Genomic DNA, 72,089 nt, shown 5'->3' on the forward strand with positions numbered 1-72,089 from the left:
TGAATTCAAATATACATGGTCAATCGTCAATTTGTGTGCTTATCTTAGATTTCCAGAATTTACCATTTATTTTTTATACAACTCTTTCACAGGATTCCAAGTAATATTTTGACTATTTTTATACATGAACCTAACCGTTTAATTAATTCTTTAAAGTAATACATTTCTGTTACAAATATATTTTATAAATAAATAATAAAGGCTTGTGGGTAGAGGACTGTTTATATAAATTAATTTTGAGTCGAACGCGATGGTACAGTATTAATGTACAGATTTCAAATGAAAAATAAAAGTAAACAAAATAGCTTTACAAGTCTTTACTATTACTAATTTCATCATAGTTATTTTCAATCCAAAAAAGTAGCTGTCTTTTAAACTGAACATTTTTTTTTTTCAATTTGAGGGGTAATAAGTTAAACAATTTTGGTCCGATGTGGGATATTTCTTTTAGAATCTTACTTTTATGGGCTTTTGGTATTATCATGTTTACAAAGTTTGAGTATCTCGCGTCATAATTACATTTATACATGTTACAGTCAAGTTTGGCTTTAAACATTTGAACTAATATTGATTTAGAAAACATTTGGTTAAGTCTTTTAACCCCAAATAGTTTAAATGCACTAGTACTTGAGAAATACCTGCTCTTATTAATAGATGTTTTTATAATTTTATTTTGGGTTTTAATTAAAATATCTAGAGTACTAACTCCAGCACTGCACCACACAATTAAACCATATCAGAATTAGACTAGGAGAAGTTACTACAGAGCGTAAAATTCTGGAAACGTAAATGCCCTATAAAAGCGTGGGGGGCAAGTTTCTTTCTGGTTGAAAACTCCCCCCCTCAATAAGAGAGAAGATTCTCGAGGGACGCTGGGTAACGATACCGCCATCTAACGTGAGCTAACGAAATTAAAATAACGTACGTTTTACAAGGCTTAGATATTAAGTGTTGTTAGACATGAAACGGTGGGACTGCGATGACACCTATTTACCTCAGTTACTAATATATTATATAATATATTCGTCCGCTACTTTGTAAATTTTATGATTTATTCACTCTTTATACATTCTTAAGAAAACGTTTTATTTTATATTGACCTTTTTCTTTAATTATCTTTGTAAATTATTTAACTGATATTGTTTCATTAGAATCCTTACAGCTAAGAAAACTTGTCTCTTCTAATATTAGAAATTCTCTTTGAAATGTTTTATGGTTGTACAAAGGATTTTAACTCATTAAAACACTTAAGACGCGCAAGGTCTAGCATATTACTTCAGAGCACATCACTTGTCGATAAATAAGTCCAGTTTATGACGTTTATGGGAATATAATTACAGATCTTGCCCGTTATTTTATTTCACTACTTTTATGGCCTAGAGTAATATAGGACGTGACGGTTTGTTTAAAGGACCTTGCAATTTTTAACCGAATGGTTTTTGGGTGGATATCTTTTGTATTGGCCTTTGGTAATGGCATTGAACCATTAAAGTGATATTTCAGATAAAGTGATATTTCAGATAAAGTGATTTTTACGTCATCTAGTCATTTGTTTTTTTTTGTGATTGTTTATTCGTCATCGGACATTACGTGGCCAAAAACAGTAGAATTTTTGGCCAAGAAATTTTTTAAAGAGTGGTTTTTATATTTTAATCTTAAAGTACCATATAGACTAGGGCCAGAAGTAAATTAACTAATGATAATAATAATCAGATAGGCTAATACCCAAGGCACCACCTAAGGCTTAAGTCATCTAGCGACTTATAATGCCTTTCAACAGGTGGCTGGGTTACAAATAATTAAAGCGTTACTTGCACGATATTTCATCTATTGAATTTATAAAGACATTAATTTTTTTCTTATAAAATAAGACCTATAGATTTAAAAAAATACTGTTTAAATTAATTAAAAACTTCGTAATAATTTAAAATTAATCGATAAACATTTGACTTTTTTGCGCCAAGGGGACGTCTAACGGCAGCTGGCGGTACTTCAAATTTCGCGAAAGCCAGTCTACGTCACATTTTACGTCACCTCGCAGTCATGTGATTTTAACTTTCTTCAGTCGTCTGCTTTAGTGGTTTTCGTTGGTGATTACTAGTGTTATTTCATTCCTTATTAGTGTTTTTAACCATTAGTTTTAAATGAAAAATTTCTCTTTTTTTTTCTTATGGATCTTCTTCTTTTGATCTTAGAGAATTCATAACTCTTATTCGCTTAAATTGTACAATAATAAATCGTCGGACTTCGAAGGTAGGCCTAGGCTGCAATAATCTGATTTCGACTTTTCAAGTTCAACTATTTCTATCAGTTTATAACTTCCAAGAACTGCGGCAGTTTCGTTATTGTTTTTCGTAATATGGCTAACATTGTTCGTCCATGTGTTGCGCCAGATTGCAATAACCATAGTAACAATCCCTGGCCAATTTTGGCCAAAAATATGGACTTATTTTTTCCGTATTCCCAAAAAATGAGACACTACGCAATAATTGGTTGGAAAGTATGGGGAATCCCAATTTTAATGTTTTACCAACAAGCCGCGTTTGCTCTTGTCACTTCACGCCAGATAGCTATGAAAGAAATCCTCTTGCTTTGGTTGATTAAACAAATCAGATGTGCATATGCCAGGACGGTTAAAGCGTGATTCAATTCCAACACTGAGAGAAAAAAACTGTAGAATTTACAGAAATATTTTACAGCACACGTTCTTATATTATTAAATACAGTGCTGTACTGCTTAAATTACTATATTCGAGAAATATTTACAGTATAAATTACAGGATGTTTTTAGGATTTTAAAATACAGGGGCTTCATGTAGTATTTATTGTTGAATAGTAATATATTCATACGTTTTCAGTACATATTACTATTTGTTTATAGTAAAAATTGAAGGTTTGTTTCAGATATTTGTAATAGAGGACAGCCATGTAGTTTCTATGGTAGTAATGTTATATATGTATATATTTGTTCAATACATATTACTAGGTATTTACAGTAAAAAATGAAAAAGATTTAAGCTATTTAAAATACAAGTAGTTTCTGTAGTTATTGTGGTCGAAGATGAATTGCTACCAAACAATAATAATCCATAAAAATTAATTATTTGTTGTGAATCAACCAATATGAAGAAAAGATTTTTAGCGACATCTCGTAAAAGCACCAATGGAGTCATATTTTTAATTACCTATCAAATGAAAACCAATTAATGTTTATACATTTAAATGCAAATTCATCGCATTAGTGTTTGTGGTTTGAACTAAGTTTAATACGTGTCTGGATTCTGAGCCAATGAGTTGCATTACTATGTTGTGCACGTGTTTATAGCTCTTGCTTGGGATTCTAGTTCTGCTGGAGCTTTTTGGTATATATTTAGCAAATTTGTTGAATATTTTTTCCAATTTAAGTACCTTATTGCTTAAAAATTAAGTGTACATAAAATTATTTTAAAAAGGGTCGTAAGAAAAAATAAAATAAATAATATTTCCTGGCTATGTTCACGCAGTTTTTAAATGTAAATTCTGTAAAATTTAATTTAATTATTATTTCAGTTCCATAAAAACTTGTCTAGGTTAACGGTAATAGTTAGTGTAGGGAGCTGTTGGCTCGATTTCGTGGCATGCAGGGCTTGCCACCACCCTCCTACGCATTGCAACCCAGCCACCTGAATTAAGGGCTTCAAAAGTCGCATGATGACTTAGGCCTAAGGTGGTGCCTTGGGTATTAGCCTAGCTGATTATTATTATTGTTATTGTATACAATACAATGATTCTGGTTGAAAATTTTACTATGCGCTATTTGTATAAATTGCAGGAATCTCAAGTAAAAGATATTTACGAAACTTTCTGTAAAAAATACAGAACATTCGTGGCTACTGTGCGTCTAGGATTTCCATGTAATTTATACGTTATATTTTTCTCTCAGTGAACCCTTTTAAACAACATGCTATTAAAATTATACCACAGCAAGATGTTGAAATGGAAGATATTAGCACTCCTTCAGAGCTTTTAGGTGAAGATGCAGGGAGCTCTAAAACTTATATTGCAAGTTCATCTAATACGAGTTCCAATTTGGAGGGTAATTTAGCGACTGCAAGCATTTTATCAAAAAGGGGCAAATCAATGGTAAATATACTCTTATTCAAGTAAATAAACTAAAAGTGCACAAGTGTAAATTTCAAACTGAATTATTACAGGATAGCCTAGCTTTGTATTTGGATTTCCCTAAACGAAATAAATCAGTTGGACATCAAGCTTACATTCCGTTGCCAAGCAAAAATAAAAGCATTCAGACTGGTAAAACGTAGCCATAAATGTAAGCTAATTTTTACGTTAAGCATGTTATCGGTATAGAAAACTAATACTGTATTTCCTTTAGATTCTCAAACTATTGCTCCTAAAATGGTTGATAAAACAACTCAGACTGAAGGTATTGAAGATAAAATTCGTGAATTTATGAAGAGTCGAAGTGACGATGATCAATATGATTATAAATTGGAAGACACCGGAGATAAAGATACGACATTAGATCCACTTGATACGAGCTATACTCCATCTGAGGTTTTATCTGAAGATGTAGAGAGGTACTAATGATATCCTAAATCGTTTTCCTATTGTTTATTATTATTATTAATTAAAAAAAATAGTTCCAGGCTGTTTTCACCAGATTTAGATGTCATAAAAGAGAAGAAATACATAGTTTTTGAGACTGCCTTACTTCAGCTATTTATATTTTGCAATCAGTGCATGTTAAAATGCACAAATGTAAAGACTTCAATCAAAGGATCAATGGTCACTGTCCACACTGATTGTCCGAACCATCATAATTTGACATGGCAGGGTCAGCCTGAAATTGGAAGAAAGCCGACTTTAAATGTTCTAGTGGCAGCAGGGATATTGTTTTCTGGTCTTAACCCTGCTAAATCATTACGAATGCTTAAATTTGCTAGGATTCAGATGTTCGACCTTGCTACTTACTACAGATTGCAAAAAGCTTACCTGTGGCGTTCTGTCAAAAGTGTAATAATTTTTTAAACTATTATAAAATATCAAAACTGAATTTTATATTTAGTTGTTTATTAAAGGCTTGGGACTCCGAACAAAATGCTTTGTTGGATGAACTCGGAGGCGATGGACGTTTTGATAGGTAATTAAAATGGGGTATTTTTAGGTTTTCTTTTTTAAAACTGAAAATGAACCATTTATTAATATTTCCGAAGTCCTGGCTACTGTGCAAAATACCTTAGTTATTGCTTCTTAGAAAGTACTATAAAGAAAAATATTCACCTTGTTTTAAGTAAACGCATACTTGTATTGAGTTATAGTAGTTTTAGTAGGATTTTTTTTTAACATTTCAGAGTAACCAAGCAAAAAGTAGTGTTGCCATGGAATTGGATGGTCTTAAGCGTGGAATAGTCTTCCTTTTGGATAAAGGCTTTCAAATTGGTTCTATAGTAACAGATAGACACATTTCAATCAGAGCTTTTATTCGGAAAACTTATCCAAAAATTAAGCACCTTTTTGACTGTTGGCACCTAATAAAATGTAGGTAAAATATTTTATTAAATTTTATAATAAATAAATTATAATTCTAATTTACAGCTATCAAATCCAAAATTTCATCAGTTTGTGGGAAGAAAAAATATATGGAAGTGTTACTTGCCTGGAACAGAAGTATACAAATCATTTATACTGGCTCGCTTCCAGTGATGGTAATTCTGCGTTAATGGCTACCAAATGGGAATCTCTGCTAAACCACGTCATAAATAAACATGAGGGCCACACTGGGCCATTCGAAGCTTGCGAACATGTTCCTTTAGATAACGAGCGTCCCAAAAGATGGCTTAATCCAAGTTAATTAATTTTAATATTCTTCTTATTAGTATCTAGTTAGAAAAAGTTTTAAAATTTTCTAAAGATGTATCCCCACTTTCATCGTCTTGTCAAACCTCCTCTGTAGAGGCTTATCACGCATTTTGTCATTCAATTTGCACCTAAACATACACATTACTCGTATTTTGGAATGATGACTAGGTACGTTTCAGTGCTAAAAATAGTGTTAACTTCACTAATTATTTTCTATTTATAGATTACTACTTGCTGCAATGCATTTCAACGAAAATTCTACGTAAATGCAAGCTGTTACTGTTAACAGTACAAGACGTTGGAACATATTCTTCCCAAAATTCAAAAAGGGGGAATATTCGTTACGCCCAATCATGGAAGCTTCTTCTTACAGTAAGCACAATAATCTAAAAACAAATAAAGATCGATTCATAAGGAACCATACCATTTCAGCTTACGTTAATAAACTGATGTTACACGTACTTGAATTCAGTGAAGACTCGTATGAGAAAGGATATGAGAAGACCGAATCTTTTTTGGGCGTTACACCCAAAGCTTTGATCTCTGAATTTAAACACCCTACTAAAGACGAAGCTGTTGAATCAAATACAAAACATCGTCGGTTATCTGACAAATAATATTGTATAATAAAAACAAATGACAAATAGTTCAATGATAAATCCAAATTTTCATTTTATTAAAAAAATAAAATAATCAGCCTTAGAAAGTACAACAATTTAAAATCAATTTCTTTGAGCATTTCTTCTACGTCTCTGCCTTGGTATGTAAGGCCGAAATCCACAAAAATCATCTGATGGAAATGCAGTCCTAATTTCATTTACTACACAACTTGGTATGGGAAATCGACGTTTTGGAATAATCCAATAACACCATCTAATAAATCTATAAGTCCTAATAAAATAAGATTACTAACTATATTATAGCCACAATGATAAATATCACTTGTGAATTAATCCCTCTGCGGGTTGTCTAAGCATAACCCCAGATTGAGGGTTATGGAACTCTCGATATGCCAAATTCAACATCGGAATGTTAGTACAGGGGTTTTGGAAGTCTGGGTGTTCTGTTATGCAAATATCTTCAATTAATGCATTTACCTTTTCCTGTTCTTGGCAACACTGACATTCTGTTACAAGTGGCAATTACCACAACAACACCTATAATGAGGAATAATAAAAATATAAATTATTTGCAATAATTATTAATTAAATTTGCTACCCACCAATCATTATTTTGCAATCGTTCATTATTGGCTTCGTTTTCCTCCTGAATTATTTCATTATCTTCATCTTCAGTAAGGGCCAAGGGTTCAAATTGATAGGGTAATATACCGTGAATTTCGCCAATATTTTCATGGGCTACGCCTATTTCAGCGAAAAGATCTAAGGAATTTTCTGAACCGGTTTCATCAGATTGCATTGAATCCGATACTGGGCTATCAGAATCCAAATCCGAGTAATAAAGAGATTCTTCACTCGAATCGCTCATAGCTGTTAATTATAATAATAAATCAAACGTTGGACAGACAGCCTAGGCCTAGCAGACGAGCAAAACGTCTCGTGAGTCGTGAGCGTGATCACGTGACTAAAACCACTCTACGTCACTTTTAGCCAGGCCTTTCCGCCAACTACGAAAATTCATCCTTTTAATTATATTAGTTTTAGTATATTAAAATAAATTTTATTTTACAAAATATTGAATATATACATTTCTTATAGTCTGATAATAATTTAGAAAGTATTAAATTGATGTGTTCAAATATCGTGCAAGTAACGCTTTAAAGAGTATTGCTGTTTACTTAACATTCATTCCAGACGTGTTTAATACGGTAAATGCATGCAGTTTTTACAGGTAAACTCCAGTTTTTTCAGCAGATTTAGTTATTAAACGTTTTTAGTACAGAACCTAACCACAGCCTTGAAATTCCCTAAAACATTTTAAGGATCAAACCATTATCAATAAAAAATTATATCGTAAATTTAAACAAATTCTATAACTCTAGTTGATCATGTTTATCGCGAGCCTTTGTAGTTTAGAGTGATAGGGAAAACCAAAGGGAAATAAACTATTAACTTGGTTGCAAATTATTAAGCACACGATGAACAAGGGTTGTAATTAATATAGAATTTTGCGTGGGGTGCTACTTATACAAAATAATATATAAAAATATTTTTATCGGATATTATTATATTTAAAAATAAAATAAAAGTTGTGCGATTTAAAAAAATGTTTTGAAAACTTAATAATAATTAGTTGTTTTATATACTAGCACTTGCCGTTTATAACAGAAAAAACAGCAACGTGTGGTAAAGTTTACGCATTTTTGAAGTAAATCGTCAACCACGGTTTCATATTGTTAATTTTAATATAACTGTCATTTTCAAAACACTACGAATATGAATTTTTCCAGTCGCTACTTTTTTTTTTCAAAATACAGCAGAAAGCTGTCAATTTTACGACAAACTGCTGTTAACCCACTTCAACTGAACCTTGCTGTAAATTATAAACCGTATTTGCTGTTTTTTCAACAGTAAGTTTTGAGTGTGTATAGTTAATTTACGCAGGCTATCTTTTACGCCTCATTCTAAATTTTAAGCACTTTAGAAAATGAAGGCAAGACTTCATCGCATATTAAAGTCAACGTTTATAAGGTTCAGAACTCGTTTGAGGTGCAATGTCTTCTTATATCAACGTTGTAATTCCAAGCGACAACAACTATAGAAAAAGTTTTCTGAAAGTGCAACACGTCTAGGTTCTATGCGTAAATACGTGGTCCTGGTTTTAATAAGACCACGTGCACACTCTTCAACAAGACGGTACATTTTATCTTCGTGTTTATCCTGATTAACGAGAGCTAGCTCTCTGATCTGTACCAAAAATGTTTTTCATGGAGTTCATATGAAGTTCTTTAAGTTGGATGATTCTTAATAGAATATGTCTCCCCGCCTTTTATTTTTCTTAAATTCTAGGAATTGAACTAAAAAGAAGCTAAAATACTCGTTAATTTCATCCCAAAATGCTTGGTCTTGACTCTAGATTCCTTGCCCTTGCAAATGGGTTCGTATTAAAGCGGCTTTTTCATGGCGCATAACTAACAAACGATTAATTGGCTCCCTGATTGGAGATCCTTTGAGGACGCAGTTGGACAGAGTGAAAGTGGCCAGGCTTTCCGACTTCGCGTGAAACTTCTCCATTCCAACCATATTCGCGTATGTGCCCATGGCTGGGCCACCCCAAATAAAGGCGTAGTTCTCTTTCAGGGTTCTCATCACTCCGTCTTTTATAGAAGGTGAGCTGCTGGCTTCGGGATCTTTCTTCGTGGCGTATCCCAACTTTTCAAGTTTAATCGATTTTCCGTACTGTACAAAATACATAAAAATTAAGAGAATGTCGCTAGGCTGTTCAATAACAATTTGTTTCTTTATTTTAGTTGTTTGAACCACAGAGCCAGAAGTGTCTCTAAATGAAATGACAAAAATTGTAATACCGAAAAGAAGAGGAATACATTATTATTTCTTCAAAGTTGCCTTGGTAACCTTAATAATGATTACATTTTTCAACTTGTCTAAGACTTTGAACGATTGTTTTTTATCGGGAGCGAAAGTGGAAAATAAAACAAGCAGAAATATTTTGGCTTTCAGTAAAAATCAAATTGCTTTTAAGACATAAATTTTATGTATCGTTTTTTCTAAGAGAAATTGAACTGCCCTGCAAATAATATAAAATTTGATTTTTCATGGTGACATGACAAGTTGATTTATTTAGAATCATTCTTTATTTTCTTTTTATAATTAAACCTAATTTTTATAAAAATAAAGTTTGAAAGACAGCAATTGTATTTTTTCTGATAAAATTAGACGAACATCAACCAATATTAGAGATCGGCGGAGCAGATAAATTAACTGGCAAAATTTCAATCATAAAAATGGCGCTTAACCGTTTATCCATGGATTGAAACGATTTAATATGATAAAAAGCCAAAAATAACTGATTCTTTATTTGGATAATTTTTGTTTATGGATATTATCCAAATAAACGGTAATTTTTTTTTCCAAACGCCGACCTCTAACCAATATACGGTGCTAATTAACATAATTTGGAATAACCATCATTTCGTTTGTTTAAACAATAGTGCGACTAGTAAGTCCGAAGACACACAGTGACCCAGTAAACCAAAGATATTGCTATTATACAAAGAATATTTTAAATTTGGAAATTTAAATTTCCAATAGTTTGAGTTTAGGTCATCAGTTACGAATATTTTGTTTGCTTATGGGAGTGATAAATTTAAGAATATCGCTTTTAAATTTGGAGTTAATGATTTAAAAGAAAATTCAGCAACAACATGCCTAGGTTGAATCAACTAATTTTAATATATGGAACTAAAATTGTTTGAATATTTTCTTTATGCCATAAAAATAATAAGTGACGTGATTTTTGAAGTTTATCAAACAATCATAAATAAATAAATTATAATTATAGCTTGAGTTAAGGTTAATAAGTTATTCATTCTTTGCAATAACTTACCACCAGAGCATTTTGCATAATAGTACCCTTGACACTTCCAGCTGTGAACTTTCCTTGAACAATCAAATCGCCCAAATGATCCAAGCTGTCAATAGGTTCTTTATAATTAGGGATGTTCATGAAGGAAACGAGCTTTTCAGAAAACGACGTGAAAATCACAAGAGCGAATATTAAGATTCCGGCTACACTCAGCTTTCTAGAGTCTCTTTCCAATTTCGGCGGATTGCATCCTTCAAATAGAAGTAATCATTATTTATCTAGAATACTTGCTCGTTATAAAATAAACAGTCATACAATAACTTTGACGGTCATTTGTTCACCGTGGATATGTCTATTTAAGGCCCTTGTTGGTACTGTACATAACAAAACTTACCGGTATTCACCATTCCTGCTATCATGTACCAGAGTGCAGCTCCGTATGACCAATGAAACCTCTTTTTAATTTTCCTGTCAAAGTTAAAAGTCAGTAAGGATAATATACAAGCCATTGCGGGGATAATTGTAAGGATACATATCCAAACCTAGAAACGATTTGTTAATCGACTTAGAGATAGGTTTCAAAGTTCCATTACTGCCACTCAAATGCACGAGCAGAAGAACTGCTTTTAACATACAATACAAATTTAGGATTTGATGAATTAGCTTAAGCTATAGTGTAGCAGATGCCACCGACGAATTCTACGTTATATTAAAACAATTAGGACAAGAAGGGTTCATATTAAATTTCCTGTGTTTGTGATTTTTTATTATTTTGCCAAAAAATTAATATAATTTTCGAAATGCAGTTCAATGTGTATGATATGGTGTTCAGTTAGGCCGTAATATTTTCTGACGAACTTTAAATGCACGAATATTGTTTACCAGTTTTACTTCGAAGGATCAAAAGTAAAAATATGATGATAACTTTATTGATAAACATGGGGGAGGTCGCTAGGCCTATTTTCGGGGAAATTTCCCCAAATTTAAAATTGACCACCAAAATATTTTTCCAAAGCCTCGCCAATTAAATAATAGATACACCCTAAAAATGTAAATGGAAAATATTAACTTTATTACTTTGCGAATAAGCATTCAAAAACTGTGGTATTATATATTCCAATATAAATCGAATATTAAATGGCCAGGGTTTCCAATTTTCGGGAAATATATCTTTGCGCAAAAATTATCTAGTTATAGGGACATCAAAGTGCTTAGATTCTTTCACGCTTCAGATTAAATTTTAATACGGAAAATGTTCATCACATACCAGGGTGATTGTATGTTTTATGAGGTTTTATTTGACGTGGTTAAGTGAACCAAGCTTAAGCTTCGATACAGTCTCTTAATAATTAGAACTTGATTTAAAGTGTATAATCAAGAGTAATATTTTTGAACTAAATAACAAAAACCTAGTTAAAATTTAGTGCATATTCATTTAAAGAGGAGTATCTTTGTTTCTTCGCCGTTGAAAAAACTTGTCTTAAGCCCGTCCGTGGAAACCTACTAGTATGACCTGATTTTTCGAAACTCTGCCATTAGTGAAACTATAGCTCTACTGGATTTCCTCCAATATGTTTCCTAATAGCTCTATTGTATTTTCCTCCAATTGGTTCGCTTATATCTCTACTGTATTTCCTCTAATAGGTTCCCTAATAGATCTACTGTATTTCCTCCAATAGGTTCCCTAATATCTCTATTGTATTTCCTCCAAAATGTCTCCAAAATGTTCGCTAATAGCTCTACTGTATTTCCTCCAATTGATTCGCTAATAGCTCTACTGTATTTCCTCCAATAGGTTCCATAATAGATCTACTGTATTTCCTCCAATAGGTTCCCTAATAGCTCTACTGTATTTCCTCCAATAGGTTCGCTAATAGCTATATTGTATTTCCTCCAATAGCTTTCCTAATAGCTCTACTGTATTTCCTCCAATTGGTTCGCTAATAGCTCTACTGTATTTCCTCTAATAGGTTCGCTAATAGCTCTACTGTATTTCCTTCAATAGGTTCGCTAATAGCTATAATGGATTTCCTACAATAGGTTCCCTAATAGCTCTACTGTATTTCCTCCAATAGGTTCGCTAAAAGCTATTCTGTATTTCCTCCAATAGCTTTCCTAATAGCTCTACTGTATTTCCTCCAATAGGTTAGGTAATAGCTCTACTGTAATTCCTCCAATAGTTCCGCTAATAGCTCTACTGTATTTCCTCCAATAGTTCCGCTAATAACTCTACTGTATTTCCTCCAATAGGTTCACTAATAGATCTACTGTTTTTCCTCTAATAGGTTCCCTAATAGATCTACTGTATTTCCTCCAATAGGTTCGCTAATAGCTATATTGTATTTCCTCCAATAGCTTTCCTAATAGCTCTACTGTATTTCATCCAATTGGTTCGCTAATAGCTCTACTGTATTTCCTCTAATAGGTTCGCTAATAGCTCTACTGTATTTCCTTCAATAGGTTCGCTAATAGCTATAATGTATTTCATACAATAGGTTCCCTAATAGCTCTACTGTATTTCATCCAATAGGTTCCCTAATAGCTCTACTGTATTTCCTCCAATAGGTTCCCTAATAGATCTACTGTATTTCCTCCAAACTGGGAGGTGGAAAAGTGTACCTTAAATTTCTGGTGAAACTTTATTTCAAATTAGAAATTGCCATCATAAGCATTGATTATTGAACTGTGGGCTTACGTAAAAAACGGGTGTTTCCGCTTTTCTTCTGATGGGTTTCAGAGTTTTTAAATTGTAATCATAGCTGGAAAAGCATTTTTTCATTACTCATTCGTGGCACCATAGTCTAGAACGCTGAAGATAAATCTAATATCGCTACCTGCTGCGAGGTGTTTAGAAATATCGTTGGTAGGTATATGCCCGCAGCAGGATGATCTTCTTTGCTCTAGACTGACGAGTGAATAATGAAGGCAGTTTCACCTTCGCTGCCCGGGCTATACTTCCTTTAAAAAGATTTCATAAGAAAATGAAATGTTCGTTTTGAATTCCACAACCGTAATCACAAATTACACTTACTTCTTTGGTAAATGAGTTGACTACACCTAGAGCTTTAGAAATAGGTGAAGGCGCTTTTAGAATAAAGTATGCTCTGGCAATTTGCGAAGGGTGAACGAAGTCCAACACTCTGGCTCTAATTTCTGTATTAATCAAAGTCATTGTCATGTTGATTTCCTAAAAAATTACATAACAAAATTACTAAAAACTATCCATTTTACTACTGTATATTTTAAATAATTAAAACCATACTAGCTACTTGTGCTAATACAATTATTAAAAAGAAAAAGACAACGATATTAAAAAGTGCACAAAACATTTCTTTTGCACTTTTAAATATCGCTGTCTTTTTCTTTTTAATAAGTATATTTAACTAAAGCATACTATCAAGGGAACGACCATTGTTTAATAACGTGACGGGAGTTTTTTACCTTTCTTTGAATCATCCCAATCATTCCAGTCCATTTCCTTCTCACGTAGTTCCCAAATGTTCCGTCTGGAGGAACTACAAGCTTGTAACGTTTATCAGATAAAAATAAATGGTTTTCTTATCACTTTCTTGAAAAAGGATGAGGCGCAAATTTGAATTTGAATTTGAAAACTTAATCACCTCTCGCAGTCGCGTGACATTATATTAGAGGTGAATCACCTACAACCTACCCTGATAGGGACTTTTATTATTGCAGGAAGTCACTAGTCACTAGTTGACTTAGGCCAGTGTGGTTCCTTTGATATTAGCTTAGCTGATTATTATTATTATTATTATAACTGCCAATTTTTACCTGATACTAAACGAACTTATAATTTGGTCAATTTCCTGATAGCATAGCTCCCAAGAACAGTTCTTGACGCTTGAATGCGCTTTCACAACTAAAAAATGTAATCACTTTTACTTAATGCCTTTAACTAATGTGGTAGATAGGCTTACGGCCCTGTAGGAATAAAGACAACTACAAAGCCCAAGTAGTTTTGCAGTGGCGGTGAAGTATCATTTTACTGGGATACATTATACCAGTCCATCTCCCGAAATTTAAGCCTTTAATGCAGACATTTGTACCCTCCCCCCTCCCGCTATTGAACTCCAATATATTTCATAAAGCACCGTTCGTTTTTAAATGTTCCAAATGCATTCGAATTAAAGGTATATATTGGTAAAAGGGAACTGTACTCCGTACAATCTTTGGGCGTTCCACTATTTCCCTGGCCATGTTTAACAGTGACGATTATACTCGATTCTTTGAAATAATGGAACTTGGCATTAATTAAATAATAGTAGGATTTTGCACACGTCTGCTAGTTCAATTATACACTTTTGGCAGTTGTTATTTTTTATAAAAAAATGAATCATAAATGGCAACAGTTGGGCTCGAGACAGAATACAGGACTTAACATTTTCAATGTTTTGCGGCCCAGTTTTGGTGGGCTTAAATCTCTTAAACAAAGCATTTTAGGACCGAATGAACACTTTGTATATCTTTTAATAAGGTATGGTTATATTTTTTGTTTAAATTTGCTTATTTTACGGTGGAATATTGTAATATATTCGATGTTTTGAAACTTTAAATTTGCCATATTCGTCTCAGACGCCCCGCTCTAATAAGTAATGTATTTTTATTCTCAAAGGAACACAGTAAACTATTTTGGATATTCGTACCCCATTTTAAGTCTGAAGGTTTTATTAAAAATTATTAAAAATAATAATTAATAATAATTAAAATAATTTACTTTTTATGAACATTCAAGTATATAACTATCATATTTATGAGTTCGATGGCGAATCCAGATGCCCAAATGATGTTTTTGTTCTCATCAGGAACACTTCTGGAATTATCTGAAAAGAATACGTCATTTAAGCTTCTCGCACGTGTGCCAAAAATATGTACAATGTAAATAAATTGTCGTTTTTGAAACACCCTTTGTCCAAAGTTGTGAGGTTCGAAATATTAGACATTGCAAAATGGCAAATACTACCCTCACCACTAAATCAGGCAAGATAATATATTTATAAATGATAAACCAAAGCTTCTTTTGAAGAAATTTATTTTCGGCTTTATAGAAATTATTTTTTAACTTTCTAGTACCGTGTATATGCTTAAATAAAACTTTGTTAGAGTTTTTAATGTTCCGTTTATTGATTTATTTTGTTAATTTTAAATTGTGTTTATTTGTAAACCAGGAGTTTAAAATACATATTGTTCTAAGTATTTTGTTAAATTTAACTATTTAGCTAATAATATAAGGCTAGCTATATTTTCAGACTTCTTTACCTAGAAATATTATATCTCGAATAAAGAAGTTTTCAGAACAAATAAGAGGTAAATTTTTTCTGATATGACTTGAATAAATTATGGATACTTTATCGTATAAATATATAGAAAATCTAATTTTTAACAACGGTTCAAGTGATAAAAAAGATTCAATTATTACGAAATGTATTTTCAACGGGGAATTACACATAATATTTTTACATTTTTTTGACTAAAGGTCAAATATAGCTTACTGAAAACTAAACATTCTTTCAAGCTTTCTAATTTAAAATCATTTGCGTAAAATACACATCTACTACAATGCCTTTTCGTTCCCTTTATTGGCTGGTAGTTTAAGTCAAAATTGATAACTTTTTATGGAATGACGTGTCAAGTCGCCAGTAAAGTCCTGGGAAAAACCCCTGTAGCACAAGGTGTCGAATTAAGGTAAGGCTAGGGTCGAAAAGTGGCTTTTAGGCCCTGGGCCACATTCTAAAGATTTTTTCGCGTAAGTAGTACGTTTTTGATCCCATTTAAAGTCGGTATGGTGACCTTACATTTTGTACCACTTCCCGACTCAAACAAGACCTTACAATGTTTAGAAATGATTTATTAGAGTAAACAAATTCAGATATTAAAGTAGTAACGATATTTGTTTTTAGCACGGGTTCAGGAATGTCCTGTAAAACTTTTCCGGAATATGAATTTGATCAATTGGGTCCCCATAATATTCAGCTTCAGGTATCTCTGTAACGCTTAATGTGAAAAATGTAAATGATACATAACTCGATAGGCTGCTAAGGGCCTTCTTTCTGAATTCTGACACGAGTTTTTGATGAGCACGGTTGATTTGAAACTTATATTACGGCTGGGTTGAAATTGTAGTTTAATTTCGTAATAAAATTTAAGTGTAGCTATTTTTGACCCTAAGTGTAGTAAAGTGTCGGCATTTTGGTCGCCATTATTTTTAATATTATGAAAAATTGTCACTCGGCCCACACTATCAAGTGATGTTATTTGTAATCGGAAAATACTTCTAATCGGCACATCTTATCAGTGATGGGCATTTTTTTAAATATCAATCCCAGCTCACAACACGTTTATGCTAACTTGATACTTTTGTTGATCACAAGAACGAATAGGATAATGTCTCTCTCTCATATCCACACACATAAAGCGCATTTTCTGAGAGCTAATCTCTTTTCTTATTTAATTTTTTTACGGAAAGCGACTGCTTTCATTTATTCATTTTCGAAATAAATACTGATAAATCTCTCTCGCGCTCAACTCAAAGGAAAAATAATACATCTTGCTCCTAATTGTATCGTATTAACTATATATTCATCAAAATAAATTCTAGAGCTACCAAAATAATAAACAATAGAAAAGCGTATATTTTATGGCTAATTATCGTTCGTTCTACTCACGTCATCAGTTTGTAGAGATTTTCCGAGTGGATAAGTAAACTCGGCTCTTCTATCGTTCAACCTATCACTAAATGCATCCCTCATCTCTGAGGCCGGCACTGCAAATCTTTGGGACGGCTAAAGAACACCGGAAAACATCTTTTGAACACAGGTGACAGATGTACTACTGGTGTTCGCTATACGTTATTTAACGTTTACTTAACGTAGATCAGGGGTTATTTACCAAAACGCAAGTGTCTTACAGATATTCAAAGCGTAATACAGATGTTTCTAGAACGTCAAATAAACATCGAACGTCTGAGTTGCATTTGAAGCTTTTTTCACGAGCGTCTAGATTACATCTGCAAGTGTTCTTTTGAACGTCTGAATTGTATTTTATGTTTGTTTTTGAGCGTCTAGATTACATCGGGAAGTTTTATTTTGACTTGTATTTATTTTTATATTGCGGTGTATGACACGGTAAATAAGAATTCGTTACGATTGTAAATTTTACTTAGCAAGTGAACAAAGTCATAAAAATTAAACATATTATATTTAAAACGGTATACGTCATACAAAAGAATAAAAAATAAAATTGTATTTCGCGCCTCGAAAGTTAACCATTTCTGTATGTTATTTCGTACCTTAAAAATTTAACGTCTTGTTATTGTATTTCATATTTCGCGCATTAAAGATTTATCGTCTTGTTATTTTATTCGTAATAGGGACTTGGCAGCATGACGTAACGCCGTACCTTTGGCCATGTCCACCATTCTGGTATACTTTTTCTCCCCAGGATAAAAAATATTGAATTGAAAACTGTGACGTAGCACTGCCAAGTCCCTATTCGCACCTTGAAAGTTTACCGTCGTTATACGGAAGGCCAACTTAGATCCCCTGCTTCTCTAGTGCGAGTATCAGTGGATCTAAGTAGGCGGTGTCTTACGAGAGTTTTACGTAATGAGTTCCTTTTTTTGTTTGTTCATTAGAAGCATTAATGTGCTTTAGCATACGGAGGAACTCTTAGGGATAAAGGTAGGGATTTCATACCGTATATAACTATATTTCTCATATGACACCCCACGATTTTCAGTTAAATTATCAAATTGATGTACATTTTCCAAAATGAGTTATTTTTACCAGTGCTCAATAGGCAAAATGTATATGTTACGGGAACTGCATTTCTTAAATACATTTGTCCTTCAGATGTTCAACTGTACAATTTTAGCTAGCATTCCGCGGGTGTCAAGTGTACTGAAGATGTTACAGATGCCCGAATTTTGTGACGATCTCGTTCCACAGGTGTTGTAAAAGAACATCTGTGATACATCGACGAAAAACGTTTCAAGTGCATCTATAGTACATGTAGGGTACACATCTCCCACACATAATTACACACGATTAACACGTAAATTACACCTGATTTAACGTTCAACAGGTGTCAGGTGTTTACATTTTGTGACGTTCCTTTGTGTTTTTAGGTGAAAGATGGACTTCTCTCTTTCGCTCTTTTAATCAAGCTTACAGTTAGGTTCTCAATCGTCTCGCTCATTAATAACTCAATAAAGAGGCCGGTCGGTTATTCTCCTCTCATTTATTAGACTCCAAACACTCCAAACCTCGCTTAAAGGCCTAGTTTCACTTAGAATCCTCAAAAAAGGGTTCAGGCGGGTATATGCTTTCCACTACTGTCCCCTCTATTGTTGGCGAGCGAGCACCGATCGTTCCGCTCTCGCCAATTATCGGATTATGCCACTCGCTCTTCCCGGCGTCCGTCAAACTACATTCTTATGTTGTCGTAAAGAGGTAACCAAATCTCTCAAGCCGACATGATAACCAGTTAGCGCCGGAATCTAGCGTTCAGGTTAAAATAAAATTCTACGTATTTTTCGGCAGTTAGACGAAAATCCAACACTGGAAATGTTAATCTCAATGCAAATTCTAGTCATTTTTCTAAAACATTATTATAAAATTTGATTGTTAAAATTTTTAATGTTCATGGTCTTGTTCAATTAAATGTTACGACAAAAGAATAGTTTGCCATTTTCTTTGGACGAATTCAAATGTCTTATTGGCATAATAATAGTTTTTGATTTCGGACTGTTACTGTATGCGCAATTTGCCGACATGGTTATTCCAGTCAAGTACCGCTAGTGAACGTCGTAGAAAATACGTTTCTTTTCCATACCGAATTCGTTTATCAAGATAAATGAGACAAGAATTGTTCAATGATTCCACATAAAATGTGTCACGCGTGTTCGTAAAGTTATTAGGATTTTTGTAAACCGTACTTGATTTGAGAAACTTTTCTAACATTTCAGTTAGCTTTTTCATCTTTTATTATTTTGAACTTCGGGACGTATAACGGCTCGTTACATTTTGCGCCCGGAAAAACAAGAGAATGATCATTTTTAAAATGGCAACCTACATTTAAAAGTCTCTCTTTCAGTAGTTGGGGGTTAGTTTCGCAGTTTTCCATAGCCCAGTACAGATGATTTCGGGTAGGCGTTCTCTTGTCCGACAACTCTGGATGCCACGTTTTCGATTTGTTCCCATTTTTCCATCGCTGCTGCGAAGCTTTTTGCGGCATGCCACCTATCGTTTGAATTTATTGTGTCTACTCTTTCTCGTACAATTTTGTTGATGGTGTTATTTCGATCGTGGGCATGCTCAAGAACCTTTATTTTCATTTTGTCTATTTCTTCATACATTCGTTTCGTCCCAACACTTTCATGTCTCTGACTGCATGAATCGTCCTTTTTAGTAATAGTTTGGATTTGGATGACTTTATGAGTGTTCAAACCTAAAGCAACAACATCACAAAAAAAAGCATTTTTTTCGCTGTGAATGTCGGGCGTCGGTTTGAATACGAATTCCATCTTCCGAAGTTGAAGACATTTCTTCGCGCATAGCTTCTGCCGTTGATATCAGAACTTCAACGTCGACAGCTGCTGCAATAGCTTTTTTAATAGTTCTAAAACTTCTAGCGCCGGTAGTTCCAATTTTTGAAAGCTCTGTTATTTTTTTTTAATTCGTTTGAAGCATTCCACTTGTAATGAATCCCAGGTGCAAACTGATATTCACCGAGTAATTTTTCCCAATTTTGTCGGATGTCGACAGACATACTTTGTGTTGATGGTCAAATTCCATTGAAAGTTCTAAGGCATGTCCTACGTATTTGTGTGATTTTATTTGCAAAGGGTGGTTGCATAAGTAAGAATGGTTCTGAATACTGGCTACCATTTGTCCCAAAAACGTCATATCGCCTACAAAAAATTTCCTTTCCAAGCTCTCTACACCAAAGTTTGAGTTCAAATTTTCATTGGTACTATCATCGGCTAAGATACTGCTTACATTTCCAAAGCGGCTTGATTCGTTTGTTTCATCAATATCTTCCCAATCATTCTCACTTTCGAAGTTTGATATTTCATTTGGAATTTCGGAAATATTTTATAGCTAATGAATGTGAATATTGTCATTTGACGCCTTGCCTGACTAGCCGGCCTAATGATTTCATAGGACCTGGAAGACCTCCGTGTGCAAGGAATAACCGCACGAGACGTACAATGTATGGTCATTTTTGGAAAATGCTGGACAATCTAGGGGCGTGGACCAAGGCTAGATATTTAGCGATGAAAATTAGAGAACTAGCAAGGAACAATTTGAACATTGTTTATCATAGGAGGCAGATTATGCCGAAATGTGTGTTAATTGCGTAAGAGAAAGATATCCCAACCCGGATGGCGTTGAATATATGGGCCACAAATGGCGATGAAGAAACATGTAAAAATTAGCATTAGGTAATAGTTAAGTAAACCAATATGTATTGCTTATTTCATAAATTTTATAATAATGTTTTAGAAAAATGACTCGAATTTGCATTGAGATTAAAAAAATAATAAATAAATATATTTGTATTTTTTCATTTTTATTAAACATTTCCAGAGTTGGATTTTCGTCTAACTGCCGAAAAATACGTAGATTTTTTTAACCTGAACGCTAGATTTCGGCGCTAACTGGTTATCATGTCAGCTTGAGAGGTTTGGTTACCTCTTTTCGACAACATAAGAATGTAGTTTGACGGACGCCGGGAAGAGCGAGTGGGATAATCCGATAATTGGCGAGAGCGGAACGATCGGTGCTCGCTCGCCAACAATAGAGGGGACAGTAGGGGAAAGCATATACCCGCCGGAACCCTTTTTTGAGGATTCGAAGTGAAACAAGGCCTTTAAGTGAGCGGCGCTTGCCCATCACTGCGTCTCAATTATTGTTTTTACATATGAGTAAAAAACATTAACATCATACAGAAGATTTCGTTGACACATACACCTTTAATTCATCCTTAATTTAAAAGTAAAATTTTTTAAAGAAATTTTACCTCCATAATTCCAACTTTGAAAACGGGGTCGTTTGTTTCAATAACACTTCCGTTCATATTTTTCTATCTGAAATTACCAAAATTTAATAAACAAATTCCAGGTTTAATTTTAATTATCATTGGAGAAATTATATTTATAATTTGTTCCAATCAAAACACCATTCCACAGATGGGTGCATAGGGCCTCTCAACCGTGGTGATGCCAGAATATCGTTAGAGAATGGGGGTTTAATACCGAAAAAAGCTGATTATAATGATTTTATTGTTAACATTAAATGATATTCAACTTCAAGATCTGCTTATTAATACAAAAAAGGATAAAATCTATATATAAATCTGTTAAATAACATCCATCATAAAAGTTACCAAATGTGATAAACTTATTGAGAAAGATTTTCACTGCCATAACCAACGTTCGGCTAACAACATATCTTTTAATTAACCGTTTCAATCTAATCCGTTTAATCAGTGTTTCAGTTAAGTGACCGTGTCTTGGTTTATATTATTTGTTGGCGTACTTGTCATTTCACTTGATTTAATCACTTTCTAGCTAGAGTAAATATATTTAATTTTAATTGCTTCATTAGAAATATAGCTAGTTATCTTTAAATCATCAAAAACAACGAGTAATTATTGTTGTCTAGTTATTCCGATAATATAATAAAACTTCCATTGATTACATTTTAATGGAAAATTTTATTTGGGTTTCCCCGAAATGATATTGAAGTTAATACCTTCAAAATGGAAGCCTAATTAATTTTCATGATTTTGTGAATTTCGACGTTTAACGTCTGATATGAGGTCGATAAATTAGCGTAAAAAACCAGAAATGAAATTTTACAAAATATGTATTAAATTTTATACCTTTTTGAAGCTGAGTTATAAGGAAACCCTTAGCTACACCACTGTACGGCTATTGCACGTTCTGAAGAAAATATAAACACTCTTACCTTATACACGTTGTTGTTAATCTGTGGAGAGTAAAATGGCTCACTCGCAGCTTGATAAATTCTGATCTGGGAGTTTTCCTGGTTATAAATATTCGTCTCGACAATTAAGTCAGTAAAAAAAATGTGTTTATCTCATGAGAATAAAATTTAAGATATATCTGGCTTAATATAAAAAAGATTATCTAGATTTATCATAATTTTGAATAAGAAAGATATTATTTCCATGTTCATCTATACTATGGCTGGTCGTTGTTATAATTAAATACAAGCACGCGCAAGAAAACTATCAGTAGCCGTTGTCTTTGGAGTACCGTGAGAATTTCAACCTTCATTTTCTTTAGACGTTTTATAAAAAAAATCCTTAATAAATATCAGGTCAACAAATAAGAATTGTTTTTCGTGCTCTGGTCTTCTTTATGGCATCAATAATTTATACCAATTTACTCAAACTGAACATAATTTGCATTTGCCCTTAATGTATACCCTTTACATATATATATATATATATATATATATATATATATATATATATATATATATATATATATATATATATATATAAAACATCGTGTTCCAGCGTTATAAACTAACCCAAAATGAAATTATACATAATAAAAGCAAATTGTTTTACAAATAAGTATTTATTTTTTATAATTACACGTACATAATATTATGTATATAAAATTTGAATTTTTACCATTTTTCTTCAGAACTCAAATTTCTTTCTACGGTAGTAAACAATCCTAAAAAAGTTAGTTAAGGTTTAAGGGTTGTTGTAAGTTCAATATGCCGAATAGTATAATTGAGAATAATGATTAACTTCGTTAAATTTGCATATTTAAAAAGATCCATGTTTAACCGGTTTCGAAACGCTTCGCATTTCATCCTCAGTCTCTGAGGATGAAATGCGAAGCGTTTCGAAACCGGTTAGACGCATCATTGTAAATAAACATTGATCTTTTTCAATATGCAAATTTAACGAAGTTAATCATTATTCTAACTTAAAAAAGTTAGTGTAAAACTAGTTTGTGTAATCAAGGGAATAACGAAATTTTATTTGTATTGTTATTTTATGTTTATAAACCTGGATATCGAACATGAAAGACTATAATGCCTTTTAAAGGGGCCAAAATACGCTTTTTACGCTTATTGTTAATTTTGTAAAATATCGTCTGTCACGGCGTCTGTCTAGCTACGTGGGCAAGACCACTTTGTATTTAATAAAATAAACTATTAACTTGGTATTAAATGATCTTCATTTTTTTAATTGAATTAATAATTGTAATGAAATTCTATAACATTTACGATATCAAAAGCGTAATAAACTAAAAAAAAACCTTTCTATTTGGTATTGTTAAAATTCAGGTATTTCCGAAAGGGAGGAGGAATATTCTATTGAAGGTTTAAGAAATTGCAAAACCACTTCTTATACAATAAAATAATATACTATTTTATTGTATAAGAAGTGGTTTTGCAATTTCTTAAACCTTCATTAGTTTATATACAAGGGCCGTAAAATTATTTTAAGGAATATTCTATATTTGATTTTCTTATAATCTGGAAATACATATACTTACAATAAATGGCCCCATCAGGTAGGTGGCTTCATTATCCGTTATATTCTGAAATTAAAAATTTACATAATTAGTTCGACCAAAGAAATTTTACACAATGATATTTTGTTATTTGTTTTAGTTCTTATTTTTCAAAATTTGCGAATTCGGAAGGGTTAATTGAATAATACTTTAAACCCTAATTTCTTTCCTTTCTGCTGAAAATATTATTAAGTGGTGACTAGTACAACAACAAAATTAAACATAGTGTAACAATTAAGAAACATGTTAAAAAGAATCCATACATTACACGAATGAACTATACATAGATTATATCAACGTTTTTCACCTGTTTCTTGAAATGTTCACTTGTACATTTTTCAAACTGAAAAATGTGAAAATTAGTTTAAGTTTATACCTTTTAATCATAACAAATTTGTAGAGGGATATTTAAAAACACCATTAGAGACTGTGACGTAAGAGCACATTTAAACAAGAAGTCCACGTTACGTTATCAAAATATCTATTCATAAGCTTAAAAATCAAACAACTTTTGCGTGCACCTTTACTTACAAATTGTTAGTTTTATTACGAAAATTGTATTGACTGACAAGCTTCAAAATTTAATACAAAACTTAGGATGAGGCAATTCCCCACAACAAGGGTCCAATGAAAATATATCATATGAGTAATCGTTTATGCGCGTTTCTACTCGAAACACACCTGAGAAGGCCGTTTTTTTTGTTATCAACGAAGTGTAAACATTGAGGCACGTTTCAGGTATAACAATCAAACAAAGAATGAGCAATAACTATAGTTCGTATCCAATTATTTAAGTGGACCGTTTAAGTAAGGAAATGCCTGGCAATTAGTGTTGTAATAAATTCAATACAAATGTAGGTATTCTCGTAAAACATTTGTCAGCCCATTTTCCAGCCATAAAATATTGCGCGTACAAATATGATAATGACGTCTGACACATTATAACTATATAAAGGTGCATGCAAAAAAATATTTAAAAATTTGGTTTAAATATCATGCACTATTGAGATATTATAAACGCAATTATGATATTTTCCATTTAAAAAATAAAAGGAAATGTTTTAAAACAAATCAGTTAATCGTTGTAAATACCTATCAACGTTAACTATTTATTTTAAAAATATTTAATTTTTAGAAAATATAGATTTCAAACAATAATTTAAAAATCATTGGTAAAATTATCAAAAGAAGAAATATGTTTTTTCTGGCTAACTGGGAAATATAAAACCTAAAGAATGTGGTCTTCTTTCAGAGACAAACTAGAGTTAAGGGCCGTTGAAAAGGCTATTATGAGTTTCAAATTAACAAAAAAAACCTAGAATATACGGCTGGTTTACTTTAATGAATAAATCTTGGTGTGTTTTCTCACAACTTTTCTTCCAAAACTGTTCATGGCTTGTTTCGTCTTCACCAATTACCTTCATACAATCCGCGTTTATTGTTTGAATCTAAACTTGATAACAAACCAATGTTAATTGTATTAAATACAATTATAATTATCAACTAATACCCAAGCCACCACCTCTCTACATTTACTATTGATATAAATCTCAATAAATTTTTATGTAAGTGAAAACCAAAAACTCGGAGGAACAAAAATCTGTAACTATGGTGGGAGGAAAACTTGGCTTAGTTTAGTACCCTAAAACGAGTATTTTAACACCGTTAAGGCAGTAGTTTAGAACCTTAAAGGGAGTATTATAGAACCCTTAAGGGAGTATTGTAGACCCCTGAAGGGAGTCGTCTTGTACGCTAAAGGGAGTAGATAAATAGGGAATAGTATTATACCTCAGACTGCATCACAAAGGAACCAAAACGGAGGACATAAGCACCCCAAACAGTCTAAATAAACACCCTAGCAGGAAAAGTGCTTTTTAAGGTGTAGAAAAACATCCTTTATAAACATATTAAGGTGTTAAATATGGGACAAGAAAAACCCCTAAAGGTTTCAAATAAACCTTTTTTTTAAGAATGTAGCTGATTGTTATTATTATTAAATCCACGTAGTAATTGTTACGATTTTTCACCCAATACCACAAGCTGGGATCGAATCCCGGTCCTAATTCTGTCGGGTGAAAGTGCTAATATATATTCAAACGTGGATTTAATTATCGATTTACCACATAGAACGTGCATTTATATGAATACTACTTTGCGGTGTTCCACGCAGTTCCGCAAATTGTTTTAAATCGAAAATTGAAACTATACCTATACTGGATATTGGACCCACCTTTCCGTATTGGAATATTATACAAATATTTATCTCAAAATACCTTTTCTGGAACTTTAGAATTATAGCACTGCTTCATCCTTTCTAACATGCCGTCTTTTTTAATATATCCTGAAAAATGCGTCAAATGTTTTGTTAAATAAAATAACTCAAACACCTTTCTTTTTAAAAGTCAAGATTAAAGTATGATCATTCTCACCGCACATTTGAACGCGCATTTCCTCTTCACTGGGTTCAGGTTCCTGCGCGTTACATTTTAAACAAATGTAAAATAAGAAAACCACAAAAAGATTATAGTTAAAACTGGCTTTCATTTCCGTAATGAGAAAAGTGACTTGCCCTCTTCGACAGAAGTAAAATGCTGCGTATAAAAATAAGAGAGTTTATTTTCCTTTAGCGCGTACTTGTATCACTAAACGCATTCGTCACAATTGGCAATAGCTTCATATTTATTCAGCCGTCGCTATTGTATGCAATAATGATTATAACATTTATATTTTTAAAAAAACCTTTTATTCACAAATGAAGGTATGAATTTTCAGATTTCCCGACATTCTTTCGATAATTAACTAAATAAAAAAATAGTTGTGCAAACTTAATGATTTGCAAAGCTTCAACACTATTTCGAGATGATATGATATGACCATTTTTAAAAAGATTTTTTTCAACTACCTTAAAACATTATGAACAATAATTTTTCAGAAACATTTATGAAAGCTACACTGCAAATCTTTATGACGCCTACAGCACGTTTAAAAAACACCTAAAGAGCGTAACAAAATTAGAGCACCTGACACATGTTAAACACTTGCATATATGGACTTTTAGTGTTCATCAGATGCAATTATGTGTACGGTAGATGTCCTCCTGATGTGCTCTAAAAGCATTTTAGGTGCTCTGCCGGTGTCATATTGTAACATCTATAGAACGAGACCGTAACAAAATTAGAGCACCTGACACGTGTTGAACACATGAGCATATGCACTTTTAGTGATCAGCAGATGCAATTATGTGTAACATATATATACTCTAGATGCACCCGAAGTGCAATTTACGTGCTTCTGCAGATGTTCTATTGTAACATCTATGGAACGAGATCGTAACAAAATTAGAGCATCTGTTACGCCTAAATAACATCTGGCATCGACCGAAAAAATTGAAGACACATCAAATGAACATATAGAAAACACTTGCTCAAATTTCACTATATTTTACAAAAATTAACTTTTCTGGCTATTTAAAATGAAGTAGTTCATATAACATTACATAAATTCTACCAGACTAACATTTTTCAATCTCGATTATAATAAATACTGCCAAAATGTTTTATAATTGAAACTCTTCAATGTCTTCTTTGAGTGTACTGCAGCTAAACAATAAAATAATTTTAATAAATGAACCTTAAGCACTAGGGTTTAAGGCGGGTTTTTTGTCTTCCAACAGTTATGATTAAATGCAATTGCACAAAACAGAGAAAAGATAATAATAACTGCTAAAATTTCAAAATAAAAAAATCCTAATTTTTTTAAATGGTGCCTTACACAATAGGTGATCACAGACTAATAAAGAACTATATTTAAAGGCAATTTCCCTTAAATTGCAGGCTATAAACACTGAAGCTTATGGTTGCGTTGGTTAAAAAAAAGTGGTTAAATATGTTTTGGGTTCAATAATTGCGATTCAGGGTTAAAATTTGCATCTATAAAGGTTATCACATAGAAGAAAGCTTCAATGAAAATTTTCCATCTCCTACCATAAACAATGAGTGAACACATAATAACAATGCCTATTTTCAACTACATTTAAAGGCAACTTCCCTTACATTTAATTCTGGAAACACTGAATCTGCGTTCAACACAAAACTTTAATGCAAATGTTTCACCAAAAATATGTTACTGCTTTAATTTTAACCAACACAGCTAATCAGACTTGGGTAAGGTTGTTTTTAATGAGGGTTCAATTACAATTGGCAAAAAAAAACTTATTTAAAAGCTCAAGAATTGTTTTTTCAAATGTGATTGAACCCTCACTAAACACAACCTTCCAAAAGTCTGAATTGCTGTGTAGGTTAAAATGATGAAATTGTTTTTGAGTTCAATAATTCTGCTTCAGTGTGATAAATTTGCATAAATTAACGTTAATGCGTAGAAAAATCTTCAGTGTTTTCAGAATTAAACTTAATGGAAAGTGCCTTTAAGTATAGTTAAAATAGTCATTAACAGTCGGTGTTCACTTATTGATTCTGCTAGAAAAGTAAAAATATTGATGTAGACAACTTTTTAATATTTGAATTTGATATTTTGGTATCAAAGTACCTATATCACTTATCTAAAAGCTCAAGTATTTTCCCCCATTCTATTTAAACCATTACTTAAAACAACCTTCCCCAAGTCTGACAGACTGTGTAAGTTAAAAATGAAGTGGCTAATTATTTTTGGCTTCAATAGTTGTATTTCTTGGTAAAAATTTGCATTTATTAAAAGGTATCGTGTTGAACGGAGCTTCAGTGTTTTGAGAATTAAACCTAATGTAAATTAGCTTTAAATATATTTAAAAATAATCATTATTGATCTGTGTTTACTTATTGATAATGGAAGGAGATGGGAAATTTTCATTTATGTAGTTTTTTTAAATTTGAGTTTGAAATTTTAATATCCTGCACCCTATAACCATTTATTTAAAGCTCAAGCAATTTTTTTCAAATGTGATTGAACTCTCACTAAAAACAACCTTCCCCAAGTCTGACAGGCTGTGTAAGTTAAAAATGAAGTGGCTAAATATTTTTGGCTTCAATAGTTATTTCTTAGTAAAAATTTGCATTTAAAGGTATCGTGTTGAACGGAGCTTCAGTGTTTTGAGAATTAAACCTAATGTAAATTAGCTTTAAATATTTTTAAAAATAATCATTATCGGTCTGTGTTAACTTATTGATAATGGTAGGAGATGGGAAATTTTCATTTATGTAGTTTTTTTAAATTTGAGTTTGAAATTTCAATATCCTGCACCCTATACCATTTATTTAAAGCTCAAGCAATTTTTTTCAAACGTGATTGAACCCTCACTAAAAACAACCTTCCCCAGATTAACAATGCCTATTTTGAACTTTATTTAAAGGCAACTTAGCTTACATTTAATTCTGAAAACACAGAAGATCCATTCAACACGATAACTTTAATAAATGCAAATGTTTCACCCAGAAATACAACTATTGAACCCAAAAAAATTTAACCACTTTATTTTTAACCTACAAAGCGTTTCAGACTTCAGGTGCATGGTATTAAAATTTCAAATTCAAATTTGAAAAAATTACCTAAATGGAAATTGTCCATCCTCTACCATAATCAACGAGTGAAAACAATGCCTATTTTCAACTATATTTAAAAGCAACTTGAAAACACTGTACCTCTGTTCAACGCGATTACTTTAATTCCTGCCAATTTCCCACAGAAATAAAACTATTTAATCCAAATTATTTAACCACCCTTATTATTGCTCTAAGTATAATTAGTCAGTATTGGGTAAGTGAGGGTGAAAATACTATTACAGGTGTGTCATTTTTTAAACTTGTATTTAGTTAAGCCTAGGCCATTTGTTTATATGAAAAATACAATACATATATTTACTCATCTTTAATGACTTCATTATTATGAAATTCTACTTACTTATTTGTTGTGATGATAATTTTATCTGCATGGAAATTTCTGGCAAAGTCCGATATTACCACGACCTAACCGTTACTTTTTGAAAACCGCTGTCAGCTATCTCAACAAGAGGGCAAGACATAGGTTATTTGGTATTAATATGTAACACAGGCGCTCCTTAAACGACCCTTTAGATGCAACATAGATGTTCCATGTTCAACAGATGTCCTATGGACATAAAGAGTACGGATTAAACCACTTAGAGTACACGTTGAACATCTGTATTGCATTTGTAAATAAGTAAATAGCATCTAAGTCATATGTAGGCATTTTATATGTTCAACCGATGTTTTTAGGCGCTCTTCAGATGTCATAAAGATTTGCAGTGTAGAATGTATTTGAATAGTAAAAGGGAAGACCACGAATACCGGTACACTATAAATGTTTAATAAAATGTTAACTTTTTATTAATTTTTTTTATAGTGAACCGGTAATCGTAGTAAAGTTTTTCCTTTTACTATTCGAATTATACACTAGTTTGGAGATTATATCGTCGTAGAATGTATTTATTAAAACCCTATTAAGATGGTCTATATTTTGGTTCCAATCCTCCTTACGCTTCAAGATTAAACCCATTTCCATAAAAACATTTATCCGGAGATGCAATTCATTCCCTAAAACTGACATCTTACGTCACAACTAAAGCGCGTGCCGGTGACGTCATTCCTTCTCTCCTCTTTTTCAGTAGAAAATTAGAAAATGCTGCCCGGGGTAGTCTCAACTAGAACCCGACGGCCGCCCACACATATCTTTTGTTTTGCGCCGCCACCGCCGAACGATTTTGAAGAGTGCGCCACCAACGGTTTATAATATTTTTTAAATATTATGAATAATATAATATAAGAAATGTAAAAAAAATAAATAAAAAAATCTTAACATTTCAACAACTTCGCCTTGAAACCTCAAACGAGTCACTTTGCTTGACAAGGGATCTCGAACCTGAAAGCTAATTTTTAAATAAATAAAAAATTTAAATCATAAAGTATCCGTCCAGTTTTTCTTAGCTTTATATTTTTAAATATAATGAAATAAATATTATATCAGTCTCTTTGCAGTTTTAACAAAAATGTACTTCGTGTTTCGTAATCGCCCGATTAGAAAAGGGATTGCTAAAACGACCTACAATGACAACGAAATTTCATAGAAACGCCGCACCGCTCCGCCGCCGCCGTTAAATTTTGGTTCAACTAATAATTCCGTATATAAAGCTTTTAAATATTTATATTCTGTTATTTAACCAATTAAGCTACCCTCTATTTTACCCTATATTTTAGTTTATTGAAATGTAAATTCTCCGTAACAGCAAAATGCAAGTAATTTTCGGTTATATAGTTACCGTGCAAAAAATATTTGCGAATTTTAATACAAAAATTAAAACGGCCCTGGCAATATTATATAAAAGCCGTTTTATCGTACATCAATGGTTTCATTTTATTTGAAAGTAAGTCAATGTACAAGACTGCCCGAATAAAACTTCTAAAGAATATTTGATACCAAAAACTAATTTGTTTCAGATGAATATTTCACGATATTGGTAGATATGAGCCATTTTTTAAATCTAGCAAATTACAATTCCCATTAGAAAACCAGTGGTAAGTAGGTACGTGTAGTGTAAAAACAGTTATAAAAACGAGAATAGTATTCCAAATGCGTAGATTTTTAAAAGCCAAATAACGTCCTGAAAATTTATGAAGCAATCATGAATATTCTCCGTTTTGTAAAATGAAAACGGATTGTGAAGCTTCTTGTACAAATCCAATTTCCTCCAGTTGTCCATTACACCGGCTTCGGTAAAACGAATTATTCTGGAAAATAATTACTATGAAAAATAACTAAACATTGTAATAAGTCGGCTAGGTCTTTAAGGCTTCACGTTCTCGTTAGGCATGGGCGCCCACAAGGTGGGGGCAAACAGGGTTATTGCCCCCTCTCTTCGATGAGCTATGCCCCGTTGCCCTCTCTTTGATCGGATTATGCCCCGCCGTTATTTTTGTTACCAAGGTAGTAAATACACTGGGGAATATCACTTACGGAAAGCTCTTATTGCTACAAATGTCTTACTTAAAGGTCGTTCATTTATCAAAACGTTTAGTGTGAACGCCGAGCGAACAAGGCCATTATATGATTCCCCCCTCCTTGGAATAATGTCTGCGGGCTCCCATGTCGTTTAAACTCTCTAACTACTTTATAATAAAAATTGCCCTCCATACAGATAAAATCACTTGGAATATATATGTGCAACTTACTTTCTGTTAAATATTTCGACCAAAGACGAACCAAATGGAAACGCAATGCATTTGAAATCCATGTTCAAGTGATCGTGCAGTTTCTCGAGGTTGTGCAGATTAAGTTGTATTCAAATGTTGGAATCCGAAACGACGAAACCGAACTTTCCTTTCGAAGCTCGGATTAAGCCTTCCTTGTAGTTCAATGGAAACCTCACATTCCGTTCCGAAGCTGTTTTCCACAGAAAGTTATATATACCCCGTTTGGCTCCCTAAACAACACAGATTGCGGCTCTTACTAATGAACCATTATAAATATCAGCCATAATGGTTTTATTATTTAGGGATAATCACATACTTAAAAAACACTTTTGGCGGCAGAAACTACACTTTTAAAATTATACAATTACAATGTATACCTTTTGGCGGCAGAAAATACACTTTTAAAGAGTCATTTTGCACCTTTGAGCATTAAATCATGCCTTTAAAGGTGGCAATACGCCTATTAAAAAATCAAACCCCTGAAGGAGTTCAAAACCCTTTTAAAGAGTTATAGAACAACTTTAAATAATAAATTTAAAATTTGAAGGGTGAAAATTGTACCTGGTAAGAGTGACATCTCACCTTTAGAGGTTTAAATACGCCTTTTAAAAGTGTAAAATCACACTTTCAATGTGGTAAATGCACACTTTAAAACACTTAAGTTGTATCTAGTAAGAATTTAGTCACACCTTTAGATTTATAAATATGCTCATTTACGGAATAAAATAAAACTTTTATAGTTGTAAATGCTCACTTCAAAAGAGTGAAATTACACTCGGTACGAAATAAATAACACATACAGAGGTGCAAATACGCCTTTTTAATCTATTAAAATATACTTTTTAATAAATAACTGAAATAAATGAAATGTCTTTAAATCTGTACACTGTGTTACCTTCATGTCGTTGTGGAAAGAGCTGCCCTTGATAGATGCCACAACGTAATCTATGTTCCTGACCTCGAGTACTAAATCTTCGAGAGTTTCAATGTCCAATCCTTTGGTCGAAACATAAGTGCTCGACTTCAGTTGGCTTTCGTAGCTGGTACCCAGAAACGTCGCCGATGTGATCCAGATTATAAGAATAAGCTCCAACGAGCGAGAAAAATTGGGTAGATGACGAATACCTTCAATAAATAAATACATTTATGTTAAAGTATAAAGCGTAATTTTTAATTACAAATTTAAGTTAATTTTATAGAATAAACAAACAATATCATGTTGCACAACATAAGGCTACGTAATTTCCAAAACCAAGTAACTTCAACCTTCGACTATAATAAAAATATACAAAATAGTAAATATACAGGGTGCTAATGAGAAGTTGGCACAAATTAACAGGCGTCTACTTTGGGTAAAAAGTAGTGAAAAAGGTCATAAGTAACGTTTTCGTAAATTAAACAATATTCAAGTAATTGACCGTCGAAAATTGGCACCCAAAACTTCGAAAAACGTGCAAATGTGCAATTTCTATTATTCCTTCGACCAAATTGTTTCTTTTAACTAAGAATTTGCTTTTCATTGAAAAAGTTAAGAACACGATCACTAGTATCAAAAGTTCGTTATTAATTGAAAGAAGTATTCTGCGTGTAGAAATTAACAATAACAAGGTGTTTCATAGTGACCACGACAATTGAAAGAAAGTTACTTATTGAATTTCCGTTGCCATAAGTACACATTACCTGAATTACAAAAAAATTTACCAAATCATCACCTGTGGCACACGCAAATCATTATTGAACCTATTCGAAGATTTGAGGCGTGTTACGAATTTGCTGCCGAAAACTATGGTTGCGCTTCCTAACGGCGGCGGGCGGAGCTACTCGTCGGAGGCCAAATTGAATGCCCTAGCTGTGGAAGCAAGAAAGTGAATAGTTTGGGAAGTGGTCAATAATGTGTTGTCGTAGGTCGTCAATGTGGAGGACAATCATGTGTACCACTTTTTCAAGATGTACCCAGAACTTAAAGTTGGGTATGAGTAGAAAATCATGTTCATTGAGTACCAATGAGTAAAAACGTTATATGAGATAAGTGAATAAAAATTTCTACAAGCAAAAGCTTATTAAGAGTTCGCATCTAGAAGTACGCTATCGTTACGATTTAAATAATCACAAGGTGATTTAAATTACCAAGAGACACAGTTAAAAATTCATTTCTTTGTTTTATGGTTTCTCAGAGATAACAAGTACAGTTTCTTAAGAACATAACAATTGCCATTGTATTTACAAAAAATGTTCAAAATGACTCTCATTGACGTTTAGGCAGGCTTGGACGCGTCTTCGGAAAGATTCTTGAACACGTCGACGAAAGATTTCGAGCGTGTTTCAGATTGTGCCGCAGGCGTCAATTATGCGTCTTCGAGGTCTTGTTTACCAAGATATAAATAACACGGGTTCAAATCAGGAGATCTGGCTGGCCATGCAACAGATTCGACTTGACCTATCCACCTTTGACGAAACTCGGCATCAAGATAAGCTCTTACCCGAAGGCTAAAATGAGGGGCTGTTCCGTCATATATAAGCCAAATAATAATCAGCTAGGCTAATACCCAAGGCACCACCTTAGGCCTAAGTCATCAAGCGACTTTTGAAGCCATTTATTCAGGTGGCCGGGTTAAAATGCGTAGGAGGGTGGTGGCAAGCCCTGCATGCCACGAGATCGAGCCAACAGCTCCCTACACTAACTATTACCGTTAACCTCTTACTGCTAGCAGTACGCCTTCAAGTAGAAACGTTAAGTACGACTCATTATTTAGTCTTGGTTTTAGAAAATAAGGTCCAATTAAATGGTCACCAACAATTCCGCACCAGACGTTGAGACCAAACTGCACTTGATGTGACCTATATGTAGTCGCATGCGGATTTTCTTAATGCCACTCATGAGGATTATGTAAATTGAAGATTCCGTCAACCGCTAATCAACGTTTATAGATAATAGTGCTCCTGATACAAGCGCCGCGCTTCTACGGCATTTCCCTGAGCGAATCCATACATAAGATGCATATCGGCATATTCGGCAAGTACGCCATAGTATAGCCGGTTTCAGATCTGAAATGTGAATTTTATTGAGGCCCTTCAAATAATTGCAAATTCGAGCCTCTTACCAGTCCAAAAATATATTACATGTATTGTAGACTAAACCTGTAGAATAAAAACACTTTTTATGGGTGACTATTTAATGAGACAATTAATTTCACGAGCCAACTTAATTCATTGCATTAGCATTTGGGGAAAAAACACGGATATGAGCTAGATAGTTCCAAAACGACTCACAATTTGTACTTACATATGGCATTAAATGAAAATAAAAACGAAATTCAATAATAACCTTTTTTTAATAGGCGAAGTCACTTAGAAACACCTTGTTATTGTTAAGTCGTATTTCTACACGTAGCTCACTTCTTTCATTTAATAACACACTTTTTATACTAGTTTTGTTGTTTATCCAAAAAGATAAGAAACCAAATGCTTAGTAAAAGGAAACAATTGGGTCTAAGGAATAATAGAAACTGCACATTTGCACGTTTTTCGACTTGGATAAGGTTCAATTTAGGAAAAAGTTTCTCCGGACCTTTTTCACTCAATGTAACCCAAAAAACAAGTCTGTTAGTTTTAGCCAGACTTCTCTGAAACACCCTGTATAGTTTGAACTTAGTTTCTTTTTTCAATTTTTTTAAAAGTGATATGTTGTAATCGTATAAGTTAAAATTTTTATTAACCATGGTTTAAAATATTAATTTAATAGTTGTTTAAAGCATGACTGATACTTCATGGTATTCTTGATTTTATTAAAAACAGTTAAAATTTACATGTTTTTAATAAAATCAAGAATACCATGAAGTATCAGTCATGCTTTAAACAACTATTAAATTGATATGTTGTACTATATTTTAGTATTCAAACCATATTATACACAACTTTTAATGTTTTATTAAACTGGTTTTGGAACTATAAGTTAGCGACTCTGCTTAAGCCGTAGTTTAAAATTATTATTCTTTGGCTTGTGAATTACTCAGCACTTTCGTCAAAATCCGCGAGATAGAAAGTTTTAACTTTTGCCACAAAATAAATTTTGACCCGAAAGTTCATACCAAAATAACAAACCACTAAAAAGCCTTAATTACCGAATATTTATGGTCTTACATACTTTGCCGAAGAAATATTCCCAGAACTACATTCCAATGAATAAATCCCTTCTTCATAACTTGATAATTAAATGAATCAGATGCAATTTTATAAAAATCTTTTAATGTAATTTGGGAAAAGATGACAAATGCTATATATACAATCCAGACCTAAATAAGGAAAAAAATAATAATAAAATATTTATACACGTAATTATAATTTAATGTTTTGTGGATACTACAAAAAAGGATTTCTTATAGATTAAAATATTTAAATTATCAGTCACTTTCAGTACGCTTTAGATCGATTTATTATTTTTAAGGGGCAAAGACGACTTTATAGGGGTAATATTCATCCGAGGTACCGTGGTGATGTCGTTATTTGTTAGTAGATGGCACTTTGATATCAGCGTGACCGTGACGCCATATTTTTTATTTTCACGATTGGTTGCAAGTTTTCAGTTTTTATCCCTGATTGGATAGTTTAAAATCGTATTATAGTGCCATTTATGGTGGAAAGTGTTAACTTCTGTTAAAATAAATTGTTAATTTAAATTACAAAAATTATACGTTTTTAATAAGAATTTAAATTACTATAATTTAGTAATTAATTAATAACTTTTTAAAAAAGTTTATATTTCATAAACTTTATAGTGTTGCCATCTACCTCAAACGTTATTAAATAGGTAGGTACCTCAGGTGGATTTCGCCCCTTTTTGCATATTTCCCTGTAGGCAATATGTGAATGCCTCTATGAATGGTAATACAGACCAGTATAAAATAGTAGCTGTGATGCAGTGTATGTTTCGCGATGTAAAATCGCGCTCATTAGAAACTGTCACAACCCTATAGTACATATTTCAATTTTAAGGTATAAAAATATATTTATCTGGTGTGATATATAGCATAAGCGTCGACTATCAATGAAGCTGCAAGAATTATGCCTAGAACTATAACTAGTGCTATCTTTTTCGGTTACATATTGCCTAAAGCCATAGTCTCCATTGTCCATTTAAAGACGTTATAGGGCATTAAATTAGATTGAACACAAAAAAGAATAATTTTGATCATATATATTTAAAATCAAAAATAAAATAACCTTTATTGCACATCGTCAGGTGTACACTAATACAATTTTCAAAATAGCGGCGACATGATTAATGGTTATTACTTTTTAATTTCCATGAAAATATATTTAGAGTTTGATAAGAGCCTCTCCCCCACTCCCCCTTTGTAATGCTAGCGTCTAAAAATCGATTTGTAGTGTAATAAAAGATGGTGTAAAGGGCCATCTTCGCGGTTAATTAGAATGTTTTTAACTTTTAATCTAATAAATACAATTGATTCCGTTAAATTAATTTTAACTGTATTTTTCAGACTCTTCAGAAGCTCGACATCTTCCATTTTTAAAACGTGGTCCGGTTCAGATACATGTTCATCTAGTGCCGATTTAAATTGTCTTTTGTGTTTTATATCAGCCACGTGTTCTTTCACACGTGCCAATAAATACCGCCGCGATTGCCCTATATGCAATACGCCATTTGACAGGTGCATTTCATTTTGTAGATCCCAGGTTTTAATTTTATCCATTCGTGGCACCATGATTTGGCTAATTTTTCTAATGGCTTGAAAACTAACACAAATCCGTGGATTCCGAACATTTTACTTTTTTTGCCTAAATTACTTTAAGGTAGAATGATTAGGTTTTTGTCCTTTGTGAAGCTTGATACCAAATTGGTATGCATTATATTTATTTAACTAAAAAAATGATTTAACCTGCCTTTTTTGCAATAATTTACCCTATAAGTAATAAAAAACCCTTTATTTGATAATCATAGGTGAGAAATATTGAATTAGAAACCACCCTTTATCAAATAAAAATCAATAATAAGTCTTTAAAGCTAAAAACAACAAAAGAGTGGTTAATTGATTAATGTTCTCAACTAATTGAAAATGAAAAATATACATAGAATTTGATGAATGATAATCTGGATAATTTCAAAGAAAAAATATTAGAATTTCTTAAATAAAGTTCAATATCACAGCTCATTGGTATTCGGCAAATGATTGTCATTCCTACCTCCAGACTAAACGGCGTAGTGAAGAATGGAGTCTTCGTTGATCTGAATCTATGCGCTTTCGTGATAACCTTGATGTAGTCGAACTGATAGGGAAACGAAAACAACGCACTTTGCATTCTAATCGATGACACTGAAATCCGACTTAGAGCGAAATCCACTTCCTACACCGTCGATCAATTGGAATATTGAATAATTATTAATAACTGTAGGCAGACACATTTATATACCACCTGTGCCACGGAAGATCGTTAAATTTATCAGAAGCTTAGACTATGTAATTAAATATGTATGTGGGTGAGAATAGAAGTAACTTTGAGGCGTAGTGAACATAGACACAACATTATACCAAAGTTTTGTTAACCCCATTCCCATCACATATTCCGTTTTGAGCGACGAAGACGCCATTGCAATTTGATACAACTTGGCATATTATATTTCGCCTAATGCAAAAAACACACTCTCATTCAACACGAATTCACACAGCAATGTCATCATAGGAAAAATCCATTTAAAAAAAAATATTAAACACGTTTTTCTATCGTTAAAAGTACTAATTCTTAAGAATGACGCTACAAAAAACCTTTTGAAGAAATTTCAGGGTTTAAGTAGACGTTTTTCAAAATCTATCACTGAAAATTTTCAACATTCTATTATCAGTTTTTCGTTTAGAATGTGGATGAAAAATCCAAAACAGAAAATATTTATTGCTTTCAGAAGAAAGCTTATCCATTTTTTACTTATGATGTTATGTAATTAACGTTTTGACGTAACTGTACAGTGCATAAAATTCTTCCCACCATAATTGCTCAGTCTTCCAACTTAGAGAATAACTCGCAGCCAAAATTTTCCTTAGCGGTAAAATTTCAAAGATTTGGTATTTTCCCATTTCATTTTTACTTGCATTTTCTTTGTGTAGGGCAGATATTATTGGATTATTCACTATAGTTTATAAAATTAAATACTAAAACTTTCATCTAATTTTGTTAGTTATACAACTAAAACGTACGTAGCAGTTTAGCGTCGTGTTTTTAAAGCTAATAAATCGTATGCTAAAAACTAATAATTATTTTAAGCTCGAAAAAAAATTGATTTGAATATGGCTAAAAGTGTATAATAAGTTAAAAAAAATTAAGTTAAAATCGGTTAACTGAAGCTACACCGAGTCAGGCAAAATTTCCAACTTTATCCATACTCGGAAAATAATCAGTTTTACCTGGTCAGAAAGAAGTTTCGGTCCGGTCCATGATCCGTTCAATAAGCGACCGTATTCTTTATCGGGTGGCGACTGCAAAATGTAGCTGCAAATATTTCACATTTATTGCTTAATGATGGATGGATCTCTTAATGACAGAAATAAACCAAAGAATTTACCTACAATTGTATAACTGTGACAGAGCTTTAAGAATCTCAAAATTCCATCCGGATGGATTGATCATGGTGCCGTTCTTCAAAACGGTTCCTCCGAAATCCATGTTCTACGTATTTCAAACACAAAAGGGCTTCGTTTAGAACTTAAAAAAATTAACAAAATGATGGCAGCAGATAAATTGAAAAAAAATTAAATCTTTTTTGTATAAAAAATCGTTTATTAATAATTAATTAATCAATCAAATTATTAAAGAATTATTAATGATAATAATTTTTTTTGAAATATCAAATAAATTCAATTCCGATAAAACATTTGGGCAGATATGTGATATTTAGTGATACCATATGTAACATAATCACTTATAAGTATGCCATAAAAGCATTTTCGTTAATGAAACCACGTTCACTGGATATGACGTAAATTTTGTCACTTACAAAGTCGTGACGAAATACGCGTCATCAACTTTACTGATGGGAAACGGAAGTTAGTGAGAATTCCTCGCGCGTTTCTGGCTTTGCCCATGTCAAGTTTAGTTAGTGCCTCGCGATCACATGATTTCATTTCCATGGTAAACTTTTCAATAGAGCAAGGTTTATAAGCATTTTTGCATTTTTGGGTCCGCTAAATGTATGTTCGGCGTTAAACAAGGTCTCATTGAATTTTTTCAATGGAAATGTTAGACAGAGGCTAGCTTATGAGTAATTATGTTACTTATGGTGATGTTTCAATTACAATTTTTTTAAACAAGTTATCCGTGTCTATTTACCAACCACCGATTTGGTTAAAACTCGGGAGATTGCTAGACCTTCATGTAAATTGGAAAATCCTAAAGGGATTTTATTCAATGGGCAATGGTTTTGCCATGGCAACGAAAAATGTTTTTTACAACATAAAATGAAAATTTTACCATTGAAAATAACATGGGATTTTGACCGATTCCAAGGGTCCCCCCAAGAAAAATCTTTGAAAAATTGAAAAAAATTAAAAATACCAAAATTATAAAAAATTGATAAAAATTGACGAAAAAATCAAAATTGATCACATTTTGATCAATTTGAACAAAATGGGTGAAAATGAACCGATATGGCTAAAATTTGAAAAATGTGAAAAAAAAATACAAACATTGAAAAAATATTGATCAAAATATTATATTTATTTATTGAACGAAACAGTATATTTTTAATCATAAGGTATAATAATATTTGGTTATTTAAATAAATGTTAACTATAGCGAAATAAATTTTGTTCAATTAATCTATTTTGTCGACAATATTGGTTTTTTCATGTATACGATAATACCTAAAAAACAGCAGGAAAATTGGCGCGTATGCTGAAATCTTAGCTACCAGTAATCCACGATGGAAATTTATCCGTTAAATGTTGTGTAATGTTTAAAGAAATTTGTGGAATTTCCAATATACAGTAAAAGTTCAACTTTTAATGATTGTGAAAAACGTTTTGCGAAGGAGTTATTCAAGAACCTGTGCAACATTTTAATGGAATACACATTTCTAGAGGAAGAACTAGTTGGTATGATTTAATATTTAACAGGTGTAGTAGAAACACGTAAAATAAAATAAAACTATAAATAATACTAAAAATATTTTTGTTTTTGTTAGAAATTACTTTGTAATTTAAATTTACATCGTTTTATTGTAAAAATTAGTAAATTACGTAGTAAACTAATTGTTATTCTAATATTTAATAAATTAGGTAGTATAATAATTTATTTCATTTAAAATAATTATTTATTTTTAAAATTTATGATAAACTGATTTTAAATTATGGAAAATAATATAAATAATTAAATTAAAATTAAAATTATTAGTAAAATAGTAATCTATTTTAAATTAAAATAAAATTATTAGTAAAATAGTAATCTATTTTAAATTAAATTAAAATTATTAGTAAAATAGTAATCTATTATAAATTAAATTAAAATTATTAGTAAAATAGTAATCTATTTTAAATTAAATTAAAATTATTAGTAAAATAGTAATCTATTTTAAATTTAATGAAAATTATTAGTAAAATAGTAATCTATTTTAAATTAAATTAAAATTATTAGTAAAATAGTAATCTATTTTAAATTAAATTAAAATTATTAGTAAAATAGTAATCTATTTTAAATTAAATTAAAATTATTAGTTAAATAGTCATTTATTTTAAAATAAATTAAAATTATTAGTAAAAAGTAATTTATTTTATATTACAATAAAATAAATTAAGTTAATTACTTAAAATTAATAATAAAATATAATTATAAATAAAATTAAATTAAATTAAAATTAATTTATATTATTGATAAATTTAATTTAATTTTAATAAATCAAGTTTGATCACATTGACAAAATCAATACTTTGTTTTTCACAAAATCACAATTTATCTATACATTAATCCAATTTTACACAATTTATAAATTTCCGTCAATTCCTATGAATTTTGATGGAAACTACAGTTTTTGATCAATATTTTTTCAATTTTGAAAAAAATTATTTCATTCAATTTTGAAATATTTTTTCAATGTTTGTATTTTTTTCCTCACATTTTTTTTTTAATTTTAGCCATATCGGTTCATTTTCGCCCATTTGGTTCAATTGATCAAAATGTGATGAATTTGGTTTTTTTCGTCAATTTTTATAAATTTTTTATAATTTTGGAATTTTATTTTTTTTACAATTTTTCAAAAATGTTCCTAAACCATTGCTCATTGAATAAAATCCCTTTAGGATTTTTCAAGTTACAAGAAGGTCTACTAATCCCCCGAGTTTGAACAAAATCGGTGTGTAACACCTCGGGTCGTCTCCTTGTGAGTTTCGTACTTACATTTAAAACTCCAACATTGTAATGTTTGTTCATGGCTATAAAGTCATTACGCTTGCCGAACTTGTTTTAATGTATCGCTTTCGTCACGAGATACGTAGGAGTTCAGTTCAGTTTAGGTGGTTAGATCTTTATAAAAAGGGCGACTCTTCGAATTTTAATTGGCTATCCTAGTGAAACGTCACTTCTACGTCACGAGTATTGCGCCCAATACATCTAAACAAGAAGGCCAATGTTACGTCATAGAAAGGCCTATTGATCGGTATTGCCATAAAACGGAATATATTTATTTGAACACTGAAAAAATATTAATTGATACTAAATTAAATCAGCGAAAGCTTTCTAAGGTACATTTCTTAAACGGATAAAATTAACAGTACGCTAAAAGGAGAGTTATCTGTAAGTATTTCAAACTCTGTAAATTAAAACGGCAACAATGGAATGTAAAAACAACTACGTATTGCGGACGTATTGTGAGTAGTACGGATCATAAAACTACAATATAGATAAATTAATCTAGAATTGGTAAAGTTTCAATAAACGAATATGAAATCGTTATCTTTAAACCAAAATGATGAAACATTAGGCGCCATCTACATGTAGGACTAGAACGACTTCTCTTTACTCGTTTTATTTCACGCGCTTAATCTTCACAATAAGTTTTGCAATTTATTTGTAACCTTTAAAAAAGAACGTCTAGGGGTCCCTAAGAAATAGGTCAATACTGTGATCATGCTCATATACGTGGTGGATCAGGGACTCGATCCTGCTGATTCAAAAAGTAAAAAAGAGTCGAAAACAGAAAATCTATTGGTCATTGAAAATTCTTAGAAACCTTAAAACATTATTGACGTAGGTAAAATCCGTGATTTCACTAAAAAAATCTAGAACCAAAATTATTAAAGCTATTGAAGAAATAGTGAGGTCGTTAAATATTAATATTAAACTTATTTTAATTTTTAAATAAAAAAGAAATATCGTGAAAGAACTTGAAAATTAGCGCTCGAGACCAAAACATTTTTTACTTAATCCCGAATATTAGAGTCGAAAGTTCATTATAATTAATGGAAGTATTATGTTTTAAACTTCAGTATGGTCAAAGATAATATAAACCTCGTACCTTAGATTCGAAATTAGAAAGCTTTTGGTTTGACGGTTGAGTAACTAAGCGTTTACCCACTTCCGGCCTCCATCGGTCGCTGTATTGTCTTAAGACGGCCAGCTCTGATGACGCCCCGTAGCGTGAAAAGCAGCGCGTCATCAAAGTTGGTCGTTTTGAGTATATGGAAATGGGTAAATGCTTGGTTACAAAATAGTCAATCAGAATAAGAATCTATGGCATGGCTTAGGTGAAGATAATATACCTTATGCTGCGAGTTTTAATATTATTACGTTACGTAGTCAGACCGAGTCATATTCACGTTATATTTCATATAATGATTCTTCCGAATTTTAGTTAGACGTTTGCCAATATTCTCAAATTACTCCAACTAAACCCCAAAAAATCAATTTTTTCGTACTAATTGTTCTAAAGTTATATTGTTTTTAAACATTTTCAAAGGCTTTTGTTGGCTGAATTTCGTTTCGCGTATGCCTCTCTATTTATCCGTTATTGATTTTCCATTGATTTTTTGTCACTAAAATTAGCTCGCGTGTTCACTTGATTCAGTTCATTTGTTAAAGCCAGGATATCACCATTCTAAAGATCACCATTTCCAAGGTCGAGAGTACCCTCAGAATGTTAAAATTTTATCTAAACGGGAGGACCTAACCACCCAATAACGATGATTGGATTAAATATTATGATATTATCATAAATAGTTTAGCCACCTAACTGGAAAGAACTATAAGTATTATTGTTAATTTTATGTGAATATTTAAAGTTAATTTTTAACATCCCCACTCGCTATTTTCCGCCTGAGGCGCTCGACAATGGACTATTGTGAAACATCGTAGGCTAAGAAGTAACACCACGTCATTTGAAAAAAAATTAAGATTTGCTATTCTATTTACCTAAACAAAAAAATTCATAAAATATAATAGCGATTATGCCTTAAATATACAGGGCTACCCATATTTTAGAAAAAGCCTTATTTAAGTAAGTGAACACGCATATCGATAGAAAAATAAATTTACCATAACTATCCCTCAAGTTGCTGAGCTGAGATATTCGTTATTTTTATTAAAGCATTATAGGGTTGATAAGAAGCGTAAATTACAGAAATATTGTGTTTTCGTAAAATATTCTAATGCGACTTATGAATGCTTGAAAAATACGTTGAATTTAATCGGGTGCCTCTCGACGTAGTTTTATCGCAAATATTTCCAAACCATATTTACAAATTTCACCACTGGCGGTGCTTTGCTCAATCGATATAAAGTATTACTTACGTAATTTTTGATAAAAATATATATATCCTTTCAATATCGTAGTCGTACCAATAAAAAGAATAGTAAGATAGTCTTGGGCATTGATAGGGTGACTCACTTTAATTTTGTACTCCAGCTTCGTCTGTTGAATTATTATTAACCAGATGTTTATCACGCAAAAGCATTAGCTTTAAAAAAACACGCTCTGGAAGCTATACAACTTTTATTCTTTTTTGTGTTCTTTCATTGTTCGTGACCAATCCCTTTTTCTGAACCGAAAAAAAGACCAATGATCGATCATAAAAAGCGAACAGCGAGAGCTAGCCAATTAAGGTCTATTAAGTTGCCCCCCCCCCACCCAATCGTATACTGGAACTAATGTATGGAAACGATTGCGCTAATCGTGCGCTCTCATGCGCCACCATTTTTATGTTGTGCGCCACTACGGTTCAGCCGCAAAACAAGAAAGAAAGTGGGGGGCCAATTTAACGACGGGCCCACCCACATCAGAATATTGATACGTAAGTAGGCTCATTCGATTGCGCTCGTCGTGCGCTCTTATGCGCCACCTTTATTTTCAAAAAGAGGGCGCTTTTCGAAAAACCTTTTCCCTAATTCCAAGCGACTGCGAACGCAGTGATATCAAGAAACTGCGTAAGAAGTGATTACACTTTGCCCCGAAAATACGTACGCATTCGCAGCCCGGACAGACCCACAGACAGACAGACAGACAGACAGACCCACAGATAGACAGACACGGTGATTGTAAAACCCCTCCTAGGGGACAAAGTCCCTTCGGAGAGGTAAAAACTAAAGTAAGCTAGAATAACAACTATTACACAAAAGGTTTATGTTTGATTCGTCTTGCGGCGCGTTGACTTTTGGCACCTATATCTTAGTCTGAGCCCCATTATCATACCTGAAAAAATGTGTCTTCTTTTAATAATTGAAGAAGTAAAATCTAGTTAATCTTTAATATTTTTTTTACAAAACTAGATTGAAATATTTCAAGCAATATAATGACATATCTTCAATGCCTTATCAAAACCTCAGGATTGTTCTTCACTTAAGAACGTACAAAATTTAAACTATAGCCTTTGAAATTTTTATTACATTTTGTAATAGTAAAAAAAACCATTTTAAAATAACGTTTAGCTTCACGATTTTTCAAGGCATACCAGATATTTTCGGTAACTGTTCAACATTTAATATTAAAATATGCTATTTATCTATTTCAATAACTGTTATTGAAGTTCAGTATTTTTTCCATACTTGTTTATTGGCTTTACATTGTAATTATCAAAATAGGTATTAAAATATTGTAATATAAAATATTCTCAGTGCTATTTTCGTTTTCAGCTTTAATAAGAAATAATGTAAAATTAATCAAATTAGATACTTGATATTAATATTATCCTCAAATATGTAAAGCGTCTTTATCAAAAACTAAAAAAACCTTCTATGCCGCGACTTTACAGGGGGAAAAGTACTTTACAACAATATGTACAATATCTTTTTAATCTTAAATCGAACACTGTTATTTCTAAATATAACTCTAAAAGGCCATTTATTGTCAAATATTTTCCATCTTTGCCGTATCGCGACGGTATCTCCCGTTTAATCGGGATTCATTATACCCTAGTTAGAAGTAATGTCTTTTACTTTACAGTGTATAATAAATTATATGGGCAGTAACAATTTCTTTTTCGGTGCATTTTCCTTTTTTACCTTTCAAGTCGTCGTAAACCTCCCATTTCTCATTTGGTCTGAAGGCGTAACAAATGTAATGACCAACATTTTTTGGCCTGTTATGTCCTCTAAAACCGATCACAGCGCGTAAAAAATAAGGTGTTTCATTTATCTTTAATGACTTAGGAAAATCTCCTAATTTAACAAGCATGAGAGTTTCGCAGTCCATCTGCTCAGATATGTTGGTACATTCGATGTACATGTAGTAAGGGGATGGAGTTTCTTTTATTTCACGTAGGCTGCCGCAGGTGCATTCTACGTTTACAACGTTTCCGAAAACATTTACAATTAGCTCCTCTAATTTATTTATATTTACCGCAGAGTATTCTATAGACGTTAGGTGTTTTTTTAATTCTCTTATTGGACCATTACATTTGTCTGAGAGGCAGATATTTGTTTCGGAAGCGCAAGACTCATGAAGAAGTTTCTGAATTAACCAATAGACGGAACTGTCACCTTTTAACCATTGCATTCCCCCTACAACATCCTCAGCTTCAAATAAATCATTTAGTTTAACTGCCCTTTCACGATACGTGGACAAACGTACCCCATTCTTCATTACGTCTTTCACCAAACGGAACGTTTTTACGTCATTTGAAGCACCATCAAATACCATTTTTATTTCTTGGGAATCACAGTACCCAACGCACAAAGCTTGAGTCAAAGAATCAAATGCGCATGTGTTAGTTAAAGCGTATTTTTTGTTTTTTAGCTTTATCGACTGCAGCAAGTTTGCATTCTTCAAAAATCCAAAGGAATAATTGAAACTTTAGATGATAAATTTGTTCGCGCTAGCTCGGGTAATGGAAAAAGGTACGACTCTCGTTTCCCCTTTTTAGGGGCTTATTTACCCATGTTTCTCCAATTTTCGAATTCGGAATCCTTTATATCCCGTTCTTTTTGCGGTACGGTTTTTTTTCGAACAAATTAGACAAATTCGTCTTTCACCACATCCCTCGCTTTCACCTTTCAATGGTAGAGATCATTCAGGTAAAATGTGAACGTTAACCTATAAATTTTTTTTTAGAAACAACGTGTACATGATCAATAACCAAAAATAGAGATAAGTTTATCAAAATATTAGGCAAGAAACCTTTACCCTGCAATATTTGCATTTGTGTAAATCAGTTGGATAATCACCATTTTTGCAAGCTACACAGTCTAAAGTCGGAATAAAATCCACTTTGAAAAGATAAAACAAGGATTAAAATAAATTTAAATGTCCGGAGCTCTTTACTGGATAACCACAACTTTCGTATTCAGTTTTTAGTAAAGAACTCTGAATTAAAGTATTACGCTTTACATAAAATAAAAACTTTATACAATTTGTATCTTTCGGTTAAGTAGATGCTAAGAAACAAAGAGGTAATATTAAGGGGTAAAGGTTAATTTCTAAAATGTGACTTTACTGTAACTCCGCAACCGCTCAACTGATCTTTTTTAAAATTGAAAATTCAACTTCTACGGCCTAAATAACAATAATTTCAAGTTTTCACAAAACTTTGGCGATGGTTGGGTGAACAAGTAGGTCAATCTGTCCTGGAATTACCCCGTAGTAAATTCATATAAATAACGATTGACTTGTAAACCCCCCTAATTAACCCTTCTTACCAATGCCTGGTGCAGGTTAAACGAAAAAAACATTGGTGTTATGCATATTTTGAGTAGGAGTAACGGTTTAGATCCTTTTGTTAGGCAAACTAAAGATATAGCATTAATATAAAAATAAATTAAGCCAGTTAAAATTCGCTTGTTTTTGTTGCCCAAGACTATCTTACTATTCTTTTTATTGGTACGACTACGATATTGAAAGGATATATATATTTTTATCAAAAATTACGTAAGTAATACTTTATATCGATTGAGCAAAGCACCGCCAGTGGTGAAATTTGTAAATATGGTTTGGAAATATTTGCGATAAAACTACGTCGAGAGGCACCCGATTAAATTCAACGTATTTTTCAAGCATTCATAAGTCGCATTAGAATATTTTACGAAAACACAATATTTCTGTAATTTACGCTTCTTATCAACCCTATAATGCTTTAATAAAAATAACGAATATCTCAGCTCAGCAACTTGAGGGATAGTTATGGTAAATTTATTTTTCTATCGATATGCGTGTTCACTTACTTAAATAAGGCTTTTTCTAAAATATGGGTAGCCCTGTATATTTAAGGCATAATCGCTATTATATTTTATGAATTTTTTTGTTTAGGTAAATAGAATAGCAAATCTTAATTTTTTTTCAAATGACGTGGTGTTACTTCTTAGCCTACGATGTTTCACAATAGTCCATTGTCGAGCGCCTCAGGCGGAAAATAGCGAGTGGGGATGTTAAAAATTAACTTTAAATATTCACATAAAATTAACAATAATACTTATAGTTCTTTCCAGTTAGGTGGCTAAACTATTTATGATAATATCATAATATTTAATCCAATCATCGTTATTGGGTGGTTAGGTCCTCCCGTTTAGATAAAATTTTAACATTCTGAGGGTACTCTCGACCTTGGAAATGGTGATCTTTAGAATGGGGATATCCTGGCTTTAACAAATGAACTGAATCAAGTGAACACGCGAGCTAATTTTAGTGACAAAAAATCAATGGAAAATCAATAACGGATAAATAGAGAGGCATACGCGAAACGAAATTCAGCCAACAAAAGCCTTTGAAAATGTTTAAAAACAATATAACTTTAGAACAATTAGTACGAAAAAATTGATTTTTTGGGGTTTAGCTGGAGTAATTTGAGAATATTGGCAAACGTCTAACTAAAATTCGGAAGAATCATTATATAAAATATAACGTGAATATGACTCGGTCTGACTACGTAACGTAATAATATTAAAACTCGCAGCATAAGGTATATTATCTTCACCTAAGCCATGCCATAGATTCTTATTCTGATTGACTATTTTGTAACCAAGCATTTACCCATTTCCATATACTCAAAACGACCAACTTTGATGACGCGCTGCTTTTCACGCTACGGGGCGTCATCAGAGCTGGCCGTCTTAAGACAATACAGCGACCGATGGAGGCCGGAAGTGGGTAAACGCTTAGTTACTCAACCGTCAAACCAAAAGCTTTCTAATTTCGAATCTAAGGTACGAGGTTTATATTATCTTTGACCATACTGAAGTTTAAAACATAATACTTCCATTAATTATAATGAACTTTCGACTCTAATATTCGGGATTAAGTAAAAAATGTTTTGGTCTCGAGCGCTAATTTTCAAGTTCTTTCACGATATTTCTTTTTTATTTAAAAATTAAAATAAGTTTAATATTAATATTTAACGACCTCACTATTTCTTCAATAGCTTTAATAATTTTGGTTCTAGATTTTTTTAGTGAAATCACGGATTTTACCTACGTCAATAATGTTTTAAGGTTTCTAAGAATTTTCAATGACCAATAGATTTTCTGTTTTCGACTCTTTTTTACTTTTTGAATCAGCAGGATCGAGTCCCTGATCCACCACGTATATGAGCATGATCACAGTATTGACCTATTTCTTAGGGACCCCTAGACGTTCTTTTTTAAAGGTTACAAATAAATTGCAAAACTTATTGTGAAGATTAAGCGCGTGAAATAAAACGAGTAAAGAGAAGTCGTTCTAGTCCTACATGTAGATGGCGCCTAATGTTTCATCATTTTGGTTTAAAGATAACGATTTCATATTCGTTTATTGAAACTTTACCAATTCTAGATTAATTTATCTATATTGTAGTTTTATGATCCGTACTACTCACAATACGTCCGCAATACGTAGTTGTTTTTACATTCCATTGTTGCCGTTTTAATTTACAGAGTTTGAAATACTTACAGATAACTCTCCTTTTAGCGTACTGTTAATTTTATCCGTTTAAGAAATGTACCTTAGAAAGCTTTCGCTGATTTAATTTAGTATCAATTAATATTTTTTCAGTGTTCAAATAAATATATTCCGTTTTATGGCAATACCGATCAATAGGCCTTTCTATGACGTAACATTGGCCTTCTTGTTTAGATGTATTGGGCGCAATACTCGTGACGTAGAAGTGACGTTTCACTAGGATAGCCAATTAAAATTCGAAGAGTCGCCCTTTTTATAAAGATCTAACCACCTAAACTGAACTGAACTCCTACGTATCTCGTGACGAAAGCGATACATTAAAACAAGTTCGGCAAGCGTAATGACTTTATAGCCATGAACAAACATTACAATGTTGGAGTTTTAAATGTAAGTACGAAACTCACAAGGAGACGACCCGAGGTGTTACACACCGATTTTGTTCAAACTCGGGGGATTAGTAGACCTTCTTGTAACTTGAAAAATCCTAAAGGGATTTTATTCAATGAGCAATGGTTTTGCCATGGCAATAAAAAATGTTTTTGACAACGTAAAATGGAATTTAAACCATTGAAAATAACATGGGATTTTGACCGATTCCAAGGGTCCCCCCTAGGAACATTTTTGAAAAATTGTAAAAAAAATAAAATTCCAAAATTATAAAAAATTTATAAAAATTGACGAAAAAAACCAAATTCATCACATTTTGATCAATTGAACCAAATGGGCGAAAATGAACCGATATGGCTAAAATTAAAAAAAAAATGTGAGGAAAAAAATACAAACATTGAAAAAATATTTCAAAATTGAATGAAATAATTTTTTTCAAAATTGAAAAAATATTGATCAAAAACTGTAGTTTCCATCAAAATTCATAGGAATTGACGGAAATTTATAAATTGTGTAAAATTGGATTAATGTATAGATAAATTGTGATTTTGTGAAAAACAAAGTATTGATTTTGTCAATGTGATGAAACTTGATTTATTAAAATTAAATTAAATTTATCAATAATATAAATTAATTTTAATTTAATTTAATTTTATTTATAATTATATTTTATTATTAATTTTAAGTAATTAACTTAATTTATTTTATTGTAATATAAAATAAATTACTTTTTACTAATAATTTTAATTTATTTTAAAATAAATGACTATTTAACTAATAATTTTAATTTAATTTAAAATAGATTACTATTTTACTAATAATTTTAATTTAATTTAAAATAGATTACTATTTTACTAATAATTTTAATTTAATTTAAAATAGATTACTATTTTACTAATAATTTTCATTAAATTTAAAATAGATTACTATTTTACTAATAATTTTAATTTAATTTAAAATAGATTACTATTTTACTAATAATTTTAATTTAATTTATAATAGATTACTATTTTACTAATAATTTTAATTTAATTTAAAATAGATTACTATTTTACTAATAATTTTATTTTAATTTAAAATAGATTACTATTTTACTAATAATTTTAATTTTAATTTAATTATTTATATTATTTTCCATAATTTAAAATCAGTTTATCATAAATTTTAAAAATAAATAATTATTTTAAATGAAATAAATTATTATACTACCTAATTTATTAAATATTAGAATAACAATTAGTTTACTACGTAATTTACTAATTTTTACATTAAAACGATGTAAATTTAAATTACAAAGTAATTTCTAACAAAAACAAAAATATTTTTAGTATTATTTATAGTTTTATTTTATTTTACGTGTTTCTACTACACCTGTTAAATATTAAATCATACCAACTAGTTCTTCCTCTAGAAATGTGTATTCCATTAAAATGTTGCACAGGTTCTTGAATAACTCCTTCGCAAAACGTTTTTCACAATCATTAACAGTTGAACTTTTGCTGTATATTGGAAATTCCACAAATTTCTTTAAACATTACACAACATTTAACGGATAAATTTCCATCGTGGATTACTGGTAGCTAAGATTTCAGCATACGCGCCAATTTTCCTGCTGTTTTTTAGGTATTATCGTGTACATGAAAAAACCAATATTGTCGACAAAATAGATTAATTGAACAAAATTTATTTCGCTATAGTTAACATTTATTTAAATAATCAAACATTATTATACCTTATGATTAAAAATATACTGTTTCGTTCAATAAATAAATATAATATTTTGATCAATATTTTTTCAATGTTTGTATTTTTTTTTCACATTATTCAAATTTTAGCCATATCGGTTCATTTTCACCCATTTTGTTCAAATTGAACAAAATGTGATCAATTTTGATTTTTTCGTCAATTTTTATCAATTTTTTATAATTTTGGTATTTTAAATTTTTTTCAATTTTTCAAAGATTTTTCTTGGGGGGACCCTTGGAATCGGTCAAAATCCCATGTTATTTTCAATGGTAAAATTTTAATTTTATGTTGTAAAAAACATTTTTCGTTGCCATGGCAAAACCATTGCCCATTGAATAAAATCCCTTTAGGATTTTCCAATTTACATGAAGGTCTAGCAATCTCCCGAGTTTTAACCAAATCGGTGTGTAACACTTCGGGTCGTCTCCTTGTCAGTACAATGGTTGGTAAATAGACACGGATAACTTGTTTAAAAAAATTGTAATTGAAACATCACCGTAAGTAACATAATTACTCATAAGCTAGCCTCTGTCTAACATTTCCATTGAAAAAATTTAATGAGACCTTGTTTCACGCCGAACCCAAAAATGCAAAAATGCTTATAAACCTTGCTCTATTGAAAAGTTTACCATGGAAATGAAATCATGTGATCGCGAGGCACTAACTAAACTTGACATGGGCAAAGCCAGAAACGCGCGAGGAATTCTCACTAACTTCCGTTTCCCATCAGTAAAGTTGATGACGCGTATTTCGTCACGACTTTGTAAGTGACAAAATTTACGTCATATCCAGTGAACGTGGTTTCATTAACGAAAATGCTTTTATGGCATACTTATAAGTGATTATGTTACATATGGTATCACTAAATATCACATATCTGCCCAAATGTTTTATCGGAATTGAATTTATTTGATATTTAAAAAAAAATTATTATCATTAATAATTCTTTAATAATTTGATTGATTAATTAATTATTAATAAACGATTTTTTATACAAAAAGGATTTAATTTTTTTTTCAATTTATCTGCTGCCATCATTTTGTTAATTTTTTTAAGTTCTAAACGAAGCCCTTTTGTGTTTGAAATACGTAGAACATGGATTTCGGAGGAACCGTTTTGAAGAACGGCACCATGATCAATCCATCCGGATGGAATTTTGAGATTCTTAAAGCTCTGTCACAGTTATACAATTGTAGGTAAATTCTTTGGTTTATTTCTGTCATTAAGAGATCCATCCATCATTAAGCAATAAATGTGAAATATTTGCAGCTACATTTTGCAGTCGCCACCCGATAAAGAATACGGTCGCTTATTGAACGGATCATGGACCGGACCGAAACTTCTTTCTGACCAGGTAAAACTGATTATTTTCCGAGTATGGATAAAGTTGGAAATTTTGCCTGACTCGGTGTAGCTTCAGTTAAGCGATTTTAACTTATTTTTTTTAACTTATTATACACTTTTAGCCATATTCAAATCAATTTTTTTTCGAGCTTAAAATAATTATTAGTTTTTAGCATACGATTTATTAGCTTTAAAAACACGACGCTAAACTGCTACGTACGTTTTAGTTGTATAACTAACAAAATTAGATGAAAGTTTTAGTATTTAATTTTATAAACTATAGTGAATAATCCAATAATATCTGCCCTACACAAAGAAAATGCAAGTAAAAATGAAATGGGAAAATACCAAATCTTTGAAATTTTACCGCTAAGGAACATTTTGGCTGCGTGTTATTCTCTAAGTTGGAAGACTGAGCAATTATGGTGGGAAGAATTTTATGCACTGTACAGTTACGTCAAAACGTTAATTACATAACATCATAAGTAAAAAATGGATAAGCTTTCTTCTGAAAGCAATAAATATTTTCTGTTTTGGATTTTTCATCCACATTCTAAACGAAAAACTGATAATAGAATGTTGAAAATTTTCAGTGATAGATTTTGAAAAACGTCTACTTAAACCCTGAAGTTTCTTCAAAAGGTTTTTTGTAGCGTCATTCTTAAGAATTAGTACTTTTAACGATAGAAAAACGTGTTTAATATTTTTTTTAAATGGATTTTTCCTATGATGACATTGCTGTGTGAATTCGTGTTGAATGAGAGTGTGTTTTTTGCATTAGGCGAAATATAATATGCCAAGTTGTATCAAATTGCAATGGCGTCTTCGTCGCTCAAAACGGAATATGTGATGGGAATGGGGTTAACAAAACTTTGGTATAATGTTGTGTCTATGTTCACTACGCCTCAAAGTTACTTCTATTCTCACCCACATACATATTTAATTACATAGTCTAAGCTTCTGATAAATTTAACGATCTTCCGTGGCACAGGTGGTATATAAATGTGTCTGCCTACAGTTATTAATAATTATTCAATATTCCAATTGATCGACGGTGTAGGAAGTGGATTTCGCTCTAAGTCGGATTTCAGTGTCATCGATTAGAATGCAAAGTGCGTTGTTTTCGTTTCCCTATCAGTTCGACTACATCAAGGTTATCACGAAAGCGCATAGATTCAGATGAACGAAGACTCCATTCTTCACTACGCCGTTTAGTCTGGAGGTAGGAATGACAATCATTTGCCGAATACCAATGAGCTGTGATATTGAACTTTATTTAAGAAATTCTAATATTTTTTCTTTGAAATTATCCAGATTATCATTCATCAAATTCTATGTATATTTTTCATTTTAAATTATTTGAGAACATTAATCAATTAACCACTCTTTTGTTGTTTTTAGCTTTAAAGACTTATTATTGATTTTTATTTTATAAAGGGTGGTTTCTAATTCAATATTTAATAATAATAATAATAATAATAATAATCAGCTAGGCTAATACCCAAGGCACCACCTTAGGCCTAAGTCATCAAGCGACTTTTGAAGCCTTTAATTCAGGTGGCCGGGTTACAATGCGTAGGAGGGTGGTGGCAAGCCCTGCATGCCACACGATCGAGCCAACAGCTCCCTACACTAACTATTACCGTTAACCTTGACCTATGATTATCAAATAAAGGGTTTTTTATTACTTATAGGGTAAATTATTGCAAAAAAGGCAGATTAAATCATTTTTTTAGTTAAATAAATATAATGCATACCAATTTGGTATCAAGCTTCACAAAGGACAAAAACCTAATCATTCTGCCTTAAAGTAATTTAGGCAAAAAAAGTAAAATGTTCGGAATCCACGGATTTGTGTTAGTTTTCAAGCCATTAGAAAAATTAGCCAAATCATGGTGCCACGAATGGATAAAATTAAAACCCTCGAAAAACCTGGGATCTACAAAATGAAATGCACCTGTCAAATGGCGTATTGCATATAGGGCAATCGCGGCGGTATTTATTGGCACGTGTGAAAGAACACGTGGCTGATATAAAACACAAAAGACAATTTAAATCGGCACTAGATGAACATGTATCTGAACCGGACCACGTTTTAAAAATGGAAGATGTCGAGCTTCTGAAGAGTCTGAAAAATACAGTTAAAATTAATTTAACGGAATCAATTGTATTAATTAGATTAAAAGTTAAAAACATTCTAATTAACCGCGAAGATGGCCCTTTACACCATCTTTTATTACACTACAAATCGATTTTTAGACGCTAGCATTACAAAGGGGGAGTGGGGGAGGGGCTCTAATCAAACTCTAAATATATTTTCATGGAAATTAAAAAGTAATAACCATTAATCATGTCGCCGCTATTTTGAAAATTGTATTAGTGTACACCTGACGATGTGCATTAAAGGTTATTTTATTTTTGATTTTAAATATATATGATCAAAATTATTCTTTTTTGTGTTCAATCTAATTTAATGCCCTATAACGTCTTTAAATGGACAATGGAGACTATGGCTTTAGGCAATATGTAACCGAAAAAGATAGCACTAGTTATAGTTCTAGGCATAATTCTTGCAGCTTCATTGATAGTCGACGCTTATGCTATATATCACACCAGATAAATATATTTTTATACCTTAAAATTGAAATATGTACTATAGGGTTGTGACAGTTTCTAATGAGCGCGATTTTACATCGCGAAACATACACTGCATCACAGCTACTATTTTATACTGGTCTGTATTACCATTCATAGACGCATTCACATATTGCCCACAGGGAAATATGCAAAAAGGGGCGAAATCCACCTGAGGTACCTACCTATTTAATAACGTTTGAGGTAGATGGCAACACTATAAGGTTTATGAAATATAAACTTTTTTAAAAAGTTATTAATTAATTACTAAATTATAGTAATTTAAATTCTTATTAAAAACGTATAATTTTTGTAATTTAAATTAACAATTTATTTTAACAGAAGTTAACACTTTCCGCCATAAATGGCACTATAATACGATTTTAAACTATCCAATCAGGGATAAAAACTGAAAACTTGCAACCAATCGTGAAAATAAAAAATATGGCGTCACGGTCACGCTGATATCAAAGTGCCATCTACTAACAAATAACGACATCACCACGGTACCTCGGATGAATATTACCCCTATAAAGTCGTCTTTGCCCCTTAAAAATAATAAATCGATCTAAAGCGTACTGAAAGTGACTGATAATTTAAATATTTTAATCTATAAGAAATCCTTTTTTGTAGTATCCACAAAACATGAAATTATAATTACGTGTATAAATATTTTATTATTATTTTTTTCCTGATTTAGGTCTGGATTGTATATATAGCATTTGTCATCTTTTCCCAAATTACATTAAAAGATTTTTAAAAAATTGCATCTGATTCATTTAATTATCAAGTTATGAAGAAGGGATTTATTCATTGGAATGTAGTTCTGGGAATATTTCTTCGGCAAAGTATGTAAGACCATAAATATTCGGTAATTAAGGCTTTTTAGTGGTTTGTTATTTTGGTATGAACTTTCGGGTCAAAATTTATTTTGTGGCAAAAGTTAAAACTTTCTATCTCGCGGATTTTGACGAAAGTGCTGAGTAATTCACAAGCCAAAGAATAATAATTTTAAACTACGGCTTAAGCAGAGTCGCTAACTTATAGTTCCAAAACCAGTTTAATAAAACATTAAAAGTTGTGTATAATATGGTTTGAATACTAAAATATAGTACAACGTATCAATTTAATAGTTGTTTAAAGCATGACTGATACTTCATGGTATTCTTGATTTTATTAAAAACATGTAAATTTTAACTGTTTTTAATAAAATCAAGAATACCATGAAGTATCAGTCATGCTTTAAACAACTATTAAATTAATATTTTAAACCATGGTAAATAAAAATTTTAACTTATACGATTACAACATATCACTTTTAAAAAAATTGAAAAAAGAAACTAAGTTCAAACTATACAGGGTGTTTCAGAGAAGTCTGGCTAAAACTAACAGACTTGTTTTTTGGGTTACATTGAGTGAAAAAGGTCCGGAGAAACTTTTTCCTAAATTGAACCTTATCCAAGTCGAAAAACGTGCAAATGTGCAGTTTCTATTATTCCTTAGACCCAATTGTTTCCTTTTACTAAGCATTTGGTTTCTTATCTTTCCCATCTCCTACCATTATCAATAAGTTAACACAGACCGATAATGATTATTTTTAAAAATATTTAAAGCTAATTTACATTAGGTTTAATTCTCAAAACACTGAAGCTCCGTTCAACACGATACCTTTAAATGCAAATTTTTACTAAGAAATAACTATTGAAGCCAAAAATATTTAGCCACTTCATTTTTAACTTACACAGCCTGTCAGACTTGGGGAAGGTTGTTTTTAGTGAGAGTTCAATCACATTTGAAAAAAATTGCTTGAGCTTTAAATAAATGGTTATAGGGTGCAGGATATTAAAATTTCAAACTCAAATTTAAAAAAACTACATAAATGAAAATTTCCCATCTCCTTCCATTATCAATAAGTAAACACAGATCAATAATGATTATTTTTAAATATATTTAAAGCTAATTTACATTAGGTTTAATTCTCAAAACACTGAAGCTCCGTTCAACACGATACCTTTTAATAAATGCAAATTTTTACCAAGAAATACAACTATTGAAGCCAAAAATAATTAGCCACTTCATTTTTAACTTACACAGTCTGTCAGACTTGGGGAAGGTTGTTTTAAGTAATGGTTTAAATAGAATGGGGGAAAATACTTGAGCTTTTAGATAAGTGATATAGGTACTTTGATACCAAAATATCAAATTCAAATATTAAAAAGTTGTCTACATCAATATTTTTACTTTTCTAGCAGAATCAATAAGTGAACACCGACTGTTAATGACTATTTTAACTATACTTAAAGGCACTTTCCATTAAGTTTAATTCTGAAAACACTGAAGATTTTTCTACGCATTAACGTTAATTTATGCAAATTTATCACACTGAAGCAGAATTATTGAACTCAAAAACAATTTCATCATTTTAACCTACACAGCAATTCAGACTTTTGGAAGGTTGTGTTTAGTGAGGGTTCAATCACATTTGAAAAAACAATTCTTGAGCTTTTAAATAAGTTTTTTTTTGCCAATTGTAATTGAACCCTCATTAAAAACAACCTTACCCAAGTCTGATTAGCTGTGTTGGTTAAAATTAAAGCAGTAACATATTTTTGGTGAAACATTTGCATTAAAGTTTTGTGTTGAACGCAGATTCAGTGTTTCCAGAATTAAATGTAAGGGAAGTTGCCTTTAAATGTAGTTGAAAATAGGCATTGTTATTATGTGTTCACTCATTGTTTATGGTAGGAGATGGAAAATTTTCATTGAAGCTTTCTTCTATGTGATAACCTTTATAGATGCAAATTTTAACCCTGAATCGCAATTATTGAACCCAAAACATATTTAACCACTTTTTTTTAACCAACGCAACCATAAGCTTCAGTGTTTATAGCCTGCAATTTAAGGGAAATTGCCTTTAAATATAGTTCTTTATTAGTCTGTGATCACCTATTGTGTAAGGCACCATTTAAAAAAATTAGGATTTTTTTATTTTGAAATTTTAGCAGTTATTATTATCTTTTCTCTGTTTTGTGCAATTGCATTTAATCATAACTGTTGGAAGACAAAAAACCCGCCTTAAACCCTAGTGCTTAAGGTTCATTTATTAAAATTATTTTATTGTTTAGCTGCAGTACACTCAAAGAAGACATTGAAGAGTTTCAATTATAAAACATTTTGGCAGTATTTATTATAATCGAGATTGAAAAATGTTAGTCTGGTAGAATTTATGTAATGTTATATGAACTACTTCATTTTAAATAGCCAGAAAAGTTAATTTTTGTGAAATATAGTGAAATTTGAGCAAGTGTTTTCTATATGTTCATTTGATGTGTCTTCAATTTTTTCGGTCGATGCCAGATGTTATTTAGGCGTAACAGATGCTCTAATTTTGTTACGATCTCGTTCCATAGATGTTACAATAGAACATCTGCAGAAGCACGTAAATTGCACTTCGGGTGCATCTAGAGTATATATATGTTACACATAATTGCATCTGCTGATCACTAAAAGTGCATATGCTCATGTGTTCAACACGTGTCAGGTGCTCTAATTTTGTTACGGTCTCGTTCTATAGATGTTACAATATGACACCGGCAGAGCACCTAAAATGCTTTTAGAGCACATCAGGAGGACATCTACCGTACACATAATTGCATCTGATGAACACTAAAAGTCCATATATGCAAGTGTTTAACATGTGTCAGGTGCTCTAATTTTGTTACGCTCTTTAGGTGTTTTTTAAACGTGCTGTAGGCGTCATAAAGATTTGCAGTGTAGCTTTCATAAATGTTTCTGAAAAATTATTGTTCATAATGTTTTAAGGTAGTTGAAAAAAATCTTTTTAAAAATGGTCATATCATATCATCTCGAAATAGTGTTGAAGCTTTGCAAATCATTAAGTTTGCACAACTATTTTTTTATTTAGTTAATTATCGAAAGAATGTCGGGAAATCTGAAAATTCATACCTTCATTTGTGAATAAAAGGTTTTTTTAAAAATATAAATGTTATAATCATTATTGCATACAATAGCGACGGCTGAATAAATATGAAGCTATTGCCAATTGTGACGAATGCGTTTAGTGATACAAGTACGCGCTAAAGGAAAATAAACTCTCTTATTTTTATACGCAGCATTTTACTTCTGTCGAAGAGGGCAAGTCACTTTTCTCATTACGGAAATGAAAGCCAGTTTTAACTATAATCTTTTTGTGGTTTTCTTATTTTACATTTGTTTAAAATGTAACGCGCAGGAACCTGAACCCAGTGAAGAGGAAATGCGCGTTCAAATGTGCGGTGAGAATGATCATACTTTAATCTTGACTTTTAAAAAGAAAGGTGTTTGAGTTATTTTATTTAACAAAACATTTGACGCATTTTTCAGGATATATTAAAAAAGACGGCATGTTAGAAAGGATGAAGCAGTGCTATAATTCTAAAGTTCCAGAAAAGGTATTTTGAGATAAATATTTGTATAATATTCCAATACGGAAAGGTGGGTCCAATATCCAGTATAGGTATAGTTTCAATTTTCGATTTAAAACAATTTGCGGAACTGCGTGGAACACCGCAAAGTAGTATTCATATAAATGCACGTTCTATGTGGTAAATCGATAATTAAATCCACGTTTGAATATATATTAGCACTTTCACCCGACAGAATTAGGACCGGGATTCGATCCCAGCTTGTGGTATTGGGTGAAAAATCGTAACAATTACTACGTGGATTTAATAATAATAACAATCAGCTACATTCTTAAAAAAAAGGTTTATTTGAAACCTTTAGGGGTTTTTCTTGTCCCATATTTAACACCTTAATATGTTTATAAAGGATGTTTTTCTACACCTTAAAAAGCACTTTTCCTGCTAGGGTGTTTATTTAGACTGTTTGGGGTGCTTATGTCCTCCGTTTTGGTTCCTTTGTGATGCAGTCTGAGGTATAATACTATTCCCTATTTATCTACTCCCTTTAGCGTACAAGACGACTCCCTTCAGGGGTCTACAATACTCCCTTAAGGGTTCTATAATACTCCCTTTAAGGTTCTAAACTACTGCCTTAACGGTGTTAAAATACTCGTTTTAGGGTACTAAACTAAGCCAAGTTTTCCTCCCACCATAGTTACAGATTTTTGTTCCTCCGAGTTTTTGGTTTTCACTTACATAAAAATTTATTGAGATTTATATCAATAGTAAATGTAGAGAGGTGGTGGCTTGGGTATTAGTTGATAATTATAATTGTATTTAATACAATTAACATTGGTTTGTTATCAAGTTTAGATTCAAACAATAAACGCGGATTGTATGAAGGTAATTGGTGAAGACGAAACAAGCCATGAACAGTTTTGGAAGAAAAGTTGTGAGAAAACACACCAAGATTTATTCATTAAAGTAAACCAGCCGTATATTCTAGGTTTTTTTTGTTAATTTGAAACTCATAATAGCCTTTTCAACGGCCCTTAACTCTAGTTTGTCTCTGAAAGAAGACCACATTCTTTAGGTTTTATATTTCCCAGTTAGCCAGAAAAAACATATTTCTTCTTTTGATAATTTTACCAATGATTTTTAAATTATTGTTTGAAATCTATATTTTCTAAAAATTAAATATTTTTAAAATAAATAGTTAACGTTGATAGGTATTTACAACGATTAACTGATTTGTTTTAAAACATTTCCTTTTATTTTTTAAATGGAAAATATCATAATTGCGTTTATAATATCTCAATAGTGCATGATATTTAAACCAAATTTTTAAATATTTTTTTGCATGCACCTTTATATAGTTATAATGTGTCAGACGTCATTATCATATTTGTACGCGCAATATTTTATGGCTGGAAAATGGGCTGACAAATGTTTTACGAGAATACCTACATTTGTATTGAATTTATTACAACACTAATTGCCAGGCATTTCCTTACTTAAACGGTCCACTTAAATAATTGGATACGAACTATAGTTATTGCTCATTCTTTGTTTGATTGTTATACCTGAAACGTGCCTCAATGTTTACACTTCGTTGATAACAAAAAAAACGGCCTTCTCAGGTGTGTTTCGAGTAGAAACGCGCATAAACGATTACTCATATGATATATTTTCATTGGACCCTTGTTGTGGGGAATTGCCTCATCCTAAGTTTTGTATTAAATTTTGAAGCTTGTCAGTCAATACAATTTTCGTAATAAAACTAACAATTTGTAAGTAAAGGTGCACGCAAAAGTTGTTTGATTTTTAAGCTTATGAATAGATATTTTGATAACGTAACGTGGACTTCTTGTTTAAATGTGCTCTTACGTCACAGTCTCTAATGGTGTTTTTAAATATCCCTCTACAAATTTGTTATGATTAAAAGGTATAAACTTAAACTAATTTTCACATTTTTCAGTTTGAAAAATGTACAAGTGAACATTTCAAGAAACAGGTGAAAAACGTTGATATAATCTATGTATAGTTCATTCGTGTAATGTATGGATTCTTTTTAACATGTTTCTTAATTGTTACACTATGTTTAATTTTGTTGTTGTACTAGTCACCACTTAATAATATTTTCAGCAGAAAGGAAAGAAATTAGGGTTTAAAGTATTATTCAATTAACCCTTCCGAATTCGCAAATTTTGAAAAATAAGAACTAAAACAAATAACAAAATATCATTGTGTAAAATTTCTTTGGTCGAACTAATTATGTAAATTTTGAATTTCAGAATATAACGGATAATGAAGCCACCTACCTGATGGGGCCATTTATTGTAAGTATATGTATTTCCAGATTATAAGAAAATCAAATATAGAATATTCCTTAAAATAATTTTACGGCCCTTGTATATAAACTAATGAAGGTTTAAGAAATTGCAAAACCACTTCTTATACAATAAAATAGTATATTATTTTATTGTATAAGAAGTGGTTTTGCAATTTCTTAAACCTTCAATAGAATATTCCTCCTCCCTTTCGGAAATACCTGAATTTTAACAATACCAAATAGAAAGGTTTTTTTTTAGTTTATTACGCTTTTGATGTCGTAAATGTTATAGAATTTCATTACAATTATTAATTCAATTAAAAAAATGAAGATCATTTAATACCAAGTTAATAGTTTATTTTATTAAATACAAAGTGGTCTTGCCCACGTAGCTAGACAGACGCCGTGACAGACGATATTTTACAAAATTAACAATAAGCGTAAAAAGCGTATTTTGGCCCCTTTAAAAGGCATTATTGTCTTTCATGTTCGATATCCAGGTTTATAAACATAAAATAACAATACAAATAAAATTTCGTTATTCCCTTGATTACACAAACTAGTTTTACACTAACTTTTTTAAGTTAGAATAATGATTAACTTCGTTAAATTTGCATATTGAAAAAGATCAATGTTTATTTACAATGATGCGTCTAACCGGTTTCGAAACGCTTCGCATTTCATCCTCAGAGACTGAGGATGAAATGCGAAGCGTTTCGAAACCGGTTAAACATGGATCTTTTTAAATATGCAAATTTAACGAAGTTAATCATTATTCTCAATTATACTATTCGGCATATTGAACTTACAACAACCCTTAAACCTTAACTAACTTTTTTAGGATTGTTTACTACCGTAGAAAGAAATTTGAGTTCTGAAGAAAAATGGTAAAAATTCAAATTTTATATACATAATATTATGTACGTGTAATTATAAAAAATAAATACTTATTTGTAAAACAATTTGCTTTTATTATGTATAATTTCATTTTGGGTTAGTTTATAACGCTGGAACACGATGTTTTATATATATATATATATATATATATATATATATATATATATATATATATATATATATGTAAAGGGTATACATTAAGGGCAAATGCAAATTATGTTCAGTTTGAGTAAATTGGTATAAATTATTGATGCCATAAAGAAGACCAGAGCACGAAAAACAATTCTTATTTGTTGACCTGATATTTATTAAGGATTTTTTTTATAAAACGTCTAAAGAAAATGAAGGTTGAAATTCTCACGGTACTCCAAAGACAACGGCTACTGATAGTTTTCTTGCGCGTGCTTGTATTTAATTATAACAACGACCAGCCATAGTATAGATGAACATGGAAATAATATCTTTCTTATTCAAAATTATGATAAATCTAGATAATCTTTTTTATATTAAGCCAGATATATCTTAAATTTTATTCTCATGAGATAAACACATTTTTTTTACTGACTTAATTGTCGAGACAAATATTTATAACCAGGAAAACTCCCAGATCAGAATTTATCAAGCTGCGAGTGAGCCATTTTACTCTCCACAGATTAACAACAACGTGTATAAGGTAAGAGTGTTTATATTTTCTTCAGAACGTGCAATAGCCGTACAGTGGTGTAGCTAAGGGTTTCCTTATAACTCAGCTTCAAAAAGGTATAAAATTTAATACATATTTTGTAAAATTTCATTTCTGGTTTTTTACGCTAATTTATCGACCTCATATCAGACGTTAAACGTCGAAATTCACAAAATCATGAAAATTAATTAGGCTTCCATTTTGAAGGTATTAACTTCAATATCATTTCGGGGAAACCCAAATAAAATTTTCCATTAAAATGTAATCAATGGAAGTTTTATTATATTATCGGAATAACTAGACAACAATAATTACTCGTTGTTTTTGATGATTTAAAGATAACTAGCTATATTTCTAATGAAGCAATTAAAATTAAATATATTTACTCTAGCTAGAAAGTGATTAAATCAAGTGAAATGACAAGTACGCCAACAAATAATATAAACCAAGACACGGTCACTTAACTGAAACACTGATTAAACGGATTAGATTGAAACGGTTAATTAAAAGATATGTTGTTAGCCGAACGTTGGTTATGGCAGTGAAAATCTTTCTCAATAAGTTTATCACATTTGGTAACTTTTATGATGGATGTTATTTAACAGATTTATATATAGATTTTATCCTTTTTTGTATTAATAAGCAGATCTTGAAGTTGAATATCATTTAATGTTAACAATAAAATCATTATAATCAGCTTTTTTCGGTATTAAACCCCCATTCTCTAACGATATTCTGGCATCACCACGGTTGAGAGGCCCTATGCACCCATCTGTGGAATGGTGTTTTGATTGGAACAAATTATAAATATAATTTCTCCAATGATAATTAAAATTAAACCTGGAATTTGTTTATTAAATTTTGGTAATTTCAGATAGAAAAATATGAACGGAAGTGTTATTGAAACAAACGACCCCGTTTTCAAAGTTGGAATTATGGAGGTAAAATTTCTTTAAAAAATTTTACTTTTAAATTAAGGATGAATTAAAGGTGTATGTGTCAACGAAATCTTCTGTATGATGTTAATGTTTTTTACTCATATGTAAAAACAATAATTGAGACGCAGTGATGGGCAAGCGCCGCTCACTTAAAGGCCTTGTTTCACTTCGAATCCTCAAAAAAGGGTTCCGGCGGGTATATGCTTTCCCCTACTGTCCCCTCTATTGTTGGCGAGCGAGCACCGATCGTTCCGCTCTCGCCAATTATCGGATTATCCCACTCGCTCTTCCCGGCGTCCGTCAAACTACATTCTTATGTTGTCGAAAAGAGGTAACCAAACCTCTCAAGCTGACATGATAACCAGTTAGCGCCGAAATCTAGCGTTCAGGTTAAAAAAATCTACGTATTTTTCGGCAGTTAGACGAAAATCCAACTCTGGAAATGTTTAATAAAAATGAAAAAATACAAATATATTTATTTATTATTTTTTTAATCTCAATGCAAATTCGAGTCATTTTTCTAAAACATTATTATAAAATTTATGAAATAAGCAATACATATTGGTTTACTTAACTATTACCTAATGCTAATTTTTACATGTTTCTTCATCGCCATTTGTGGCCCATATATTCAACGCCATCCGGGTTGGGATATCTTTCTCTTACGCAATTAACACACATTTCGGCATAATCTGCCTCCTATGATAAACAATGTTCAAATTGTTCCTTGCTAGTTCTCTAATTTTCATCGCTAAATATCTAGCCTTGGTCCACGCCCCTAGATTGTCCAGCATTTTCCAAAAATGACCATACATTGTACGTCTCGTGCGGTTATTCCTTGCACACGGAGGTCTTCCAGGTCCTATGAAATCATTAGGCCGGCTAGTCAGGCAAGGCGTCAAATGACAATATTCACATTCATTAGCTATAAAATATTTCCGAAATTCCAAATGAAATATCAAACTTCGAAAGTGAGAATGATTGGGAAGATATTGATGAAACAAACGAATCAAGCCGCTTTGGAAATGTAAGCAGTATCTTAGCCGATGATAGTACCAATGAAAATTTGAACTCAAACTTTGGTGTAGAGAGCTTGGAAAGGAAATTTTTTGTAGGCGATATGACGTTTTTGGGACAAATGGTAGCCAGTATTCAGAACCATTCTTACTTATGCAACCACCCTTTGCAAATAAAATCACACAAATACGTAGGACATGCCTTAGAACTTTCAATGGAATTTGACCATCAACACAAAGTATGTCTGTCGACATCCGACAAAATTGGGAAAAATTACTCGGTGAATATCAGTTTGCACCTGGGATTCATTACAAGTGGAATGCTTCAAACGAATTAAAAAAAATAACAGAGCTTTCAAAAATTGGAACTACCGGCGCTAGAAGTTTTAGAACTATTAAAAAAGCTATTGCAGCAGCTGTCGACGTTGAAGTTCTGATATCAACGGCAGAAGCTATGCGAGTAGTTAGGTGCCGTCTTTCTGGATACGCGTGGGGGGCGCAGCGTGCTTTCCCCCACGCGTCCCCAGCTGCGTGACGGGGGGAATGAAGCGGGGAATCGCGATTCCGCCCCCCCCTCGGGCGCGTGTCACGCGCGCGTGACCTGAATAATTAATGAGATTAACAGGTGTTAATTAGTCGACCTGTTCAAGGTCAATTAAAAAAGGGTGAATATTAATGAGCGTGGTATTGTTTTACCGTTAGGGGTCATTGACCTGTTAGATAGTAACATGTGTTTAGGATCATCAAGTAGTTATATTATATGTTTGAATATTAATTTTTGGCGGGAAAGTGTAAGCGTCGATCAACAAGTGGTTAAACTCTATAGGTCTATTACATGTTTGACATGATTTTGGCGGGGAAACGGGTAAAGTTTGTACCTTTAAAATAAACCGTTAGGGTATTTGACCTGGTAGCTATATGGTTGAACTGTTAAAGTTTTGGCGGGGATTTAACATGCGTTTATGATGATGTAAGCGCGAAAAGGATCAATGAACAAGTGGAGGGGGTAAAGTTTTTATTTAATAGTATAAAAGTTTGCATGGTTTAATTACCTGACAACGGTTAGGAAGCGTCTTTGGGATTATGGACCCGAACAAGTGATCTCTTTTAGTGGATGTTATATGGTTGAACTCTTAGCCATTTGGCGGCTAAATCAGTATATTTGTTTATAACCGTTAGGTAACGTCTTGGGGTTAATCAACAAGTGGTCTTAAGTAGTAAATATTAAAGAGTTTTATAAGCTGTGTTTTAACGTTAGGAAGCGCGGTAAAAAAGACTTAACAGAACGGGGTAAAGTTTGGAGGCTGGTCTCTCTTTTAACGGTTGTTATATGAACTCTTAGTAATTTTGGTTGGAAATTCACGTGTTTTGGCAGCCATCTTTAATGATTCATATTTAAACGGGTTCTGTGTATTGAAAAGGGTGTCCATGTCTGTTATTTTTAGGAAATTTGCCATATATACTTTAGATCAAGTTTGTGTTTAACAAGTTGTTGCTAACAATTTTTTATATATATTAACCTAAAACGTCGAATTTAAAGTCGCTAGGCCTAAGGTAGTGCCTTGGGTGTAAGCTGATAAATATTATGACAATGCATCATGTGTTAATTTTATATTACCGTTAATGAGGACGCGCGAGAAACATTGTGCATTACGTGGTAAAGTTTTATTGTTAAGCCTGGCCATCGTAAATAATAAGCCTAAAATTTATGAAATGTAAACTGTGTATTCAAGGTTATTTTGGGGTGAAGAAATTAGGGAGTTTTTTATTGGATATTTCAAGTTTTTAACATAGTCAATACGATAATAACGGGGTAAAGATAGTATATCCTGTCGTCCGTTAGGAAGGGTCTTTGGGGTCATCTCACGTAAACATGTGTTGAAAATGGGGAATTACATAATGCCAAAAGATATTTCAAGAACACGTTTTCCCTAGATAGTTCGATCAAAAAGCCGCGTCACGTGATCATCTGATTTACGGTTATTGAAAGGGGTCTTCCATAAATTAAATTATTATAATCATGCAATGCTGCCATTTTTCGCCACTAGGCTGGTATATATGGATTCGGGTACATGTTTTCAAATATAAGTCACCCCTAATAGGGGTCCCTTTTAAAGATTCTAACATTGTCTTTAAGCACATAATTCGTTTTGTCTTACACAGTGTATTCAAGGGTATTTTTGGGGTGAAGAAATTAACTAGGGAGTTAAAGTTTTTAGTGGCCATCTTGGATATTTCAAGTTTTTAACATAGTCAATGCGTTAATGGCATCTTACATAACGGGGTAAAATTTGTATTACTTGTCGAGCGTGGTCATCGTGAATAATATTTTTAATAAGCCTTAGAAAACTAAGTTCAATGTTAAATTCGTTAACCTCGCAGTTTGAAACAAGTTGTCCCTATATTAAGAATAAGCTTGGTCTTATTAACAACATCCGCAGCTCTGGCCTTATAAATGTTTCATTGTATACAATGTCTTTACGCACATCGTGTACATTTCCTTCAAAAATATTAGTTTACGTATATCCGTAACATATAACCTTTTAGTTTTACCAATCGGACATGTTTTAGTTATGGGACAATGATAGGAAACTATCGTCTTTAATCATATAATAAACTAAGTATTTACTCTTAGGATTAGCGCGGGTTGAAGTACCAGACTTTTGTTATTATCTGGATATGTTACTATTGAAACATTAACGATTCTTCTAAATATAATGCATTTATAAGTTCGCGTATTGAATACATAATAGTATTAAGAACTTATGAATACGTGGCCACTATACGAAATATTTACATAACAAGGTCGGTTCGCACTCACAATAAACGTTAAAAAATCCTCTAATCTATCGTATATTATTATTCCGTGTTAACCAAGCGGCGCGAGTAATGTTTCCGCAGCGGTTTAATAGACTTTAACATGTACGGTTCGTTAATTTTCGTAAGTGGCAGCCATATTTAGAACCTTATTGTATTTAATTGCCATTTTTCACCACTAGGAGATTCATCCTTTTAATAGCATTAACATAATTTCTAAATGCAGAGCTATTTAGAGGGTGATTTGTTATCTTTTTAAACTTATAGGTGTTGTGGTCAGTTATTGAGATTTTTACTCCTATACGGTTCAATGCGAATTATTATTAATCGATATTGTCAATTATATTAAGATTTCAAATAGAGTTGCAATTTATTCCGAGAGGGGGTAATGTAGTTTTAAATTATGACATACTTTATATAGTATATCAACTTATATATTATACGAACAATAAAAAGTACAGCTAGATAAATGGCCAAAGACTATTTTCTTACATAAGAGCTTCTTTAAAAAATTTACATAACAGAAATACTACACAGACATTTAATAACTATTTTATTTAGATTATAATATTACACTCAGTTAATCAAGTTAATTTTTAACGAAATTTGCAAAAAACGTAGCAGCCTATCGATTTGATATTTTAGTTAATATTGCTGGCAATTAAACTTTAGGTTCATTTCGCAGAAAATCATGTGTAGTTTTACAACAACTTAAACACAAGTTTTTTGTTTGATACCAGCTTAATGTAAAAGTCGCTTCACGATTTGGTGGCGCTTTGGGTTTTAGCCTGGCTATTATTTAATAGACTAGTTTCTTAATCTTTCAGGACTTTTTTGTTAGGAGATTTCAATATCGCCACAAAGAATACGTTTCTTAGTATAAAAAGCGAATAAGATAAAAAAAAATCGTTGTGTTTTCCACTACCTAATTTTTTAATCTATGTGTCTGTAATCAAATTATTACAACGAAATTTAATAGCACATTGAATATTTTTAATGGCAATGGAAAGAAAATCTAAAAGTACATGGTTGATATAGAACATTACGTGAAGTTTTTCAACTTTAAGACAAGTTACTATCTAGCTTTGAAGTTTTTGAAACTTGAGATATAAAATATGAATTCAATCCAATCTCAATAACTGACCAAAATAGCTCTCATTAATTGTTTTTGAAAGTTCATATTCTACCAGAAATATTAATAAAATATTTTATTAGAAATTTAGGTAGTTTACGGTTATCAGATATTTACAAAGTTTTAAATCTGTTTAGGTCTACGATTTGTATTACTTTTTGTTGTACGAGTTGATAATCGGCTATTTTGTATACTAAACCAATCGCGATTTTTTATTACCAACACCTACTAAGTTTTATTTATAAAAAGAATAAAAATCCGAAATGAGATATTCAGATCACGTTTTTCATGAGCTGTTATTCCTCCGGATGTCATGGACATTTAAGTACAATCCCCCCGATGTTAAAACCAATGCTCTAATTGTATTGGAGTTTATATAACGGTTGTGAGATATTTTAATAAAAACGTTTTTTCCCCCGTAGAATGAGGAATGTGTGTTTTGAATAACTTCACCGCGTGCGTAACGCCTCCCTCTGTCTTTCCTCTCGCCAAACCGCCAGCGCCGAAATATCCTGCTGGCTTAGACAGGGCGGATGGAGAGCGTTCGTTTAACGTATAGAGCTAGAACGGCAACAACTTTCGCTTTTTACACGCCAGCTTGTCCCAGCCTTTTGATCAAGGTCTTTTTAAGAGAAACTAATCATTTTCGACACTATTCAGCAGCCCCATTTTTCGAAATGAATCAATTTTTATAGGTACATTTTAATTTATTAAAAAACACAAATAATTTATACAATTAAAATATTTTTATTTACATTCAAATTTATTGAAAAACTCAATGCATATTTTTATAGATACAATTAATTTTAAATGATATTTTTGTAGCCGAAGGGAATACTGGTACCGTCGCTCTTGAAGATTCGCTTGTTAGACGTAAATCCAACGAGTTTTTCAGCTGGTTTTTGGAATAGCTGCCCCGTTTTTAAACGTTTCACGTTAAATGGGACTTCGACGCTGTATTTCAATTGTTGGTTGCGTGTAGCGAGGTCCTTCAAAGCTTCAAAGTTGACAATTGACTGATTTTTTTTAGTCAATGTAATGCCCTTAAGTTTAGTAACAATCTTTCCAGATTCGAATAAAATTGAATAAGCTTTACATCCCAAGGAAAAAAAGGCTTTTATATTTTCATTGGGATACTGGTCAGCTAATGTACCTAGGGTAGTCCCTAGCGGAATATTTAAGTCTTTACTCATATAAAGAAAAGCAGAATCAGTATCGACGTAATTTAAATTAGAACCAATTTGAGCCATTAATT

The 72,089-nt window shown here is 31.8% G+C and overlaps 2 protein-coding genes across 2 annotated transcripts; one reads left to right on the forward strand and one right to left on the reverse strand.

Annotated features, from left to right (window-relative positions):
* Nucleotides 1–25,233: 25,233 nt before the first annotated feature.
* Nucleotides 25,234–26,630, reverse strand: LOC149945659 (uncharacterized). The gene is made up of 4 exons (XM_090176663.1): nt 26,588–26,630; nt 26,383–26,544; nt 26,227–26,294; nt 25,234–25,401 (listed from the first exon to the last, which is right to left on the reverse strand). The coding sequence occupies exons 1-4, from the start codon at nt 26,628–26,630 to the stop codon at nt 25,255–25,257; spliced, it is 420 nt and encodes a 139-aa protein (XP_090032789.1). The 3' UTR covers nt 25,234–25,254.
* Nucleotides 26,631–60,664: 34,034 nt separating this feature from the next.
* LOC149945660 (uncharacterized) lies at nt 60,665–62,061 on the forward strand. Its single transcript, XM_090176664.1, has 4 exons — nt 60,665–60,707; nt 60,751–60,912; nt 61,001–61,068; nt 61,894–62,061. The coding sequence occupies exons 1-4, from the start codon at nt 60,665–60,667 to the stop codon at nt 62,038–62,040; spliced, it is 420 nt and encodes a 139-aa protein (XP_090032790.1). The 3' UTR covers nt 62,041–62,061.
* The last annotated feature ends 10,028 nt before the right edge of the window (nt 62,062–72,089 follow it).

The sequence above is a fragment of the Leiobunum rupestre genome, chromosome 5 (genome assembly GCF_980474605.1).
Source record: "Leiobunum rupestre chromosome 5, qqLeiRupe1.1.hap1, whole genome shotgun sequence".
Classification (NCBI taxonomy): domain Eukaryota; kingdom Metazoa; phylum Arthropoda; class Arachnida; order Opiliones; family Sclerosomatidae; genus Leiobunum; species Leiobunum rupestre.

Coding starts and splice junctions, on each gene's coding strand:
- LOC149945660 (XM_090176664.1), top strand. CDS start 60,665: ATGAAGCTATTGCCAATTGTGACGAATGCGTTTAGTGATACAA. Junction 60,708..60,750: donor GAATGCGTTTAGTGATACAA/GTACGCGCTAAA, acceptor TTTTATACGCAG/CATTTTACTTCTGTCGAAGA. Junction 60,913..61,000: donor AATGCGCGTTCAAATGTGCG/GTGAGAATGATC, acceptor CGCATTTTTCAG/GATATATTAAAAAAGACGGC.
- LOC149945659 (XM_090176663.1), bottom strand. CDS start 26,630: ATGAAGCTATTGCCAATTGTGACGAATGCGTTTAGTGATACAA. Junction 26,295..26,382: donor AATGCGCGTTCAAATGTGCG/GTGAGAATGATC, acceptor CGCATTTTTCAG/GATATATTAAAAAAGACGGC. Junction 25,402..26,226: donor ATTCTAAAGTTCCAGAAAAG/GTATTTTGAGAT, acceptor TATCAAGTTTAG/ATTCAAACAATAAACGCGGA.